This window comes from Eublepharis macularius, chromosome 16 (assembly GCF_028583425.1).
Source record: "Eublepharis macularius isolate TG4126 chromosome 16, MPM_Emac_v1.0, whole genome shotgun sequence".
NCBI lineage: Eukaryota > Metazoa > Chordata > Lepidosauria > Squamata > Eublepharidae > Eublepharis > Eublepharis macularius.
The window spans coordinates 7,905,620-7,977,708 of record NC_072805.1 but is presented as its reverse complement, the minus strand read 5'-3'; the positions used below and the strand labels follow the sequence as shown (position 1 = coordinate 7,977,708).

At 44.7% G+C, this 72,089-nt stretch overlaps 1 protein-coding gene across 1 annotated transcript; it reads left to right on the top strand.

Annotated features, from left to right (window-relative positions):
* Positions 1-30,863: 30,863 nt before the first annotated feature.
* Positions 30,864-52,061, top strand: PTHLH (parathyroid hormone like hormone). Its single transcript, XM_055000671.1, has 4 exons — positions 30,864-31,109; positions 34,099-34,236; positions 42,542-42,961; positions 51,708-52,061. Exons 2-4 carry the CDS (start codon positions 34,136-34,138, stop codon positions 51,715-51,717), a joined length of 531 nt encoding a protein of 176 aa, XP_054856646.1. The 5' UTR covers positions 30,864-31,109; positions 34,099-34,135; the 3' UTR covers positions 51,718-52,061.
* The last annotated feature ends 20,028 nt before the right edge of the window (positions 52,062-72,089 follow it).

The following is a 72,089-nucleotide window of genomic DNA, read 5'->3' as shown; positions in this document are numbered from 1 at the left end:
GTCCCCTTACCCTCCCAGCAGGAGAGGGGATCCAGCACTTACCTCTTCACTGCTTCCATCATGCTCTTTGCCTATGTGCTTTGCACATGAGTGCTTCATCGCACCTGTTTGGCCTGTTTGGGGCCCAAATTGGCCCGCTGTGAAGTGCAGGAGCACTCTCTGGACAATGCAATGATGTTCTCGTGCTGCCCTGGGAGCATGCCTGGGAAGCCCATTCCCGTGCCTTCCTCCTCTGCCAGCCAGGTAAGTGGAGGCAGTGGGTGGAGAGTGAAAGCAGGGGAATGGGATCCCTACTTCTAGCATACATATGAAGAATCCCCCCTCGCAGCTGCTTGCAGACCCTCCTGACCCCACTGTGGAGGTAAGGGGGCCTGGCATCCCTAATCTTCTTAGATGGAGCTATTCATGAACATGGGGATAAGATGGTGCCTTGAAGAACCCCATCTGGCATTGACCAAGAGGCTGAACAGAAATCCTCCAAGGAAGGTTGGACTAGATGATCCTGGAGGTCCCTTCTAACTCTATGATTCTACAATTCTGTGATTCTATATAGAGTTAGGAATATGCTGTCTAAAGTAGCTTGAATTAAATATAATGCTTCCTCACACAGAGGATTACACAGGCCGAACCCATTCCCATTACTATGAACCGACAAGACAGGTAAATGTTTATTGCGGTACATAAACAGCACAATAACAACCTAAATGAATCTACAACATACATAAAAGAACAGTATCAGTATCTAAGGGAGCTTAAAATGTACATAAAAGACATAGGCTGTGAAAATCTCTAGTTTCGTGCTGTGACTGATGGGTTTACTGGCGTAAATATAGGCAGGTAAAGGCATGTTGGTACTCTCTGCTCCTCCTAACTGCTCAACTGTAGGGTGATCTGTCTTTTCCCTCACCTTGTTATGGTATTCCTTATGTGAAAGAGTTCACTTCCCATCCACTCCAGTTGTCGTTGGCTGCCCTGCTTCGTGTGTCCCATGCCCTGTAAGGCTGGACAAGAATGGGCCTTCTGGCCATGGCGCCAACACTTCCCAGGGAGATTCATCCATCTCTCAGTATGATTGGGTTCCTCCAGGAGGTGAAGACTCTTTTGTTCTGTTTGGTGCCCCCCATACCTGTTATTGGCCTCCTTCTTGGTGTTTGGTGTTATGTCTTTTTATTGAATTACTGTATATATACTTCATTTTCAATGTTTTAATGTTGAAACTTCTTAATGTTTGATGTTTTCCACATTGGAGACCCTATTTGGCAAAAAGATAGCATAGAAATATTTTAAATAAATAAATAAACAAACAAATAAATTGAAGAGCCATCTCTTCTGCTCCACCCCTTATGATTATTCTACCCTTCAACTTTGAAACTAGAGGCTAATTCCAAGATGCATTTTCTTTGAGGCTTCTGTAAGATGTCTTAAGTCTGAAGCAAATGAATGGGATAGTCCTCACCGCCCCTCTTGAGAAAAAGGCAGAGAGGGGCATGGGTTTATACCAGTTCATTGTTTTGGATCTCTAGTAAGTCAGAAATGTTTTCCAGAACTATCTAGTGCAAGTATTAAGCTTAGAAACAATATTTTGTTTTTTACTTCTTTGAATGCAACTTTACATATATTAAAATAATAACCACCACTTCTTTCTTAAGTGAACCTGTTGTGTTCTAGTGCACAGGGACTCGGAGTTCTTCTCACTCCATGTTTATGCTTGTCATGATCTGGCTGTGCCAGGAAGGCCTAGCAATGCCTCAGAAGCCTGTTAGCAGTGGGAGTAGGCCTGCCTACAATTCCCAGGAGCCCCAGGGCCCTTTTGGTGCCCTTTTTGGCCAATCAGAACACAGAGGGCTAGTGCTATATAAGTCGGGGAGGAAGCCTGTGTTCTTTCTCCCAGGGGGCAGGCCAGAGGAGGTTTCTGCTAGGGGGAGAGGCCCTCATCCAGGTAGGGTGAGAAGACAGGCCTGGCAGACAGAAGGGCAGTGAGTTCAGTTGCGCTAGGGCCTTTTGTTTATTTTGATTTCACCCATCTATTGTTGCTAATGCACCTTGCTTCTTGTTTGCTTGTTTGTTTGATATTAACTGACCTCCTTGTAAATAAATCCTTTTGTTTGTTGTTACTCTGCTGGGTCCTCACGCCAGTTTATTGGCCAAGCTACAGAGGTCAGAAGGGTTGGGAGGGTACTCTGGGCCTTCCCAATGGACCCTAAATCCCAGAGTGGTGGCAGCGTAAGGTGGCTCACCCCACCTGAGGCATAACATGGTGGCTGTAGCAGTGGGGTGGACTAATTTTGGACCCTGGTAAGGCAGAGTAAAATTTTGGTTTTGGGGGGGGAACCCCCCCTTTTTTGCTTTTGGCTTAAGGAAGCCACATTTGCTGAAGGTGCTTGCAAGACCAAGTAAAGGTCTGGTAAAGGTGAGGTGAAAGGGGTTTTTGTTTATGTTTTAGCTGTCGGGTCAACCGGATAGTGAGGCTAGAATAGGTAGTGCATGCTCCTCCAAACTGGGAAGACAAAATTAGAGGATGCGCCTGTTCCTAGAAGCAAGACCCAAGCAAGGGCTGCTGGGCCCATGTCTGAGAAGGAAGAGACAGCCAGAACAATGGATTCCCCGAGTGAAGAGGTCTTGCATCTTCAGCTGCAACTTAAGCAGGCAGACCTTGAGCTAGAGAAAATGAAGCTTGAGAATGAGAAAGAGAAAATGAAGCTTGAGAATCAAGCTCACGTAGAGCTGGAAAAAGAGAAAGTGAAGCTGGAAACAGAGAGAATGAGGCATGAGCTTGGGATGGCTAAGCTAGCAAAGGGTCCATGTCCTCCAGATGCCTTTGTGTAAGAGGAACGTTGGAAGTACCCCTTGTACAAGGAAGGAGAGGACATCAAGGCCTTCCTGCAGAATTTTGAACAAGTCTACATTGACTGCAAGGTCCCCCCAGAGCAGTACATGGAAAAGCTGAGAATTCACTTGAGTGGTGAAGGTAAAAGAGGCAATTGGTAAAAGAGGCAATTGGACCACTGTTGGGAGTAGATGGAGAAACTCTGGTGCAGGACAGAGAAAAAGCAGACAGGCTTAATGACTTTCTTGCCTCTGTTTTCTCCCTGAAGAACTCAGGCACATCTAGAGATAGTAGAAAATGTGGCAGGACACCTGAGTGGCTAATTGACATTGACAGAGAGGTAGTGGAGAGGCATCTGGCTGTAATGGATGAATACAAATCCCCTGGGGCGGATGGGGTGCACCCAAGAGTGCTGAAAGAACTTTCCAGAGAACTTGCAGAACCCCTGTCCATCATCTTCAAGGCCTCCTGGAGGACTGGGGATGTGCCACAAGATTGGAGAAGAGCGAATGTTATCCCAATCTTTAAGAAAGGGAGGAAGGATGACCCGGGAAACTACAGGCCGGTCAGTCTGACTTCTGTTGCTGGGAAGATATTAGAACAGATTTTAAAGGGATCAATCTGTAAGCATCTGAAGGACCGCTCAGTGATCCGGGGAAGTCAGCATGGTTTTGTTCCTAACAGATCCTGCCAGACCAACCTGGTTTCCTTCTTTGATCGAGTGACCAGCTTACTGGATCGGGGGAACTCTGTTGACGTGATTTATCTGGATTTCAGTAAAGCTTTTGATAAGGTCCCCCATGACATTCTGATGGGCAAACTGGAAGACTGTGAAGTAGACTATAGGACAGTTCGGTGGATAGAGAACTGGTTGGAGGACCGCACTCAAAGAGTGGTGGTCAACGGCGTTTCATCAGATTGGAGGGAGGTGTCCAGTGGGGTGCCGCAGGGCTCGGTTTTGGGCCCGGTACTTTTCAATATTTTTATCAATGATGTGGATGAAGGAGTGGAAGGGCTGCTTATTAAATTTGCTGATGATACCAAATTGGGAGGGGTAGCAAACACCCCAGAAGATAGAATTAAAATTCAACAAGACCTGAATACTCTGGAGAAGTGGGCAGCTGTGAATAGGATGCAATTCAACAAAGACAAGTGCACAGTATTACATCTGGGCCACAAAAATGAGAAGCACAAATACTGGATGGGGGATACACTTCTGGGCAGTAGTATATGTGAAAGGGATCTTGGGGTAAGAGTGGACTGTAAACTGAATATGAGCAGTCAGTGTGATGTGGTGGCAAAAAAGGCTGATTCAATCCTGGGTTGTATCAAAGGGGCCATAGCATCGAAATCACAGGAGGTCATAGCCCCTCTCTATACTGCCTTGGTCAGGCCACACCTGGAGTATTGTGTGCAGTTCTGGAGGCCTCACTTCAAAAAGGATGTGGACAAAATCGAGAGGGTGCAGAGGAGAGTGACAAGGATGATCAGGGGTCTGGAGACTGAGCCCTACGAGGAAAGGCTGAGGGCCTTGGGAATGTTTAGTTTGGAGAAGAGGAGGTTGAGGGGGGACATGATTGCTCTCTTTAAATATTTGAAAGGCTGTCATTTGGAGGAGGGCAGGGAGCTGTTCCAGTTGGCAGCAGAGGGTAGGACGCGAAGCAATGGCTTCAGTGTCCAGCCAGATGGAAGGTGAAGAGAGAACAGATTACAAGCTGTTCAAGCAAAGAGTGTGAGAGAGAGTGAGATTCACCGAGGAAGGAGCCTGAAAGTGCTTCAGAGTGACCAGGCTTTAAGGTAAAGAGTCCTACCCACAGTTAATACACAGACTGGAAAAAGCCTTTGACTTGTGGGTGGAAGCTGCAGAAGCCAAGATGCTGGCTGATGTCAAGGCCCTGATGTGCATTGACCAGTTCCTGAATCTTCTTTCTGAGCACATTTGGTGCCCGCTTGTGGACGAGAGTCCTTCTACCCTTCAAGAAGCTGGCCAGTGGGCGGAGCAAGTGGCTGAATCTTACAGAGGGCAGAGGTACAGCATTCATCAGGACTGGCATAAGTGGGAGTCTGCTAAGTCCCCACTCCAGTCCAGAAAGCAGCCAGAAGAAAAAGGACAGCCGTCCCAGCAACAGCAACCTGTTTTCCCAAGTGCGGGTGGGAAGTTGCCCACGGTGGAGAAGAAGGTGCCATGGTGCTTTACGTGCAACCAGTTGCCCCAAGGTCAGGACTGACATGCAGCACATGATCCCAGAGAGGCCTCAGATTGCTTTGCCTGCATTTGATCCAGAGTATATTCCCCAGCACCACTGGAAGAAGGTCATGGTGGATGGCTGTGAAGTTGCTGCTTGGCGAGATACTGCTTCTCTCCTGACTACCATGCATCACTCTCTTATCGAGCCCAAGTACCTCCTCCTGGGAGAAGAAAGGAGGGTAAGGTGCCTGCATGAAGCAGAAGATATTGTGCTGCCCATCGCCCAGGTACCGATTACCTATGAAGGTCGGAATGGACTTTGGAAAGTTGCTGTGCATGATTATACCCTGGTGGCCATGTTTGTGGGAGAAGACTTAGCAGAGCATGTGCTCCAGGAACCAAAGAAACACAAGCTACAGTCTGCAGAACCTGAGGCCGACCAAGAGGGAGATGTGTACAAGCAGTTTCTGAAAGACTTTGCAGACGTTCCAGAGGAACTTGGCAGATGTGCCAGAGACCATGTAGGGGTGTTAACTAAGAAGCTGCAACCAGCTGAATCTGCACCAGTGACTCCTCCAGATGTTGTGGCAATACCTAAAGAGGTAGAGTCTCCTCCAGTGACCTCAGCTGTTTTCCAGAAGGAGCAAGAGGAAGACACAAGTCTTGAAGCCCATGAACAGGCAAGGAAGGATCTTCCCCTCAGTGCAGTCACCCGATCCCGGTTCGCGTTGGACAGAGGCCTGCTGTACCGTGAGTCCCTTTGGCCAGGGGACCAGAGTGGCTGGAAGCCACATTGTCAGTTGGTGGTACTGGTCCAACATCGCCTCTGACTCATGAGCCTCACCCATGATCACCCCGGCAGTCATTCGGGAGTAAAAAGAACCAAAGACCAGCTGAGACAGCAGTTTTATTGGGAGGGGATGGGCAAAGACATTGCCAGGTTTGTTCAGTCCTGCGAGGTATGTCAGCCTGTGGGCAGGGCCCTGGATAAGGGTAAAGCCCCACTTCAGCCTCTACCTGTGATTGGCACCCCTTTCGAGAGAGTGGCTGTTGATGTGGTGGGGCCCTTGCCGAATAAAACCCCGAGGGGGAAACAATATATATTGACTCTTGTAGACTTTGCAACTCGCTGGCCAGAAGCGCTGGCTCTTAGCCATATCAATGCCAATGTTATTTGTCAAGCCTTGGCAGATATATTTGCAAGGATGGGTTGGCCCCTAGAGGTTCTCACAGATGCTGGGACCAATTTTCTTTCAGGGGTGATGGAGAAGCTGTGGCGCAGCCACGGGGTTCAGCACTTAGTGACTCTCCCCTATCATCACCAATCAAATGGGTTGATGGAAAGGTTCAATGGACCCCTCCTGGAGATGATTAAGAAGTTTGTAACTGCACATTCCAACAACTGGGACTTGGTTTTCCCTCAGCTCCTTTTTGCCTACCAGGCAGTTCCACACCCCAGCTTGGGATTCTCCCTGTTTGAACTGGTCTATGGAAGGGAAGTCCGTGGACCTTTGCAATTGTTGAAACACCACTGGGAGGGTTCCCTACTTTCCCCGGAGACTAATGTTTTGGACTTTGCAGACAAGCTTCAGAACTACCTAAAGGAAGCTTTAACATTAGCTCATAATCAGCTGCAAGAAACCCAATGTAAACAGAAATCCTGGTATGATAAAAAAGCCAGGGAGCGAGTTTACAAAGCTGGTGATTTAGTTATGGTGCTGAAGCCTATAAAGAGCAATAAAATGGACGCTTCCTGGGAGGGGCCTTGCCAGATCAAGGACTGCATGGGGGAGGTGAAATATGTAGTCCAGTCACCAGACACAGATCTTCATCCCCGGGTTTATCATGCAAACTCCTTGAAGCCCTATCATTCTCGGGAAGTTATTGCTTGCCATTTTATCCCAGAGCTGACAGAGGAATTTGGGAGTCCTGAGGACATGTGTGTGGGACTTCCCAGTGATGGCGGGGTTGAAGAGCTCACGTACTCTCCCTTACTGTATAAGGACCAGCAGGAAGAGGCTAGGTGACTGTGTGGTGAGTTTGCAGATCAATTCTCCACTCAACCAGGTCACTCTGCAATTGCAAAACATTCCCATCTTCACAGAAGATGAGCCACCCGTGGCTGAAAGAGCTCGCAGAATTCCCTAAAACCCAGCAGCAAACCATTGAGAAGGAGCTAGAGGAGATGCTGACAGCAGGAATCATCAGGCATTCCGAAAGCGCCTCGGCATCGCCGGTGGTGCTTGTAAGTAAACTGAATGGGGAGATCCAGTTTTGTGTTGACTACCAGAAACTAAATAAGATAAAAAGGCCTGATCGATATCCAATGCCTCGCATCGACGACCTGCTTGACCAGTTGGCTCCAGCAAGGCACATCTCCACCTTGGACCTCACCTGAGGTTACTGGCAGCTGGAGCTTGATGAGCAGGCCAAGGAACGGTCTGCCTTTGTGACCCACAAAGGGCTGTATGAATTTAATGTACTTCCATTTGGGCTCAGAAGTGCCCCAGCAACCTTCCAGAGGGCTATTAATAAACTTTTGAGAGGGGTGGAAGGGTTTGCTGTGGTCTATTTGGATGACGTGGCTGTGTTCTCTCAAACCTGGGAGCAGCATTTGGAGCATCTTCACCAGATGCTGGAGACAATCACAGAAGCTGGATTTACCTTAAAGGCAAAAAAGTGCCAGATAGTTTTGAACCAAGTAACTTATTTGGGACACAAGGTAGGGGTGGGTACCATCTCTCCTGGGCAAGCCAAGGTTGAGGCTATCCGGGATTGGCCAGTCCCAAGACCAAGGTTCAGGTCCAGTCTTTCCTTGGGTTGGCTGGCTACTATTGAAAGTTTGTCCCTGACTACAGCAAACTGGCCTTGCCACTAACTGATCTCCTTGGCAAGAAGAAGCCGGAGAAACTGCAAAGGACAGAGGCATGCCAACACACCTTTGACAGTCTGAAGAACTCGCTGGTGACAGGACCAGTTTTGAGAGCTCCAGACTTTGACAAACCCTTTGTCTCCACCACTGATTCTTCTGACGGTGGAGTGGGGGCCGTTTTGTCACAGGAGGGGCCAGATCAGGAGCAACATCCAGTTGCTTTCCTGAGTAAAAAGCTCACTGAGCGGGAAGCTGGCTGGGGAATCCCTGAGAAAGAGTGTTATGCTATTGTTTATGCCTTGGGGAAATTCAGGTCATACTTATGGGGCCGACATTTCCTGCTTCAAACAGATCACTCTCCCCTATAGTGGCTTCAGATGACCAAATTAACCAATCCAAAACTTCTGCGGTGGAGCCTGGCGATGCAGGACTTTGACTTCAGTGTGGAACACATTGCAGGATCTGGGAACAAGTTTGCAGATGCCTTGTCCAGGAGGGCCTGCAAGGATGTGATGTGGTTCAATTGTTATCACCTGTTGATGTAAAATGTTGATGTTGATTTTTAGGTTGACAGAGCACAGCCTAGATCCCTGGTTGCAGACTGCATCAATGGGGATCCGGATGGCTGGACCCCATGATTTGGTCTGGTGGGCGGGGGGGTGTCATGATCTGGCTGTGCCAGGAAGGCCTAGCAAGGCCTCAGAAGCCTGTTAGCAGTGGAAGTAGGCCTGCCTACAATTCCCAGGGCCCTTTTGGTGCCCTTTTTGGCCAATCAGAGCACAGGGGGCTAGTGCTATATAAGTCTGGGGGGGGGGCTGTGTTCTTTCTCCTGGGGAGCAGGCCAGAGAGGTTTCTGCTAGGGGGAGAGGCCCTCAGCCAGGTAGGGTGAGAAGACAGGCCAGTAAGCAGAGGGACAGTGAGTTCAGTAGCGCTAGGGCCTTTTGTTTATTTTGCTTTCACCCATCTATTGTTGGCAGGGCTGGATCGAGGGGGGCAGGGGGGGTAGTCTGCCCCTGGCGCCACCAGGGAGGGGGCGCTGGGAGCAGCTGCCAGCTGCCAGAGGGCAAAGGCAGCAGCCCCCCGCACCTCGCAGCCCCCCCGCACTGCCTTTTGCCTGCCCTGCAGGACAGGGGGCAGCTGGCTTGCCACACACCCCCTGTCCTGCAGGGCAGGCAAAAGGCAGTGCGGGGGGCTGCAGGACCACCCGCACCATTCGCCTGTCCTGCGCAGCAGGCGAATGGCATGGGTGGTCGCGCTGCCTTTTGCTTGCCCTGCAGGGGGTGCGCTGCAAGCCGGCTGCCCCCTGTACTGCGGGGCAAGCGAAAGGCAGTGCATGGGGCTGTGAGGCCGCCCGCGCCATTCACCTGCGGAGAGGCAAATGGCGCTGGCGGCTTCCCAGCTCCACACGCTGTCTCTGCTGTTCCGCCCTGCGTGATGACGTCACCGAAATGACGTCATCACGCAGCGTGGGGAGCGTGCGTGTGTTGTGCGCACGCGCGAGATGGTCAGCCTAGTGTTGCCCCGGGCTCAGGCAACCCTAGATCCAGCGCTGATTGTTGGTAATGCACCTTTGCTTGTTTGTTATTAACTGACCTCCCTGTAAATAAACCCTTTTGTTTGTGGTTACTCTGCTGGGTCCTCACGCCTGTTTATTGGCCAAGCCATGGAGGTCAGAAGGGTTGGGAGGGTACTCTGGGCCTTCCCGAGGGACCCTAAATCCCAGAGTGGTGACTGGGAGTAAATCCCAGAGTAAGGTGGCTCACCCCACCTGAGGCATGACAATGTTATTACCCTTTCAAACAAATTACTAAGATTATTCCAGTTACTGAAGATCTGCCCAGGTCTGTTTCCATGGACAATTCAAAGTGCTGGTTACCTAAATGGCTTGAGGCCAGGATTGCCTCCTCCGATACTGTCTGGCCCACCAAAGAGCTACCTCTCAAGCCCTGTGCCCCTGCTTTCAGATGTGAGGCAGGTGGTGACTAGAGACAGGACATTTTCTATGTTGGCACCTCACCTTTGAAATGCCCTGCCCCTTGAGGGTCCCCTGGTGTCTTTTCAACACCAGGTCAAAACATATCTTTTACCCAAACTTTTAATCAGGGGCTTCATCTTCCCAGCTGCTTTATGGTCTGCTTCTAGTCTGAGGTCTGTTTTATGGACAGTTTTATCCTGTTTTTATATCCTTTTGCTTGCTTTAATGGTTTGCTGTTTTTATATTGATCATTTATTGTTTTAATTGTAAGCTACCTCAAGCAGGAGTCTAGAGATATGATACAGTAATCTCCTAAAGTTATTACTGCTTTGATTAAAGTCATTTGTGGCCTCCTTGTTAAGAGCTATTAATTATATTCTGTTGCATCCTACTTATTTACACTGTGTGTTAGAGCTGATTTAACCTTAGTAGCAAAACTGAAGCATTTCGTCCCCAACTCAGTTCAGTTTACTAGGACCACTACCAGAGCAGGAAGAGAGGTGAAGATTCTTCAAAGAAATCTAGAGCTATTGTGGAACAATTTATAGCTAGGGTGTGCTTTTTTAATAGTTATGAGGCAATGCAATTAATTTCATTTCATTCCAGTTAGGAACTCTATATTAAATCTAATGAACTCTAAATGTATTTTGTGCTGAAATGTCCTTGGTTTTGCCATCAGTTTGCAGTGTTCAACATCAAATGGCAGACTAGTCAGGCAACTCTTACGTGCAATACTATATGATAAATAGATTGTTTATTTTTAAGAGAGAGGAGACCGCTAAAAATACACTCTTCCTATTTGTATTATTGTTTGAAAACTCTGGGCAACTCTTTTGCCAGCATGTAATCCGTAGTAGTTGTTTATGTTGATATGTCAAGCTCTTGACATGATGGAAGGTATGATAGCCTAGTATAATATTTGGGTAGGGTTTTTTTAAAACTTTGGCAGTAAGAGGCCCAGCCATCTAGATCAGCTATGGCAACATGGGTTGAGACATGAACTCGGCTTGTCCATGCCAGAAGGAATACAAGTGCCCCCTTTCAGAGTCTTAATTAAATCATTAATTATGTCAGCAACTCCAGTGATAGATCTCCAAACACTTCACTCTTCTTAAGCAATGGAGCAGCCTTGTTGGATGCACTGGAACTTCCAGAAAAGGGTCTCCTTACAAGGACAAACCTTAACCATAAGCCATTGTACACTTACGCAGATTTCTGGTTTGGTCAGATCCCCTCCCCCAACTTCTTTTCATTAAAAAAAAAGCTTCAGTAGTGTTTCGATTGAGAGAGAGTTGACTGGCTTAGTGCATCCTGTAATGGAGCCATGATGCAACCGAGGCTACCCGCCTGGATCTGAAAATATATCACACATTGCATTAATAAGTCTAGTTCTTCAATAGCATGCTTTCATTTTAGTTAAGATTTACTCTGAGCTCCTTTCCAATATTTAAAGGGAGTTCTTAGCATCTTCCAGTACCATTTTTCTTGATATAAACATTCACATATGTTTACCTTCCTGGAGCACTTGCTAAAAAAAGAATTGGCTTCTATATGTACAGGCCAGTATCTGAGCTTAAAAAGAAAAAAAAATCTCAAGGAAAGAACCCAAATCTGGAGGGAAAGAACCTGTGTACATTCTTGCTGAATAGGAGACCACTGGCAGCCTATATACATAGGTAGAAACTTAAATAATTAATTTTAGTGGGTATAATGCCACATTGTCTGACATCAACTTAGGTGGGTGTGGTTTTGATGTCCCATATAGAAGTGGGGGGCTCTGAGTTAATCGGTGGTGGAATAAATTCTTCCTATCTGAGCTGTAAGTAAAAATGAGCTTTTCTCAAAATTACCACACAAGGAATGCATATAGCATTGCTCTTTAATACGAGTAGATCTTACAACTTTCAACAAACAAGAGCACTCCACTATCAAACTATCCACACCAGACATTAACATATTTGTAAAAGGATCCTGTTTTCCTGAGGCATTCTTATTGAAAGAGGCTATACCAGTTTCCAGAGGAACTGTATGAAACCAGGTCCATTAAAACATGCTTATGTTACCGTTGCCTCATCAGCTTGCCACCAATTAATTTCAGCATAGATTTGATTCTTTGTTGTGGTCACCCTCCTTGGGAAACCTTGTAAGGCAGGTCTTTCAACTTGCCTACATCCTTCACACCACAGAAAACCAATTGCCAGTCTAAAGACTGGATTCATCCAATGAGATGATGTCATCCTTCTCCTAAGAGGCCTTGTAGGAAGCAACATTTTCATGCCAGGCACTGAGAAGCCCCAATGGTCATTGACTCCCACCTTCTTGCATGTATACGCAATGTCAAAAACTGAGGAAGGGGAAGAAGGGGCATTGGGACTCTCTCCACAATGGATGCGCCATCTCTGCAGTGCACTACCAGATCTCAGGTGCGTCATGTCTGCACAAATGCATTCAGCTCCAGTTTAATTACCTTTCCTTGTGCATTCCATTCCATTTGAAGCCCCACCTCACACAAGACAGCAATTCTGGGCAGCAACAAACACTGCCCCTCTAGCCCATTCCCCCTCTCTAAGTCCTACGTTCATACAAAGAAAAGTGAGTGCAGTCCTCTTGGATGCTTCAAAAGTTCTTCCTTATAGGCTGTCCACACAAATGAGGTCCCCATTGTTTTAAATGAAGCCCCCTTCTCAGTCACCTGCATGGAGTGTGCCATGTTTGTTTTCCTCCCAGAAGAGAAGACAGAGTTCACTTGCCAGAAGTGTAAGCTGGCCAGAGTTTTGGAAGAAAAGATTCAGAGCCTGGAGGAGAGGATCACCACCCTTCAGGAGATCAAGGAGGGAGAGGATTTTATTGACAACAGCCTGGGGGCTCTGCACAGCCAAGAAGAGGAAAGTCAAGGAGGAGAAGAAAGGAGTCGATCTCCCTTCTGAGCCTCCTCTCAGATCTACGGTACAAACCCGAAGCCGTCAACGAAGAAGATGCTCTGGTTCACTCGAGCTCAAGAATCGTTTTGAAGTGCTAGAGATGGTGACAGAGATGAGAGTGGAAGGAGAACCGCAAAGATCTGGAAGAGGGAGTGCTGAAGACATGGGGCCACATGGAAGTGGAAAAAAACAGAAGGTGGCAGTCGTTGGGGACTCTTTGCTCAGGGGTATGGAACGCCATGTCTCTGGGCCAGATCCCCTATTCTGAGAGATGTGTTGCTTGCCAGGGGCCAGAATTCAGGATATTACCGACCGGCTGCCGAAACTCATCAAGCCTGCTGATAAGTACCCGTTTGTGCTGATTCATGTGGGAACGAACGACACGGCTGTGAATACTGTTGCAAGAATTAAAGAGGATTATGAAGCTCTTGGAAGGCAGTTGAAGACATTGGGGGCTCAGGTGGTATTCTCTTCCATCCTTCCAGTCACAGAAAGAGGAACAGGCAGGGAGCGGACCATACTTGAGGTGAATCGTTGGCTGAGTTGGTGGTGCCGGCAGGAGCGCTTTGGGTTCTGGAACCATGGGATAGGTTTTCTTAGAGAAGATCTTCTAGCACATGATGGGCTTCACCTCTCAAGGGCAGGGAAGAAAACGTTTGGAACGAACCTGGAGAACTTCATCAGGAGAGCTTTAAACTGATGCTGCAAGGGGCAGGGGACGATCGACATGGTGATTTCAATGACAAAGTGAAAACAGTGGGGACCCACCTGGGTAGGAAAAGTCAAACAAAGGTACAAGGCTACAAGTGTCTATATACCAATGCCCAAAGTATGGGCAATAAGAAAGGAGAGCTTGAGCTTCTATTGCAAACAGAGGGCTACGATATAGTAGGAATTACTGAGACTTGGTGGGATGATTCCCATGACTGGAATGTGCTAGTGGATGGGTATGAGTTGTTCAAGAAAACGGGAAGGGTAGAAGAGGAGGTGGAGTGGCGTTGTATGTGTGGAGAGGGCTTGATTGTCAAAAAGTTATGGAGAATGGGGTGGACAGCCCAGTGGAAAGTATATGGGTAGAAATAAGGGGAGGAAGGACAAAGGGTATTATTGTTGGAGTCTGCTACAGACCACCTGACCAGCGAGAAGAAACGGATGCTGCCCTTTTTGAACAGATTGGTAGAGTATCCAGACATCAGAACCTTGTAACTATGGGTGACTTCAGCTTCCCTGATGTGTACTGGGAGACAGGCTCAGCAAAGCGTCATGAATCACGCAATTTCCTGACCTGCCTGGCCAATAACTTCCTTTTTCAAAAGGTGGAGGAAGCTACAAGGGGTTCGGCCATACTAGACTTGATTTTAACCAACAGGGAAGAATTGGTAGATGAGATGAAGGTGGTAGGGACCTTAGGGGGAAGTGACCATCTCCTCCTTGAATTCCAGTCGCTGTGGGGAACCAAGGAAGTTTGTAGCTAGACTCGTACGTTAGATTTTCGTAGGGCCAACTTCGATGAACTCAGAGGCTTGATGAGAGTCATTCCGTGGGGGAGTGTGCTGGAAGGGAAAGGAGCGAGTGAAGGGTGGGCCCTTCTCAAACACGAGCTTTTGCAAGCTCAAGCCCTCACTATCCCAGCAAGATGGAAACATGGTAAGGGCTCCAAGAAACCGATGTGGATGTACAGAGAGCTCCAGAATAAGCTAAGGGAGAAAAAGGAAATGTTCAGGAAATGGAGAGAAGGACAGACCTCTAAAGAGGAGTATATGAGGGTTACTAGGTACTGCAGATCAGCCATCAGAGAGGCCAAAGCTCAGTATGAGCTGGATCTGGCCAGGAGGGCTCGCTACAATAAGAAAAACTTCTACAGATACATGAGAAGCAAACGCAAGGTAAAAGAGGCAATTGGACCGCTGTTGGGAGTAGATGGAGAAACTCTGATGCAGGACAGAGAAAAAGCAGACAGGCTTAATGACTTTTTTGCCTCTGTTTTCTCCCTGAAGAACTCAGGCACATCTAGAGATAGTAGAAAATGGGACAGGACACCTGAGTGGCTAATTGACATTGACAGAGAAGTAGTGGAGAGGTATCTGGCTGCACTGGATGAATACAAATCCCCTGGGCCGGATGGGGTACACCCAAGAGTGCTGAAAGAACTTTCTAGAGAACTTGCAGAACCCCTGTCCATCATCTTCAAGGCCTCCTGGAGGACTGGGGATGTGCCACAAGATTGGAGAAGAGCGAATGTTATCCCAATCTTTAAGAAAGGGAGGAAGGATGACCCGGGAAACTACAGGCTGGTCAGTCTGACTTCTGTTGCTGGGAAGATATTAGAACAGATTTTAAAGGGATCAATGTGTAAGCATCTGAAGGACTGCTCAGTGATCCGGGGAAGTCAGCATGGTTTTGTTCGTAACAGATCTTGCCAGACCAACCCGGTTTCCTTCTTTGATCAAGTGACCAGCTTACTGGATCGGGGGAACTCTGTTGACGTGATTTATCTGGATTTCAGTAAAGCTTTTGATAAGGTCCCCCATGACATTCTGATGGGCTAACTGGAAGACTGTGGAGTGGACTATAGGATAGTTCGGTGGATAGGGAACTGGTTAGAGGACCGCACTCAAAGAGTGGTGGTCAACGGCATTTCATCAGATTGAAGGGAGGTGTCCAGTGGGGTGCCACAGGGCTCGGTTATGGGCCCGGTACTTTTCAATATTTTTATCAGTGATCTGGGTGAAGGAGTGGAAGGGCTGCTCATTAAATTTGCTGATGATACCAAATTGGGAGGAGTAGCAAACACCCAAGAAGATAGAATTAAAATTCAACAAGACCTGAATACTCTGGAGAAGTGGGCAGCTGTGAATAGGATGCAATTCAAGAAAGACAAGTGCACAGTATTACATTTGGGCCACAAAAATGGGAAGCACAAATACTGGATGGGGGATACACTTCTGGGCAGTAGTATGTGAAAGGGATGTTGGGGTAAGAGTGGACTGTAAACTAAATATGTGCAGTCAGCGTGATGCAGTGGCAAAATAGGCTAATTCAATCTTGGGTTGTATCAAAGGGGCCATGGCATCGAAATCGCAGGAGGTCATAGCCCCTCTCTATACTGCTTTGGTCAGGCCACACCTCGAGTATTGTGTGCAGTTCTGGAGGCCTCACTTCAAAAAGGATGTGGACAAAATCAAGAGGGTGCAGAGGAGAGCGACGAAAATGATCAGGGGTCTGGAGACTGAGCCCTATGAGGTAAGGCTGAGGGACTTGGGAATGTTTAGTTTGGAGAAGAGGAGGTTGAGGGGGGACATGATTGCTCTCTTTAAATATTTGAAAAATTGTCATTTGGAGGAGGGCAAGGAGCTGTTCCAGTTGGCAGCAGAGGGTAGGACCCAAAACAATGGGCTTAAATTACATGCACAAAGGTACCAGCTGGATATTAGGAAGAACTTTTTCACGGTCAGAGTAGTTCAAAAGTGGAATCAGCTGCCTAGGGAGGTGGTGAGCTCCCCCTCACTGGCAATTTTCAAGAAGAGGCTGGATGAATATTGGTCAGAGTTGCTTCAGGCTGATCTTGCATTGGGCAGGGGGTTGGACTAGATGGTCTGTATGGCCCCTTCCAACTCTATGATTCTATGATAAATGCTAACATGAGTCCCTCTCTCGTACTGATAAAGCTACCCATCCCCTGCTTAGATCCCTTTGAAAAAAAAGCCTGAAGTCAAAGTCATCCTTCCTTTTTTTTTTATTGGATGGGTTCACAAACATGCACAAAGATCATTAACATTATCCACCCCATAATAATTTCCCCAACCTTTCCCCCCCTTTTCTAGTGACTCCCAGCAGTTTTCCATACCCAACTTAATCTAAGAAGTATATCATATAAATTCTTAAAGTCTATACTGTATATCTATATTATGCATACTAATCAAATCTCTTTACTCATCTTAACTATCTACCTTTACTATATTACTTATCTTGATTAAAAATATAAAAATTATATACGTATATAATAAGTACTACTAAATATACTAACTAAAAAAATGCATATATATATGTAATACTATTCCTTAAATACCTATTACTATAACATTATAACTCCATACTAATCCAGTAAAATACAATAAAATATACCCTTTTTTAATCCTAAGTAAGTTTCTATCTCCCCTTTAATTCTCCAAAGACCACAGTTTCCCCTTCATGTCCCACTTTTTCTCCACATATTTCTTGAATTTTTCCCAGCTTAATGTATAATCCAATTCTTCTTGTTCTTTCAATTTCCTTGTTAATTTGTCCATTTCTGCCATATTTAAAACTTTCAAAATCCAATCTTCCATAGATGGTATCTCCTGAGTCTTCCACAACTGTCCATAACACATTCTGGCCGCCGTGATCATATAAAACACCATAACTCTGTCCATTTTATCAAAATCTTCTAGGTTCATGCATAATCATAATAGCAGCAGTTCCGGGGTTTTATTTATATTCCTTTGTAAAATATCTGACATAACTTTTACTATATCCCCCCAGAACTGCTTAGCCTTATCACAAGTCCACCACATATTATAAAATGAACCTTCATGCTGCTTACATTTCCAACATTTATCAGACATCTGACTATTACCATTGGCACTTCTTCGGTGTTAAATACCATCTATACAACATTTTATATACATTTTCACACACAGTGGTACATGCTGAAATTTTAACTACATTTTTCCAAACCTTTTCCCAAGCTTCCATTGAAATTTCCCTATTACAATTTATTGCCCATTTGACCATCTGAACTTTACCAACCTCCTCCTCTGTGAACCATTTCAGTAATATCTTATATATTTTAGAAATTATTTTCTTCCCCCCCTGAAGCAAACGGTTCTCAATCTCAGAATTTTGTAATCTAAAACCATTTTTCCTTTTGTCTTTCTCATATAAGTCTTTTATCTGCATATATTGAAACCATCCATATTGGAATGGCAATTCATCATTGCCTTTAAGCAAATAATTGTTCTGCTTTATCTCAAGAATCTCTTTATATATCAACCAGTCTTCCCCTGCATATTCTGTTCTTGGATTTACTACTTCCGCAAGGATAATCCACATTGGTATAGACTCTTCCATATATTTCTTATATTTGTTCCATACAGCAAACAAACTTCTTCTTACGTAATGATGTAAAAACATAGAGTCTGCTTTTACTTTGTCATACCATAGATATGCATGCCATCCAAATAGTTTATTGTATCCTTCCAGTGCTAATAACTTCAAATGCTTCAATGACAACCATTCCCTTAACCAGTCCAAACATACCGTGTCATGATATAATTTAAAATTTGGTAATTGTAGACCTCCTCTTTCTTTTGCATCATAAAGTACTTTCATTTTAACTCTGGGTTTTTTTCCAGCCCAAACAAAATTTAAAATCGTTCTCTGCCACTTTTCAAATTGTTTACTATCCCTAACAACAGGTATTGTCTGTAATAAAAACATCATTCTTGGACATGATTCATCTTGGAACATCATTCATCTTAATTACTGCAATGCGACCTAACCATGACAAGTTCATTTTGTTCCATCTGTTCATATCTTTATCTATTTGTTGCCATAACTTGTCATAATTATTCTTGTATAAATCAATATTTTTCGCAGTAGCTTCCACTCCCAAGTATTTAACTTTGTTCACTACTTCACATTCCACCGTATCCATCAACTCCTTTTGTTGTTGTTTAGTCATATTTTTACACAGTATTTTAGACTTCACCTTATTTATTACAAATCCCGCTAAATCTCCAAAGTCTTTCATTTTCTTCATCAATTTTGGCATGCACTCTATTGGATCCTCCACTATCACCATTATATCATCAGCAAAAGCTCTCACTTTATATTCAAATCCTTTTGTCCTCAGTCCTCTTATTGAATTGTCTTCTCTTATTTGCCTAAGTAAGATCTCCAATACCATTATAAACAGAAGTGGGGAAAGCGGACACCCTTGTCTTGTTCCTTTCCTTATTTCCAACTTTTTCGTCACATCTGAGTTGACAACTATATTTGCAGATTGGTTTTTATATATTGCCTTTATTGCTTGTATAAACTTCTCTCCCATCTGCATCTTCTCCATTGTTGCAAACATAAAATCCCAGTTCAAATTGTCAAACGCTTTCTCCGCATCCACAAAGAAAAAGCCAACCTGCTTCCCTGGATTTTTATCATAATACTCAACGGCATTCAGCAACACTCATAGATTATTTTTTATTTGCCTTTCCGGTAAAAAGCCAGCTTGGTCTTCATCTATGAATTCCACTAACCAAGCCTTAAGTCTTTCCGCTAATATCTTTGCAAATATTTTATAGTCATTATTAGTTAGAGATATTGGTCTGTAATTCTTAACGTTACTTAAGTCTAATGTCTCCTTCGGTATCAATGTAATATTAGCCTCATTCCATGTATCTGGCATCTCAACCCCTTCCAATATCTCATTCATTACTTTTTGCATCATTTGTTTCAGATCCTCCTCCATCACTTTATAGAATTTTGCTGTAATTCCATCTGGTCCCGGAGCTTTACCAACTGCAGTAGCTTGTATTGCTTGTAGCACTTCCATTATTTTTATCTCAGCACTAAGCTTCTCTTTCAGCTTCTCCGGCACCTTTGGTAAATCAATCATATCAAAGTAGTCTCTTATCTTTTCATAATCCACTATTTTTTTCTGATATAGCTTGGCATAGTATTTATAGAATGCTCTCTCAATCAACCCTTGATCATATAATTCCTTCCCCTCTTCTATAATTCTGCTTATTGTCCTTTTCTCTCTCTTTTTCTTTAATTGCCACGCCAAATATCTCCCTTGGTTTATTAGCTCCTTCAAATGATTTTTGCTTTATTTTCTTCAACTCCCACTCCACTTCTTTATTTTCCATAGCCCTAATTTGTTCTTGCAGTAACTTTATTTCATACAACAATTTCTTTTTACCTGGCCTCTTTTTCAATTGTTGTTCTACTTGAATAATTTTTTCCTGGATCTCTTTTAATTTCACTTCTTTTTTCCTCTTCTCTCTACCATTTAAGTCCATCAACACACCTCTAATTACCGCTTTATAAGTGTCCCAGACCATGTGCATTGACACCCCTTTATCCACATTACACTGAATAAAAAACTTCGTTTCTTTTCTAAGCACCTCAACACATTCTGGGTCACTCAAAAGATCCTCATTAATTCTCCATCTCCATTTCTTATGTCTCATTCCAAATCTCCACATCACAGGATTATGATCCGAGCTAACTTTCGGTAATATATCAGTCCCTTTTGTAAACACTACCAGTTCTTTAGATGCCCAGATCATATCTATTCTGGAAGAAGATTGGTGACTAGTTGAAAAAAACGTATACTGCTTCACTTTAGGATTATATTTTCTCCAAACATCTTCTAAGTTTTCTTGTTCCTGAATTTCAAAAAAAGACTTTGGTAATTTCCCCGTCCTTACTTTACTTGTTGATGAACTTTTATCCAATTGCAAATCTAACACTCCATTAAAATCTCCAGCTATAATTACCTGATCATAAGTCCATTGCTCCATTTGTTCTCGTAAATCTTTAAAGAATATATCCTTGGAGCCATTTGGCGCATATAGTCCAAGTACCAAAGTTTTTTTGCATTACATGAAAATTCCACAGCCAGGTATCTTCCATTTTTATCAGACACTATTAATTTAGGTTGCAATTCTTCTTTTATATATATAACAATTCCCCTCTTTTTTTGCTTTGTTGCCGAAACAAATTGCTTTCCTAACTTTTTGTTAATTAAATATTTAACATCTTGATCCCTGATATGAGTCTCTTGTAGACAAATCAAATTACTTCTTTGTTTAGATAGCCAATCTAACACAGCTTTTTGTTTAGAGGGTGAATTAAGTCCATTAACATTCCATGAAATTAATTTGTACTCCATAATTATAATCTAGATGAGCTAGGAAAGTCTTTTCCATTCTCCATCAGAAATACATCCATTGCATATTTCGATTTAATCACTTGTCTCCCTGATTGGAATTCAAAAGTCACTCCTTCTGGCAGCTCCCATCTATATCTAATTTCAGCTGCCCTCAGCTTCTGTGTCAAGTCTCTATACTTTTTCCGATCCTGGAGCACTTTATGTGGTATTTCTTTCATGATTCGAATCTGAGTCCCGGCTATTTCCAGTGGAGTTTCAAAGTGTCTTCTAATAATTTCCTCCTTCATTCTCCTTGTGGTCAATTGGACAATAATATCTCTTGGTAAGTTCTTTTGTTCTGCATATTTTGAATTAACTCTATACACAATATCCAAATGGTTCATCATTTCCTCCTCTGTTTGTCCCCAAAATTTTGCCAATATTTCAGCTACTTGTTTAAAAGCAGATCCATCCATTTTTTCCGGGACCGCCCTCATATGAATTTGTCTGTCCATTGCTTTGCATTCCATCATCACAATTCTTTCGCCCATACCCATAGTCTCTGTCTGTATAGCCTCCTTTTTTTCTCCCCATCCTGCACCATCTGTTGCGTTTCTTGCACCTTTTGTTGGGTGTTCTGTAAATCTGTTTTTATTGCCTCCATCTCTTTTTTAACCTCCGTTATTTCCAACTTAATCGCTTCTTTTATTTCCATCATTAAATTTTGCTGTAATTGCTGTACCATCTCCCGAATCTCTTTATTTCCCTCCGTTATTTCTTGTCCAAATTCTCGATGGCAGCCTGCCAATCCTTTTCTTTTTTGGAGGTCATCGGACTTGCCTTAGGTCCCCACGAATCCGCTCTCTTTCTTAACTCCATCTTCTTTTTAATTCAAGTCTCTATTTTTATATATCAAAATTTTTAACATTTGCCCTCTGTTAAAATGGCAATTGAGGCTTCCCTTACCCTTAAAATGTCGGGCGATGTTTCTCTATGATATAAAATGTCGGGTGATCTTTCTCTATGGTAATGATGTCACTATGATGATCTTCCCTTACTCTCAATGGTGAGTCCTTTACTTCCATTTCCTTTCCTTTACTTTCAATGGTGGGCGCTTCACTTCCTTTTCCAACGTTGTTTTCCTTCCGGGTCTTCCTGGTCTTCCTGACCTCCCTCGCCGCTCTCTTTCTATCTCCTCTCCATCTATTATCCTCCACTTCCTGTCTCACGGCGCGCCTTCCGATTCCCACGATCCGCCCTCCATGTCACTATCTCCCCAACTACAGGTATGCAAAACAATATTCTTTCTTAGCTCTTTTTAGCTTTTTCTCGCTCTCAAACCTCAAATTAAACTGCTCAGTCCTTTAGTATGCTTTTTCAGCTTGGTATCTCAGTCTTTCATTCTTTTAAAAACTCGGTCTTTGTTCAGTAAAACAGTCCGTTGGGGGAGATAGTAATCTTAACTTGGCATAAACTTCTTGGGTTGTACTCACTGCTTCAAATGTCCAATTCTGTTCAATTCCGTTCCTGAGGCTTGGGAAACAACAAGCCTATGTCAATTTAATGACTTCCAAAGTTGCTGCAGAGATTTTAGCCGCCCTTCTCCGAGGAGGATCTCAAGGCTTGGGAGGAAAGCCCTTTATTCAGAGCCTCCCACCCGCCGAGACCCTTCACTCTCTGGGCTAAAGCGTTCTTGCCGGATTTCTGACTAAAACCCGGGGGCAGTGGGCGATCTGTGTGCCCCAGCAGCCCGAAAAACAGCACCTCGGTTGATCCGGAGTTCCGAATCACGTCGGTCTCGCCATTACCCCAACCGGAAGTCCCCCTTCAAAGTCATTGTTCCTTATCCATTCAGAGCAAGACAAAGGAAGGCCATCCATGAAAGCAAGGTCCCTTTGTGAGCCAGTGGGCACCTCTGGAGTTCTGACAAAGGGGTGGTGGGCTCAGCTACAGAATGGCCACTACAGGAAGTGGAACCAACCACCAAATATCGGCAAGATTATGAAAACCTCTGATAGCAACTCTTCAGCAGTTCAGGCAGAAGCTCTGTTTAATAGGACGCCTTTTAAAATGAATATTGCTTGGAAAATATTTTCTTGCATTCACACAGCTTAATTTCAGTCGCATAGTGAAGACCCTTGTGCAGTGATAACAGCTGCTGTCACAGCAACGTTTTGAAAAATCTACACAGCCAATCAAATCTCCAATGGCCAATCAGAAGACCTGTTGGGCAAAACCCCCGTCCATTTCCTAAAAACACTTGGCAGGGGAGCCCATGGCACCACAGGACCCCTGCACAACAGCATGATTACAGTTGCATTTTTGTTGGTCCCAAAGCCATGGAACATCATCAACAGGCATATTACTTGAAGTTCAAGACATATTCAAGTTTCCTCATACCATTTGCAATAGATGTAGTTTTAATACTTCCTAGTTTTCTCTAAATATTTAATACTTGATATGTAACAGTGTTTGCTAGCTGATATGTTACAGTATTTAGTAATTAACAACTGTCATTTTGTGAAATGGCAACAAGGTTATGACAATCGAATTCCAGTTTCTGAATCTAAATTATGCATTCAGAATATAAATTCTGATCATGGAAGTTTGCTTTCTCTACATTAAAGTTAGGGACAGGTTAATGTGTACTTTTTGTTTTCTTTTATGTTCAAGGTTTGGTTTCTTTTACACTTCACCCCTGCCTTATTCCCCCCACCCTCACCAATTCAGTTTAGAAAGACTCTTTTTCACTAGTATATTTGCTTTACCGCTTTTTAAATGTCTTTTTAAAAATCTTTCTGGTTTAAGTGTCTGTTTTTAAAGACTGGTTAAAATGTGCTACATTATGTAAAGTGTTAAAAAAAACCCTTCTACTTCCCAGAATTGTGAATGGATAGTATTTAACCAGACAGAGGCAGTTCAGCTTTGCAGATATTGTTAGATCTGTCATCTGCTTTTGATAAAGTCGATCATTTGATCCTGGTCAACCACCTGGCCTTGCTGGGTGTTCAAAGGGGACCAGCTTAGCATGGTTTCCCTCGTTCTTCTAGGGACGCTCTCAGATGGTTGCCATTGGAGACAAAAGATCCTCCAAGCAGTCACTGATGTGTGGTGTGTGTTTCTTAGGGTGTGATTTTGTCCCCAGGATTGTTTAATATTTATATGCCCCCTCTGGTGTAACTCATCAGAAAGTACAGCATTGGGTGCCACCAATACGTTGATGACACCCAGCTCTCCCTCCTGCTGAATAAGCAGCCTGAGGCAACTTCTCGGACCTGGCCCGGTGCCTGGATGCTGTGATCAGATGGTTAAGACAGGGCTTGCTGAAACTGAATCCATCTAAGATGGAAGGTATGTGGTTAGGGAAGACCTGGCCTCTGGAAGGGGTGCAGCTACCAGCTGTTGATGGGGTCCAGTTATCTTTGGTGGATTCCATGAAGAGATCTGAGGGTTTGATTGGATACCCTGCTCTCCTTGGTTAAGCAGGCATCCTCAGTGGCAAGATTGGCATTCTACCATGTTTGCTGGGCTCACCAGCTGCCCCCCGCCACCTGTCTTGGTCTAATCCGGTCACAGTGATTCACACCACAGTTGCCTCCAGGTTAGACTACTGTAATTTGCTCTATTCAGGGCTGTCTGAAAACTGCTGGTCATCCAGAATGCAGCTGCTGGACTCCTGACAAATTCATCATGGTCTGTTCCTATGCAGCCTATTTGACAGTGGCTGCACTGGCTTCCAATTGGTTTCTGGCTCACATTCAAGGTACTGGTTTTAACCTTTAAAGCCCTACATGGTCTGGGACCATCATATCAGCTCTCCTGATATGATCCTCCATGGAGTCTGTGTTCTTCATCTTGCAGTTTACTGGTGGTCCCCAGCTCCCGAGTGGCTCATCTCTCTTCCACCAGGTCGAGGGTTTTCTCTGTGGTGGCCCCATCCAGTCTGACAATATGCATGCCCTGAAGGATCTGTCTGGGCTCTGCGGGGCATGCAAGGCGGAACTGATTCAGCAGGCCTTTCACCAGCAGGGCCAGATCTAGGGTGGCTGGTGCTGAAGGGAACCCAAGTCTGGACCCTCACGTGCGCATGAAGCATGTGCGCGCTCCCAGTGCTGTGTGATGATGTCACTTCTGTGATGTCATCTTGCAGGGCAGAGTATGCTGCCCATGTGGCAAGCCAGGTACACCGGCGTGCCACTTAGTTGGTGGAGGCAGCACGGAGGGCTGGGAGGCTGCCTGTGCCATTTGCCTGCCTGCAGGACAGGGGGCGCACGGCAAGCCGACCACCCCCTGTCCTGGGGGGCAGGCAAAAGGCAGCGCAGGGGGCTGGGAGGCCGCCTGTGCTACTGCCCACGTGCTCCCAGTGGCTGGCAGCTGTGCCTGGCACCCCCTCCTTGGTGGCGCTGGGGGCAGACTACCCCCCCACCCCCCTCGATCTGGTCCTGTTCACCAGCCATGATATATCAGGGAATCTTTGCAGCCTGGTTGTGTTTTGTGTGTGTGTGTTTGTTTTACTATTGGTTGTATTCTTGTGGGACCCTCAATTGTAGTAAAATGTATTTTTTAGTTTTAATATCATAGAATCAGAATAGAATCATAGGGTTGGAAGGGGTCTCCAGGGTCATCTAATCTACCCCCCTGCACAATACAGGTAATTCACAACTACCTCCCCTCCCCACACACACACATAGTGAACCCTGCTATATGCCCAGAAGATGACAAAACATTGTCAGGATTCCTAGCCCAACTGGCCTGGGGAAAATTGCTTCCTGACCCCAAAGTGGTGATCGGCATTACCCTAGGCATGTAAGAAGGGGCCATGAGAACTAAGTACAAGAACTATATAATATTTGATGTTGTTTTTAATGCTGTAAACTATTTTAGGCCTTGTTCAAGGGAGAGGTGATATAAATGTCTAAAAATAAATAAATAAATAAAAATTCTTCTCTATTGTTGTAGTTTCTCTCTCTATGGCAACCTAAAAGAATTCCAGAACTTTCAGAACTAGAAGATTTGTGTCAATTATTTAGTCCTAATAAAAGGTACTAACTGGACTTCATGCTAGAAGAAGGAATTTTTATCTTTCCTTTAGAAATAAATGGGGATTTAAAAAATCCTTCCTCTCCTCTCTTCTTCTCTTCTCCTCTCCACCCAGAATGAATTTTTCCAAGCAGTTCTTCACATTGTGCTTTTTTAAAAACAGAAATTAACCAGTTTCTTTACGGAAATGAATACACTTCATTATAATTAACAATTTGAATGAAAAAACTCTGGGTTGATTGACTCTTTTCCCAACAAATTTCCATTGGAGAATGACCACTCCAAGAATAAAGCTGGATTCTTTTGTCAAAAGTCACTGCAGTTCTGACGTTATTCATGCAAAACTGATGTCATTAGTACCGTGCGGAAGAGAGACTGCATAATTTCATTTTTAAAATTATATACTTTCATCTGCTTCATCTTTCTGTAGGGAGCTATAGGACCATAAATCTAAGGATGCAATAGTTTAAAAATACTGTTATGGATCACAAAATGAAACTTCATTTGACTCTCAGTCTCTTAGGCAAGGCAAACAATACTGGCTACCATCAAAACAAGCCATTTGGGGAACCACTTTTCAAACAAAATCCAGATAGTGAAAGAATATAAAAACAACACACAATAGAACAAATGATCTATCATTAAGGATGTCTTCCTCTGGGAATCAAACATGTCTCACAGTTGAGAATCTGTCCTCCAGGTTTAAAAAACCCACTACAAGTACCTACCTTTCATCTCAACACAATCCAGAGCCTTCCTTTGGCCTAAGGAGGCTTCTGTGGAAAAGATCAAGGTGGGTAACTGTGTTAGTCTGTCTATAGCAGTGGAAAAGAGCAAGAGTCCAGTAGCACCTCTAAGACTAACAAAATTTGTAGTAGGGAATGAGTGTTTGTGAGCCACAGCTCACTTCTTCAGATACCATCTGAAGAATCTGAAGTATCTGAAGAAGCATAACTCAGAAAAGATCCTACCCTGCCACAAATTTTGTTAGTCTTATAGGTGCTACTGGACTCTTACTCTATTCTTCTCTGGGAAAGCCACTTAATTTGGAGGAATACTCCTTAGGCTGGAGGAAGGTTTCAAACATTGCTGAGATGAGTGGTAGGATGTCTTAGACCAAATCAGTTAACCTGAATGCTTCTTTTCCATCCCTAACTCAAGATGTGTGACAATACTGAATTGCTGGGAAATGCTGGAATAGCTGCAAATATTTGTTTGAACTGTGCAATTTGCTTTCTCAGTGATGGGGCAGGGCAAGAACATCAAACACGTCTAAGTTTAAGAAAACTTCCAACAGTTTTGGCTGCTTCTGTCTTCAGTCTGCTAGCCACCCAGAGAGCATTAATTGAAGCACAGGAAATGAATCAGCTAGACTGATTTCCCTGTTCCAGGTGCTGGGGTGAAACAATTCATCAACAACTGTATATATATTTTTAAAATGTTTTACCTGTAGGTATGGAAATGTAGTAAGACATAAACACATTTTGTAACATAGGACTGGTAGTAATATATGGTTTTAGGAAATCTGGATTAATGGCATTCTGGCATTAAGTTTATGCCTGTAAGAACCTGACTGAATTGATAGGGACCCAAGATTTCACAGCACTTCCTTCTGTTCCAATTTACTGGTTCCCAGCAGTGGCGTTACGAACTGTAAGGAAGTTCACTTCTCTTTCAGCTGAGGATGATTTCATGCAAGTCATTCCCAAGAATGCTTCTTCCTGCTGGGGGTGGGGTGGGGGAAACAAAATGGGGGCAAGGGTGGGGGAGGAAAGGGAGAGGCAAAGATATGAAGAGAGTGATGTAATCATACTCAGTAACGTATGAGTAGGGATCATTACAACAGAGAATACGGTTAAAGACAGAGCTATGCAATCAGTTTCACAGAGAAGGTAAGTTTGGGGGAGGGATTGGAAGGAAGGGAGAAAAGTGACTCAGTGTCTGAGTTCCAAAAAGGAATTCTGGGGAAGAGGCCACCCCCCAAAAAAGAGAAGAAACTTGGTCCCCGTTCAGTCCCGCATTAATAGAATTAAATCTATTCCTGCATCCTAGTTCAGAAATGTCATGCTGGAGTTTCACCTTGACTTTTTAAATGTTGGATGGTAACAACTTTGCATGGCTGATGGTGGCAGAGTAGGATGAGCAGAAGTATTAGGAATATTATGGAAAGAAGAGGCAGGAAGAAGAGCCTTGGCCCTGTGCCTCTTCTTCCTTCAGCAAAATGACCGGGACATATATCAATAGTGTCACATAAAAAAGCATTATCTAATAATGTACAATGACAGATTTAGCCCACATGTTCGCTCTCTTCCCAAAGATATTGCTCTGGAGATGTAACAAAGGGCATTGTGATGGATTTTCAACAGTCCGTGGCATTATGTTTACTGAATTTTATACTTCCTTTCCATGTGATTTTGTTGTGAATACATGAGATATGATGTTAACCTCTCTGAGCCCACCTGCGGGGAGAGAGGACTATAAATGTAATAATAAAATAAATAAAAAATAAAGTAATACCCCACAAGCTTTCATGCTCAAATAACCAATCTTACAATGGTATGACTGGAAATGGAGGGGGGGGGTCTGCAACTTCCCATGACAGGAGAGAAAGTGCTGCCAGGGAGGCCGGGGCACATCCACCATGGACAGCTCACAGGTTGGTTAAGCCAGCCAGTCTAATGCCTCCCTAGACGCCATTGGAGCCACACAACCTGGTTTCACTTTTTATCCCCCTGGAATGTTGCCACCTTCCGCAGTCTACACACCAGACGCCTGTGCCAGCAGCATTCAACATGGAGCTATATATAGACAGAACAGGCTTTATGAATTAAATAACTGAATCCGTGCCCTCCTCAAACTTGAAAGACACTTTTTGAGCGTCTACTAGATTCCAAGAACCAGACAGCAGGTTTGGCAAAACATTCTGCAGCTCTATACTCCTTTAAAAAAAAATATTTAGGTTTTTAGGCTATTTGGGATACAGGCACCCAGGTTTTTAAATGTAGGTTACATTAAACTTGTGAATTTCAGTAAGGAATGAAATGGAAGTCAAAGGTCTGCTCCCCAGACCGGTCCTGCGGGGTTACTGTCTCGGGAAGGATCTGGGCACCAGCCCAGGAGAAAAGGGGTTTCCCCCACTATCCTGGATTGCAGGAAACCAGCGAGTGGTGCTCTAAGGCCTGAACGGGAGGGGCCCTTCCTAGAAGGAATGACCGACGCTTTTGAACTTTGGCTCACATCGAGGTTGAGCCAGAGAGAAGGGGGAGGGGAAAGCCCAATTTCCGGGGTGGAAGAACGTGTGGAAATGGCCTTGCACAGAAACGGGGTCGATGGGCGCCTTCCGGAAACTCTCGCAAAGTAATTCTCTCGCTTGAGGGCTTTTTGTTTTAGTACCCCTTTGGGTTCAGAAGGCCACATTGGGTTGGGGGACATTTACATCTTCAGATTCATAAGAAGTGGACCCCGCTCAAGGTCCTCCCGAGCTTCAAGCGGGTCAGACCCGGATTCCAAGCGTGGAGGAGAAGCTCCTGCCGAACCAGCCCAGACAGCCTCCCCGCAAGGCCTGGCTGCGCAGGTGCCTCTTTGCTGAAGCCTCGGCAAGGGGGAGGCGGCAGTCGGGGCTACTGAGACACCCCCCCCCCCCGCCGCCGCCGCCGCCGAGGAGTCCCGGCGGAGCCGCGCTGGACGCGCTGGGAGCTCCGGCGAGTTTGCAGACGCGGCTCTCGGGCTTTACTTTGCGCGCCGCCAAATCGAGTCCCCCTCAAGGCTCCCGGAGCCCCCGACCCGGTCCCCCCCGCGTCTCTCATAGCGAAGGGCGGAGAAAGGTGGAGGCGCGCCTACCGGACGAAACCCTCCCCTGCTCCTGGCGCCGTTTCCCCGTCCTGGGGCGGTCAGAGGGACATCGCGGGGTGTCCCGCTGCTTAGCCTTGCCAGGACATCGACTATAGCCGGGCATGCTGGCGGGCCAGGCAGGATCTCCTCTCCGGCCCCCCGCAAGTGGCGGACTGGTGAGAGGCGCAGGGAGCCGGGCGTTGCTGGAGCTTGGGGGGCTCACAGCAGCTCCCAGGGTTGCCCCCTCCATTTTTATCCTTGCAACAACAAGCTTGCAAGGTGGGTTAGGCAGGAGGTGGGATTCCTGGCCCTAAGTTAAGGGAAAGCGTCTTTCAGAGAGAGCCTCGACACTGGAACTTAATCTATCGTCCACCTTTCTCAGCCATGCTCCGGGCGGACTGCAAGGACCAGGGAGTAAGAACCGCCCGCTCCATACGGAAAGGGGAACACGTCCTTCGGCCGGCCCTGCCGTGAAACCCGAGGGCTCCCCGCCCGCCCCTCTGAGCTCGCCGGCTCTTTTCTGCTTTGTCGCCTCTGCTTGCCAACTCGCGGCCAGGTTCCTCAGCCCCGCAGGACCCCGCTCCCCTTTGAATCCGGAGCAGAAGCGAATCAATGGGTGGTCTGATGGGCTGCTCCTCAGCGCCATTCGCCCAAGAGCTGAAACGGCTCGCGGTGCCAAGAATGTATGCGCGCTTTCAACCAAGTTGCTCGGAAGTGAAGGCTTTGAAAACACAGGAGGGAGATCAGATAAGCGCATTCTTAAGGTTTGAAATCATGCAGCGGCCCGCGGGGGGGGGGGAGAAGTTGCGCGCAGACAATCGTGTTTGCTAACCAGGGCTGCTGAGCAGACGGTGATAACTTTTTGGAAAAGCCCCAGGCCTTCCATGAAAGGTCCAGAAGCAGCAAGGCGAACTCGGTTGGGTCTCCTTAAAGCTTCCCGTAGTCTAGGGAGCGAAAGGACGAGACGACGGTGCCGGGCGGAGGGGATAGCTCACGGCTCAGGCATTCGTGTAGGTGCGCCGAAGACCAATGAGCGGCAGGGGCAGCAACTCCCTCTCAGCCCTATTTGCTAGAGGGAGAGTCGCGACGTCGGCTCAGCGCTCCCGGGCACACTCCATTTGGGGTGGGTGGGTCACGTGACCGACCCCCCCCCCCCGCCATTCACGGAACTCTTCGCAGGGCGGGGTGAGTCAAACGTCCCAGTAAGGGCAAAACGATACCTCCCCCCCGCCGCCACTTTCCCTATATATGAAGAGAATCCCTCTGGGCTCCTTCAGTGATTCGAAGAGAAAGGAAGCACCTGCTTTATTATTATTATTTTAAAAGGGCGAAAAAATTCTACCAGATTCTCACGCGTAGAATAAAGAGTCCTAAATCTGGATTATTGGGCAGGGGGAAAAAAACCTCTTTCTTTCCCCCTCTCTTCACTGCGACTGACTTGGCTTCGGGGGAAAGGGAGGGAAGACAACACAAAGTTTGGAATCTGCTGCTGAGAAGACCGATTTTGTCTTGGCCCGGCTGAGGAGGAGAACGCGAGGAAAAGGTGATGTACTGCAAGCTGCGGAGTGGGAGAAAGCGCTTTCCCAAGTTTGTGTGTGTGTGTTTTAAATTTTTCTTGACTCGTTAAGGATTTCTTTTTAAAAATTCAGTGGAGTAAATTCTTCGCATACGACAGTAATGGGGGGCACGATGGCTATTTATAGCCGTGTTTTGAAAGGGATTCCCCCTTTTCTGAAGTAACTGGGGCAGGACTGGTCCAATGATATATAGCCCCGTTCACATGTTACAGCGAATACGGGTACAACCTGCATGTAGGTGGGAACAACAGTTTGTAAGAGGGAGCCAACCCCTGTTCACTTTACGAATGAAACTGGGGACCAGTACCTGGATAAATGCGGGGTTTCAGTTCCACATTTAGATGTTGGTGCGCTGAATGTAACATGAGAATGACTCCTCCTGTGCGTCCAACTGTAACTTGTGAACAGAGCATCTGCCCAGGGTACTGCATGCTGGGGTTCATGGCGGTCTTTCAGGCTGTCGGGCACAAAACCGCGGCAGCCTGAAGAGCGCACACCGGCTGAGGGCAGAGAAACTCGTGGATTGCCCTCGAAAGAGCTTCGGGCGCGGGCCGCAGGAGGCCTCGGTTCCGAGCCAGCGCCGGGCTTGTCCGATTGAGAGAGTTGCAGCGACGGCGGGGGACTTGCCTCCGAGCAACCGTAAAGAGGATCGCGGTTGCGTGTCGCTTTGAATGGGAGGCCCAGAGATACTTACACACACATGGTGGATCCTGCGCCTTCAATGTACTTCAGCAATCATTTGCGACTGAATTTCCCTGTGTGAAACAGGAAAATCCCCTTGCAAAGAGCCGCTGAAATGCGTTGAAAGCGCATTCTGCACCGTGTGTGACAGCAGCATCAGGCATGTGCTCCGGCCTCCGCTATTGAAACTCGCAAGGAGTGCGGCCCTCCGGCTGCCCCCCGGCGCTGTCACCAACGGGCGTCAAACCGGGCTGAAGCGCCCCAGACTGGGAGCGCGGAGATCCCTCAGCCCCCGACGCGTGTCCCGGGGCCACCCTAAGCCCAGCCAGGCCCTTTCCATGGAGCCGAGGGCTTCTTCGCCATTTCGCCCGGGCCAGGTGTGGAGATGCTGCCGGGCAAGAGGGCTTCAAGGAAGCGAGGAGGGCGCAGATGCGCCGCCAAGGGCACAAGCCGCAGAGCAGCGCCTCCGGCGGGAGTCCGACTGGGACGAAGGGACCCCATCCATCCCTCATGGGACCCCCCTCGGCCCGAGCGCCGGCTCCCTGGCCTGGCTCCCGAGTACGGGCGGCTGCAAATCGGGCTGCGCCTCCAGGGCGGCTCAGGCTGGAAACGGGGGGCGGAGGGTCCACTCACTGACCGCGGAGGAGAGCTGGCGGGGCGCAGGCGGGCGCGACGGGTCAGGTTCCTGAGCGGTTCCTGCGGCTTCCGGGCCGAAGCGAGCGACTCCGTCGCGACTCGGGGGGTGGCTGGCCAGGGCGACGCTGATCGGGGACTGGCATCAAAGAAACCTTCGGCGCCCCCCCCCCCCTCCGTTTGAATACCCACCGCTTGAGACCGGGCCGGGGCTGGTTTTTTGCGCGCTTCTGCCTGACAGAAGGGGCTCGGGGCATCACCGGGGGGGGGGGTTGCATAATTGTTTTCAAAAGACTATTTGGTCGTCTGCTGGGCCGGGAGATCCCGGCGAAGAAGCCGCCAAGCCAGCCAGGGAGGCCTCGAGAATCAAGGGGGGGGGGGCTGGCCAGGCTCCAGCTGTTTGCAGCTGTTCTTCGGCCTCGACCCGGAGCCCTGGCTCACATTCTAAAGGCGGTTTGCAAAGCCCGGCCGGCTGATGCTGGACCTCCTTTCGCTGCAAACTTTCCTCCGAATTTTTGCTCTGCCCTTCTTGCTTCGCAGAGAGCCGGAGGCGGCGCTGGTCGGTTCTCCGGGCGCGGGAGCCGAGAAAGCGGGAGCTGGCCCGGCAGGTGGGGGCTACGACTAGCGGGAACCCCAAAAACGCTGGGTGCAGATGGGGGAGGCAGGGAGAGAGGCTAGCACGAGATCTGGGTGGGATGAGGCCCGATCTCCGCCTGCAGCGGTGGTAGAGTCCCGAAAGAGGAGGAAAGACTGTACCATTTCGGACAGCAAAGCATTTTTGACCCCCTCCCCAAAACCCCAACCACTCTGCAAGTAGAACATGAACATCTCGGGTATAAAGGCTCAAATGCAACCCTGCGCTCCTAGTTGTCTACTTACAGGGAGTTTGGTGAGTGTGTGCGCGCGCGCGCAGAAAGGCGGGGGGCGACCACTTTTGGAACAAGTTCCCATATATACCTGGGAAAAGTGGTCGCCCCCTTCGCCACCCCAGCACTTCCTCCTGCTGCAGGCCTGGCCAGTCTCGCCCTTTCCAAGGGCCCGGAGAGCCGGTGGGCGGCCCCGGTGGGCGCGGGAGCGCGCCGGGGAGGCCCGTGGGTTCCTGCCAAGGGCTCGACCGCCAGCGGCCCGCCCGCCGGCGCTGCTTCTCGGGCGCCATCTCTTTGCAAGCCCCGCCGCCGCCGCCTCCTCCTCCTCCAGCAGGTTTCCCAGAGGCGGCGGTAGCTGCTGGCGCTGCCTCCGGAGCAGCGTGTGAACATTCCGTGGCAGGCAGCGCAGCGGACCGGCCGCCGCTCGCCCTCCGCCCGCCCGCCCGCCCTTGAGCGCCCGCCCGCCCGCCGGCCGGCCGGTGCCTCCGAAGCGCTTGGCGTGCGCGCAGCTGGCAGGCAGGCAGGCAGGCAGCGCTGGAGAGGCAGCGCCAGACCTGAACCTTGGCTTCGAGGTACTCCGGTGCTGCAGCGGGGCTTGCCTGGGGAGGGGGGGGTCCCTCGGGTCCCTGGTCTCCTTCACCTCCTCCCCGCCAGAGCGGGACACCCCCGGAGGGCTCTGTCCTGCCCGGGTATCCCGCCGGAGTTCAGCTGGGGGGAGCTGCCAGGAGCGCGCCGGGCAGCTACAGCCGCACTCACCCGCGCTTTTCCTTAGCAGGTTCCAAAGACCCCCGGCCCGGCCCCGGCCCGCGACGATGTTCCCCCGGCTGTTCCGACAGTGGAGCTTCCTCGTCTTCGTGCTCAGCTACGGAGCCCCCGCGGCGGGGAGATCGCTGGAAGGGAACCTCCGCAGAATGTGAGTCTGGCCTTCGCCGCCGCTGGCGTTATTGGGGGGTGGGGGGGTGGGGGGTCCTTCGGGACAGGAGAATCCCTTCGCAGCGCGGTCGTCGTCTTCGGCCATGTGTCTCAGTTATTCACGGGGAAAACTTTAAAGCTTTATTTCCACAAATCAGTTTGTGAAGTCACCTGGCAGGTTACAGATCTTAACCAACTTTCAAAGAAAAAAATGCAACTACAGCAAAAGATGAAGAATTATGTCCCATAGCAGGTTTTTATTATGAAGAATGTTTGGAGAAATATTTTGGAGCTGGAAACAACAGAGAAAACAAACCTCACTCAGCGATTGTTGGCAATGAGGGAAACAATCGCTGTCCTTAAGAAACATGGGGAGGGGGTCTCAGTTGCCAGCCCAAGAAAGCAGGCACGTTCTGGCTTGGGACCCCAGGCGCATTGGCATAGACCCCTGCCCCCTGGGAAGCCATACAGGACTCTTCTATCACAGGCATTGCTCCCACCCAGCCACCACATGTGCCAGGCAGCATTTGCTTGCCAGTTATAGTTCAGCATCTTGACGTGGAGAGCCCCAAGCGTGCAGAACTCCACCATATTTATTAATATGAATCATATGCCTGTAGAGTAAACACAACTCAGACAAAACAACCCTGCAGAAACCACCCAGGTCAATAGTCCCACATGGTGGTTACTCATTGATGCTCAGGAGAGTGCCAGTTACTTAAGGCTGGGATTCTGAGATCCCCTAATGACTCCAGCCTAATAAAGGGAGGGAATGGGAAATGAGTCCAAGAAGCCAGGGATAAGGTGTTTGGTTTGAGCGATACTGCTAAGAGAACATATCTTGTTATGATCTTCACTGGAAGCGCTCAATAGGATCCCGTTCCGTTTGCACGGGATGATGCAGAGCGTTCATTATTGGGACAGATAACGGAAAGGTCTAATCAGACTAGGGTGGCAATGACATACGTGAACTTTGTGCAAAAACTCCATAGATATCTGGGATAGAGGAACATTGTCCCAAAGATAAGGCTGCGGGACATTCTCTTCCAGTGAACATTTGCAGCCTTGAGGTTTTGGCTGCTAGCAGTCTCGCAGAAAACTGTGCTTCTGACTATAGCCATAAATCCATTCTTGTTTGGGTTTCTGTTGAGCCTTGCATAGGATATTGCATAGGCTATTTTCCTGAAGAGTATTTTGATTATTCTCTCCACCCTAGATTACAAAAACTAAACTCACCCTTCACCTCTCAAAGTGAAAACCCACGCTCAAGAAATGACCTCCACTGAGTTGCCACTTACATGTAATGTTCTTGAAGAAAGCACATAAACAAAATGCTACCTCCTCCCTGACTATGTTAAAAAGGATGGCTGTTTTGAGCTATGGAAAGCAAATTAAACCCCAAACATGGGGACTTGCTCCAAATGGAGCCAGGCACCAGTGCCCATTGGCCCGCCTTGTGTCTCTTACTCTAGACAGGCTTTCATCGGTGGAATCAGATAGGGAAATTGATTGAATAAAAGATGAAAATGCCACTCAGCCCACAGGCGAGCTTTCACTGAAAACGTCCTGGAGACAAAGAATTTCTGGCTCTGTGTCTTCTGAATTGCTGGAGACATCAGGCGAGCTGCAGCTGGAGTGAGTCGGTTCTGCTGGAAGAAAGTGAAAGGGAGCTCAGAAAGGGAGGGCTGTTTGAAGTGGTGGTGAATCCGGATTAATTCAGGGAATGGGAGGGGGCCTGTTGAAAGCCAAGCTTTGCTGGCAAAACACAGTGTCAACAGTGGACACTTTCCTAATGATGATTGGGTTGAAATAATCCCCGAAGGGAAAATGGTTAACCGACTGGAGTGTTTATGATGCTGAATTCATAGCATTTAGGGCTGGGTACATGTTTATGAGATTGAATGATAGCTCTGTGAATGTAGTGTGCAATATATACAGTAATTTGTGTGGGCATTTTGGGCAGTGAGAAACCATAAGCTCTCAGCTCTTCTCTCGAAATTGCCTACCGCATGTTAGCATTGAATTAACTGCATCTGGTTTGGGGTCAGACTTCTTTCATGGAGCAAGTTTGCTTACTTCATACTAGGGTGGAAGGCAAGGGACCTCTAGTGGGTTAACCTAACAATTCCTAAATCTTCATTCTGGTTAACACAGGCCTGCTTGGTTTTCCTGATGACTAATCAATCCTTGTAATTAGACTTTTTAGGCTATGGGATGGGGAAAAAATGCAGATCGATCTTGTAAACTATATTTGCTTATAGCCTCTCTTATGGTTCTGGTTTAGTGTTGTTGTTGTTGTTGTTGTTTTTGAAGTTGTTTTATCAGATTCTGCTAGAGGTGTTTTGGTCCATGATGCATGTGCAGGGCAGGGGGGCTCTAAAGGGCAAGAGGCCACCTGTGATTATTTCTTAGTAGAGTCTATGAGCCAAACCAGACATGGGCTGGGAGTTCTGTGTCTGGAATTCCCAGCAATTTTTTAAAAAAGTTACTTCTCAAGCATCTCTTAGTGCACCTGAGAACTGAGTTTTAGAATATCACTGGGAGTTCCAGACAGAAAACTCCTAGCAAGCGTCTGATATGAACCGTGTTTCTGGCCAACACATTGGTTTAATATGTCAAATGATGATTGTTAAACAATGAGATTAGCCTAGGAACAATCTAAATTACATACATAGCATTGTGCTATGTAAATGGGTATGCTTTGAATGCCAAATGCACACGTTCTTTCACTTTTTAAAAGAAATGTGTGTGAGAGAGACCGCAGCTAACATTACTTCCCTTGTGAAGTATGAAGGATAACAAAACAAATCCTCTGAGCTATACAAAAATGTGCCCCCATTCCACCAGCAGTCTGAGATAACAGCACTGCTGAGAAAAGGCACCTAGATGCATACATAGAATAGATGGGCCTGCAAGATGGAGATGTTCTTCCAGGCATTGGGGTGGGGGGCTAGGCTGCCCTCTCACCGGCCATACCACTGAAGACCGTCCACCACCCATGCAGGAGCTCATAAGTGTGATGCAGGGCATGATGTAAGAGCCAAGCCCTGTGCCTAAAATGCTGTATTTTAATATTTATTCCGCCAATCAAGAAATTTTATTGTATATGGAATAGTGTTTTAATGTTTATTTATAATATTTGTATTGTTTTTAAACTGTATGTTACAAATTGTATGCTGTTACACCGCCATGAGCCCGTCTGACGGGGAGGGTGGTCTAGAAATGCAATAAATAAAATAATAACAATGGTGTCCCCCTCATGATTAGGACAATGAATGCTAGAGCAAGGAGACAAAAAATTGTCCCACAAGCCAGCTCCATTCTGCCATTAATGGTGCTTCTGGGATGGTCAGCTTACCTGGCCTCCAGGTGCCCCTTAGGTTTCATATATTTCTTCAACCAGATTAACTAGATAGACAGATAAAGACTAGAATTATTATACTAAAGCATTTCTCATTTGCTAGATTTTTCATTGTGAAGGATTTTCAGTTCAAAATATCCAAAGGAAGCAGTTGGGCAAAATGTAACCTTTACATCAGATTAATAAAAAAAGGTAACCTTTACATCACCCTGTACAAAGTGATGCCAAACAATGTTATATGATTTCATGGCATGGCAGAGAAGGCTGGGGCCAGACTGGCCTGCAAAGCAGTGGGCAGACATTTGAGCTGAAAGGCACCCTCTGCCGGCATAGTATGATTTCACATAATTTTGGAAATATATACTGCAGATTAGTGATCCTATAGTGTACAATGAAACAAATGTGTGTTTAGGATACTTATGTTAGAATAGAGGAATTTTTGCTCATTAATCCATCAATATCCTTATAAGATGTGATTTTTTAATCATATGGATGAGAAGAGCAGTAGGAGAAGAAGGTGATGTTGGCTACTTTGATAATCTAGAGGAAATCCATTGGAAAACCTCTCTCAAATTAAATTATATATTGGCCTAACAGGTCTCCCATCTGTCACATGAACTGCTGAGAGGTCATTGGATGTTCACAGACCAGCTCCTTTCCTCTCGTAATTAATCATGACATCAAAGAAGCTCCAGCCTCAGCAAGGGTCTAGAAGGGGGTGGAGCTTTTAGTGGGAGGTGGGAGGAAATAAATTACAGCAGCAGCAGCAGCAACAACAACAACAACACCCTTCAGGACAACTTAACACCCACTCAGAGCAGCTTACAAAGTATGTTATTATTATCCCTATAACAATGACCTTGTGAGGTGGATGGGGCTGAGAGAGCTCTGAAAGAGCTGTGACGGACCCAAGGTCACCCAGCTGGCTTCAAGCAGAGGAGTGGGGGATCAAACCTGTTTCTCCAGATTAGAGTCCTGCTGCTCTTAACCACTACACCAAACTGTTGTAGAGCAAGAGAAAGTATGGGAGGTATGTTTTGTGAACTGGCTCTAAAGTACCAACCCAAATGTTGGCTGTGGTCTTTTAAATATGATACAGCACTATGAATTTTAAATGTTAAGAAAGGAGTTGATGTAACTCCTGATAGTATCACCAGAAATGCCACATGGTCTTTTGTTTGACCCATACTAGCATGGCCTGCAAGTTACCGATTTCATGTGGCATTGGTCTGCTCTGATAATACACTGCGAGACTGTGGAGATACACCAAGGCCGTTTCCACACACGTTGAATAATGCACTTTCAATGCACTTTAGTTATCCTTTAGAAGTGGATTTTGTGTTTCACACACGAAAACCCAGTTCCAAATGATCACTAAAGAGCATTGAAAGTGCATTATCCAACGTGTGTGGAAGCAGCCCAAGTCTCCTTGTAGGGGAGAGTCCCTTTAGCATTACAGTTTTAAGAACTGCATGTTAAAGAGATCCCCCCACCTTCTGTCTTTTCTCAACTTTAATCCTTTCTTCAAGCCTTCTGCATTTTCATAATATATGTGAAAGGGGCTTTTATTTAAAGAACAGGCTTCTGATGTCACTGCTTGTAATCTACACAACACAGTTCCTACAAGGGGCTGGGCACAGCAGTGCTCTTTGCAGGCAGATGTGGGAGACAAGGACCCCCCCCCCCCCATACACCATGAGGTACATTTGAAGTAGCCAGTGGAGAATAGGCTAGAGGTGGCAAAACACCGAGTGCCCTGCCTCCAGCCTCTTTTCACAGATGCCGCCTTAGATTGAAGAACTTTACAATAAAATCCTAAGAAGAGTTAGTAAGCCCATGGGCTTAGACTGGAGCAACTCTTCTCAGGATTTCACTATTCGACAGTCTCTTCTAATGCTGAGATGACCAATTGTGAGCTAAAACACACACACTCTTTGAATGGGTTGGCGCCAACAAGTACAACTAGAGCTGCTGGCTTCTAAATGAGGCCTTTAGCAGCGCTATACATACACTTTCCATACAATGGTACACTTTTCATATCTGCGGCTTCCCAGAACTTGGTAGCACATGCATTCTCACTCACACAACAAGCTAGGTTCAATTTCCAGCATTTTTACTTAGAAGACCACGAAAGCACACACTTCTTAATGAGGCTTCCCATCTACTCCCATTCTGCCAGTGATAACAGGCCCAATACCTCAGGCTATCTCAGAATTCCTCAAGAGCTATCTGTCATTTAAGCTGATGGCAACGGCATTGCACTGGATGGCTTGTTGAGTCGGATATCTAAAGGGCTGGTTCACACAAGTATGAACACAAGAAGAGACCTGCTGGACCAGACGAGCGATCCATTTAGTCCAATATCCTCTTTCATACAGTGGCCAATCAGTTCCCTGGAGGGCCAATCAAACAGGGCATAGAGGCCTTCTCATAATGCTGCCATCTAGCATTGAAAAGAGCAAGAGCCCAGTAGCACCTATAAGACTAACAAAATTAGTGGTAGGGGATGAGCTTCTGTGAGCCACAGCTCACTTTTTCAGATACCAGAAGTGAGCTGTGGCTCACAAAAGCTCATACCCTACCACTAATTTTGTTAGTCTTATAGGTGCTACTGGGCTCTTGCTCTTTTCCATTGCTATAGACAGACTAACATGGCTACCCATCTTGATCTATCTCTTAGCTTTGAATTTCATAGGTTTGCTACCTCTGTATACAGAGGTTCCCTTTACTCACCACAGCTAGTAGCCACTCATGTATTTACCTAACCCTCTTTTCAGCCATCTTTACCTGTGGCCATCACTACATCCTTTGGCAGCAAATCCTGCACTTTAATTACTAATTGAATAAAGACGTTTCCCCTGAACCTTATGCCCATTAACCTCATTTTGTGTCCCCAATTCCTAACGCTAAGGGAGAAGGAAAAAAGCTGTCTCTATCTACTTTCTGCTTACATGAATGTTTGTATAAGCCTCTATCATGATTACCACCCCCTCCAGTCTTTTTTTCTAAATTGAAAAGTCCCAGACTCTTCAGCTTTTCCTCATAGGAAAAGTGGTCCAACCCCCTGATCATCTTAGTTGCCGTCTTCTGCACTTTTTCCAGAGCTGCAACGTCCTTTTGGAGATATGGTGAACAGAACTGCACATAATACTCCAGAGGAGGCCTTACCATAGGTCTCAACAGGCATATTATAATACTGTCTGTTTTACTGAGATCCATAAGATCAGCTGATCACTTTGCTAGAAGAATGAACCAATCATAAAAAAATAAATAGCATTCAGATTCACAAGTATAATAATAATAAAACACAATCACATTCCTATTTACTTCTTTAACCCCTGAAAACAACCTTTCTAAGGTATGTCAGTTAGGATTTATGCAAAATAGCCAGGACATTAATTTACCCCTTACCACTTATTCCCATTTATTGTATGCAGGCACTGAGCAGTGCTTTATGAATGCATGCAACTACTGATGGACCAGAAGGACAGCTAGTATGGCATGCATGGGAACCAACCTACAATCCCACCTCCCATTTTCCTTGGGCATCCACCTTTCCCCAAGGGAGAAGCACACAGTTTCCCATCATTATTTCCCAGGCTGCTCTGAGAGCACCTGCTGGGCCTGGACCACAGCATGGTTTCTGTGGACCACAGTCTCTTCCCTCCCTTGTTATTCCAGTAAGAACTGTTTGCAAAATCTCTGGATAAACCATTGCTTAACTATCGTAAAACTGAGAGAGCTCAGATAAACTAAATGTGTCAGCAGTGTGATATAGGCAATGGCTTCACCTGGAAGCTAATAAAGCAGAACAAGATGTAGGGAGAGGAGGCTGGGTTTGAAGGCCATGGTGGTTAACATGGCAGACGTGACATCGGAGATTTAGGCATAAAGCAAGTAGCCTGCCATCTATGATGGCAAGGGGAGGGCCAGGGCTCAGTGGAAGAGCATCTGCTTGGCATGCAGAAGGTTTTAGGTTCAACCCCCACCACCTCCATTTAAAAGGATCAAGTAGGCAGTGATTTGAAAAACCCCTACCTGAAGCCCTGGGGAGCCGCTGCCCACCTGAGCGGACAAAACTGGCTTTGGAACAGTTTTTAGCCCATTGACTTGAAGGGTGTAACTCTGCTTAGTATGACACTTTTATTTACTCACTGGATTTCTGTAAACATATCCTGTCCTCCTGTGAAGTACTCAGGTTTCTGCTTTACAAGTTCAGAGTTCACATTCTAAAGAATGCCTTTTAAACCAGAGAATGCATTTTATGTCGTTCTGAGTCAATAGATTTGTCCACAGTTTCACTGGTAAGGAAAAGAGGGGACAGAACCTCTTTTTGAGTTGCAAGAGGGAGCAAATCAACCATGTAATATGTCAGCCTCTAGATTTGTGTGTGTGTGCATGTGTGATGGCCACCTTATACCTGAGTACATACTCTCCATCAGTGGAGCCTTTTCTGAAACAATGTGACATTGATTATAGAGCGTGGCCATTTATGAGGTCAGCTGGTTTGGCAAAAATGCTCTTTTAGATAATCTTACATTAGTATCCAAGTGGCCTCTGATGGCATAGAAAGCTCACTAACAGTGCAATCCTATGCAGAGTTAGTCCAGCCTAAACCCATTGAAGTCAACAGGCTTAGATTGGAGTAATTTGGCATAGAATTGCAGTATAAGTCAAGATAAGGTGGAAACTAACAACTTTGAGTTTAGCTTTCCCCACTTTTGTGGGAATGGCCAAGCAAAAGTAGTTGGCACTGTTCTCATACAAGTTGGTGTAATCATTCCACATCAAGGAGGTGGAAGACAGACCCGTTGAGCTGCCTCACTATGGTTATTAAAGTTACCAAAAGAGAAGGGATGGGTATTGCCAAACTGGCTGAACAACAACATCATTTCATTGTTGATGTAATGAAATATGCTCTCTCTCTCTCTCTCTGTTTAACCAGCAAAAGAACAGTATCAGAATATCAGCTGTTGCATGACAAAGGCAAGTCTTTGCAAGATATACGAAGACGAAATTTCCTGCAAAATTTAATAGAAGGGGTTAACACAGCTGAGATTCGAGCCATGTCAGAGGTCTCGCCTAACCCTAAACCTTCTACCATCGCAAAGAACTATGCTGTCCGGTTTGGCGGCGATGATGAGGGCAAATATCTGACTCAGGAGACCAACAAAGCTCAGACGTACAAAGAGCAGCCCCTCAAGACACCTGGGAAGAAGAAGAAAGGGAAGACTGGGAAACGTAAGGAGCAGGAGAAGAAAAAAAGGAGAATCCGGTCTGCCTGGCCCAGCTCGAGGGGATCTGGCAGTGGAATGGCATGGATCCCCCACTGGGACACCTTTGGTACTACACGTGTCAATTCAAGGTAATTCATTATTTTTCACCCTTAATGAAAAAGGCAACATTTGAAGTTTCCGGGGCCAAAGTGCCTACTGTGGACCAATGAACAGGGACTGAAGTCTGTTTTGGAGGGAGTTTGGTGCAAGCCTCATTGAACAGAACAGGAGCTGTGGAACAGGAGTCTAGTTCTTGAGTAGACAAGGCCGGACCAAGATCAGTTTCCTGATGAACTGCATCTAGGAAGCAGGTCTGTCCATTCAACTGCCCTTTAATGATACCCAACGTTTGGAGTCCAAGACCTTGAAATTTCATTGCCTCCTAGCCTCAGAGTCATACTGTGTCTCATCCAATTTCTTCTACAGCTCATTAAAAGAGAGATTAGAATACTCCCCCTTCTAAAACAGTAGAGTTCCTTTTTGCTTCAAGGTGATTCATTAAGGTAGGCTCTCTCTTCAGTTTGGAGGAGGGGGTGGGGAACAAAGTCATAGTGTGTAAGAAGCTGACTTGTGGACAAATCCCAGTCTCTTACAGGACCAGCCTAAGCAGATTTATACCCCTCTGGGTCCACCGAAGTCAGCTCTGGTTACCCTGATATCCTGAGCACACTTCCCAGAGAGTATGCAAGCTTAGGATTGCAGTATGTCATGCCTTGCCTTAAATACTGGGCATCTACCCTGCTTGTTTGTCATGGGAGGCAGGCAAATTGTCACAGACAGCTTTGTGTTTGAATGCATCGCAAATCAGTTTCTGTTCTGCATTTTTGTTTTATTTTTAAATGAAGATTTATCTAAGTGAAAGCTATTTGGATTTTAGAATAGAAGATACAAACCTTGGTTAAATTTTGCACGTGTATAAAAGTAGGGTATGTTTCCCCTCCTCATTTCTTTAGCACTTTACACCCTTGCTTTCCAGGGTAGGATCCCCCCCCCTCCTTTTTTCATTTTTACCACTTATAACCTTAGGGGAGAACATGGAAAGTTTCTCAGTAAGATCCGCTCCCACTTGGCCACCCTTCTGCCACAATATTTTCCCTACCATTAGGACTTGTTAGTTCAGTTCCAACTTTGCTGCCAGCTTGTCAAACAATTACATTGCTGCTGAAAAATGTTGAGCATTACCCTGGGGGAAGAGAAACGTGTTTCTCTCTGGCATGACAAAGAAGGGCTTTTTAAAAAGTAACAGTGATTTGGAAGCTTCAGATTGGCTTGTCCGGCACCAATTCTGTATGATCATTTGTGAAAAATGATCTCTCTCTTTCCTTCACTTGAACTCAAAACAAAATAGAGTGAACTTTTGTTTTAAGGGAGATTCTTGGACAGACATCTGAACAGTCCCAAGCTTGTATTTTACTCATGTGCAGGGCTTTTTTTCTGGGAAAAGACGTGGTGGAACTCAGTGGTGGAACTCAGGACCGTACATTGATGTCACTTTGGGTCAGCTGGAACAAGAGGGGAGTTTTTAAAAGTTTAAATCTCCCTTGGTGAAAATGGTCACATGGCCGGTGGCCCTCCCCCTGATCTCCAGACAGAGGGGAGTTTGCCAGTGGAACGGAGGGCAATCTAAACTCCTCTCTGTCTGGAGATCAGGGAGTGGGGCCACCAGCCCCGTGACCATTTTCAAGAGGTGCCGGAACTCTGTTCTACCACTTTCCAGCTGAAAAAAAGCCCTGCTTATGTGCCTTCTTTACCACCATGGAACTCAATGCAATGTGCAACACTTTTCCTGGAAGTTTCCCATCCAAGCATTGACTAATCGCAGACCTGCTAGACTTTGGAGGTCAGAAGTTGACTTCCAATATCACACTGGGTATTCTTAGCAAACTGCAACTGGTTACTCCAGTTAGCACTTGAGGACATGGAACTATTGGAATCTTTCAAAAACCCAGCTACTCTCAAATCCCTCTTAAGGCCTTGCTGTTTAATGTGGAATTTACTAGACATATGCAGAGGATCAGACCCTTAATGTGTGTGGAGGGCATAATTCAGAGCAAGAAGCAAAGGGAAATAAAAAAATAAATTGGACAAAAAAGGAATTTTTTCCCTCATAACTATAACGTCAAGCAATTCCCAACACCCTGCCCTCCTCAAAGGATTTATACCTTGGGTATGTATGCTTCCTCCAAACGCCTGTTGTGTTATTTGTAACTCTGTCCAGAACCAGTGAGTTTGGAAGGAAGGTAGGTTTTCCTGAGAGACAGTCACATGAGGTCTGAAACACGATAGAGGGGTAGTCTATCCCTCCTTCCACCCACCCTGAACAATTCCCCTGATCCTGTTTTAAGACGGTTCAGGGATACCTTCTCATGTTTGATGCATTTGGAAGTCTTCCCTCAGTGCTTTCCAGAGATCAAGATTTACTGCAAAGGAAATATTCCAGACATATTAGAAATATTCCAGTCACGTGGGGAGTTGTTCATTTACATGCTCTGGAGCCTAGAACTCAAGCTTCTTCCAGAGAGAAACTGGGGACACATGGAACAAGTTAAAAAGTGGTTGTGTGCATTTGAAACAAAATGGTCAAATATTCACTTGTGAATCGCTGCACTTCCCCAGCCCTGCCCCCTTGTTTTTGTTACATGTACAAAGATGGCTCTTCTCTCCAGGGGCTGTCTTTAAGGGATATTGTGTTAGAATTGTTTTGAAATGTTGAACCAGCTGAATGCCTGGTTATGTCTGAAGGAAACCCAAAACTTGCTGAGCATTCATAGATCTGGCCTCGTCTCAAAGCATTTTTGTCTTCATTATAAAATTTTAGCAGTATAACAGGACCTTCAGCAGCTTATACACGAAATATCTTTTTTAAGACAGATTGTTGGAGAAAAGGAAGTGATTAAGAACAAAAGCGAAATTCCTTCTTTGCCAAATGGAATGTAGAGTTTCAGCTTCCGAGCTTCAAAAAAAATCCTTTACTTGAAGTTATGCCAATAATCTGGCAGAAGATAATATTTCTGTGCCATTAATCATACGACAATTAGCCTTAAAAGATCAGGATAATGTTTCCAGAAAAACACACAGTGATTTTCACCAGCTATAGCCATATATCCTTGTTTTAAAAAAATGTTCATCTACTTCCCTTTCCTTTTCAATATGCGTACACATAGCTGCCCCCTCTGCAGATTTTAAAATGGTTTTCCTACCCACTGCCAGAGAAATAAAAATCTCTGCATATTCAGCAGACGAGTATAGAATGATGGCTTGTGAAGGCGGGTTTTCCTTGCTGGCCCTCCCCCTCTCCATTCAGCCACAGATCTATACAAAGCCCATGCACACACAAGTTGCAAGTGTCTGCTGTATACTCCAGGATATGCAAATGTGCAGCTTTGAGGGAAACCTCTGGTAGAGGTTGCTTGGTTGGCTAAAGTGTGGATTTGTTTAAGGATCAGGTAACATTCAAAGTTGCGTATCCTTCAGTTTCATCAAGGAAGTAAAAAAAAAATGAAGATAGTTATCTTTAAACACACTGGCCATGCAAAAATCATAAATATAAATCCATTGAATGGTTCCAAAGCACTGGAAACACAGACACAGTTGTGGTAGACAGGTAGATAGATAGATTAGAGGGCTCTGTGGCACATTGTGACATACACCATTAAAGTTGCCAACATCTGTGGGGTGGTAGGAGATCTCCCAGAATTACAGCTAATCTCCAGGCCACTGAGATCTGTTCCCCTGGAGAAAATTTGTATTTTGAGGGATGGACTGTATGGCATTATATCCTGCTGAGGCTCCTCTGTTCCCCATATGCCACCTTCTCCAGGCTCCACCCCCTCAATCTCCAGGAATTTCCTAACCTGGAGCTGGCAGCCCTACATGCCATATCAGTGTTGCAAGCAACCGTCTCAGTGCTTCATGCAAGAGACTCTCTTCTATCACCTACTGCAATACCCAAATTCAAAGCCTTGAAAATTATCATTAAAATAAGAGGCAGGGAAATAGAGAGCTTCCAGTTCTTCTTCTACATCCTTATTTTTCCTGTGGCAAATTTGATGGCTGACACAAAGTCCAGCAATCTCAGTTGTTTCTCACTATCATCTTTAATCTTGGTTAATGGCCCAAAAAGGAATTTGTTTGAACTTGATGGGAATGTGATCAGTTGGGGAAACAAGACTACAAAACGCACTGCTGTGTTGCTTTAGATTTCTGAAGGCAGAACTGGAGATTGTAGGCCTCTAATAAGGACACACACATATATGCACAAGCTAGTCAGATTCAGTTTGGGTTTTGTTCTTTTAAAACCTTGGTTAGTATTCTTTAATACTAGAATTAAAGCTAGTTGTATTAGGGATCATTCCAAAAGCCCTCTCTACTGGTTTCAACAGGGAACACTGTTGGACCTCTAAACCCTACCCAATGCAAGGAAATTCTCAAGGGTTTCACTCCTCAGCCCAAGGGCTCTACAAGCCAAATTGCAGCATTCTAGTTCTGTCAAAATCTTTACTTGTTCATCTGGCATGGAGAAACGGGCATTGGCAAGGGGTATTCCATCATTCCAGGGGATCCTTGAGTGGGTGGGGGAGGGTCTGCTTTAAACAAAAGCGGATTGCCCGGTGTTGGCGATAGAAAGCGCCATCAAGCCATAGCTGACGTATGGCGAGCCCTGCTGGGGGTTTCAAGGGAAGAAACTAACAGAGGTGGTTTGCCTGTCTCTGTATAGCAGCCCTGGCCTTCCTCAGAAGTCTCCCATCCAGTTACTAAACGAGGCTGATCCTACTTAGCAGCCAAGATCAGACAGGACTGGGCCTCCCTAGGCTATCCAGCTCAGGGTGGGATACATGGGTGAGGGGAACTAAACCCTGTTCCTACACCTGCCTTTCTTTACAACACTCCATTTCTTTTAGCATTTTGTTCTTAGCCCAAATCAGAATGCTGGGATAAAACTCTGGCCAAGACATGGGGTGGGGCACAGTTTAGACCCCCCGAGAGCCTTGCTACAAGTGACATTTTACACGTGAAGGATAAAGGATCATTTTCGCAAGTCTTTCTGGGAACTGAAGTTCCTCTCCCCCACCCCTTTTCCTTCTGTTCCTTCCCCTCGCTGCCTGAAGAGACAGAGAGAGCCTATGGCAACATCAGCTTTTGCAAATCGTCTTGCTGGGTGGGGGGGGAATGCTCCAGAGAAAGCTGAGAAAGTTGCAGCTGCCTGCCCCCAAAGATCATTGAGAGCAGGCTTGTGAATGGAGGAACGATTTGCAAAAGCTGCTGTAGCCGCAGGCTTTCTCTGTCTCTTCAGGCAGCGAGGGGAAGGAACAAAAGGAAAAGGGGTGGGGGAGAGGAACTTCAGTTCCCAGAAAGACTTGCGAAAATGATCCTTTATCCTTCACGTGTAAAATGTCACTTGTAGCAAGGCTCTGAGTCTCACATTCTGATTTCTCCATTCCTCCCCGCCCTCACATACTCACTTTCCTTACATATGAATTGGAGGGATCTCCTGTATTTCCCACCTAAAGTGGCTCATTTGAGCTGGGGAAATTGAATTGTATTGGGCTAGTCTTCTCTGGTTTGAGATGTGTTCATGCATTTGCTGTTGGGGAATGAAGCCTTGCCTTCTACCTCTGTCCTCTCTAGTATATGTACAGTGCAATCACTTAGTGTCTACCATTATTAACATTATCTCTGCTACCCTGCCTGGCATGTACACATCCCCAGATATTGGAAGTGCTCAGGCAATGAGGACCAGTCTGCAGAAAGCCTTTGCAAACCAGTGAGATGGTGCAATTATTGGCAGAAAGTAGAAATGCTGAGCCCAGAATGCTGAATATATTTAGGGGGAAAATAGACTAACTGTTTTGGTTGGACAACATCCCTGTCACACACTTACCTACAAAGTTATTCATTCCCTTTGCTGTCCTAGCCCCTCCTTCCTCCTATTCTAGAAAGTAAAGTGACAGAATAACTCCAAGAAGGGTGGATTATGGATTTCTTCACTGTGGCGCTCACTGGCCCCTGAGCCGCCCAACCCCAACAGAGGGTTGCACATGAAGTCCAAATGACTAACAATCTAAAATGAAAGGCTGCCACTAAGGGTCCCTCTGCACATTATAAAGTCCTCATGTTTGTTGGGGAACAACATAATATCTTTGTATCACATGCATTATGAGACTTTTCTGCCTGCCAGATGCACACCAGCTGTTTGCAACCACAGCACATTGGGATAAGTGACTTTAGCACACGCGTACACACAGACACACACATTTTTATGTCCACAGACTGCCCCACAGAGCTACTAACTGCTTGGTTATGAATCTTACACACAGGGCCAGATCTAGGATTGCCGGCGACTGGTGCAACCCTTGTCTGGCCCTCTGTGCGCGCGTGCAGCGCGTGCACTCCCAGCACTGCATGATGACGTCTGCCCCAGCACCCCGTGTGCCATGGAGCTGGCGGCGATGGCGTGAGCGTGTGCTGGGGTGGCAGGCTTGCTGCACAGGTGGCTGAGCGTAGGGCTAGGAGGCCCTCCACACAGTTCACCTGCCCAGCTGCCCTGTGCTGCCCGCGCAGCAAGCCCGCCACCCCAGCACATGGTGTGCCGTACAGCTGGCGGCAGGGGTGTGAGCGTGCGCGTGCTGGGGCCGCCGGCTTGCCACATGGGTGGCTGAGCACAGGGCTGGGAGGTCCTGTGCGTGCAGCAAGCCAGCCACCCCATCAACGGGGCAGGCAAGGGCCTCTCAACCCTGCATTCAGCCTCCTGCATGGCAAGCCGCCAACTCTGGTGCTCTCCCAGTGGCTGGCAGCCATGCCTGGCACCCCCTCTTTGGCGGCGCTGGGGGCAGGCTACCCCCCCTACCCCCCCTCGATCTGACCCTGCTTACATGTAGCCACATAGGTGACTTTTTAAAGAACTGCTAGCACAAGAAGAGTAACAGTACAAGTAACCCATGTGGTATGCAGTTCTCTGATGCTGAAGAAGCCACATAGACTCATCCACATGTGCAAACATGTCCAGAGACTTGCAGTGACCCATTTATTGCCCCCAAAGTGGGCAACAGGTTTTTTGCTTTGTTATTTGTGTATATGAAGAATACCCAGTAGTGATTCAGATGCAGCTAGTTCAGTGGTACCTTAAAGATGTAACAAAATGTCTTAAAGAGTCACTGGAGTCAGTTTTATTTTGCTGTTATGGATGATTCACCTGGAATACACAGCTAGAAAACTATACCAAATAAGAAGGTTTTCTGATGGTTTTAATGCTGCTTTTGAAAGATTCCAAGTTTCATACACTTAACAGTTACCTGGAATACTTGTTTATATGCCTTTGTCATCCCAGCCAAGAGAGTATGTTCTATAATTAATTTAGAAATCACAGTGTGTACCGGATGAATCTTGGCTATATTAAAATCTACTTAACTGCTCCAACCTCTCCAAAACTCCTGTAAGAACTAGGAGCTTGAAGGTTATATGAACTTGCATCCTGCTGATTCTCCATGGTTTCCTGTGGCACATACTGCCTGCCAGTAGCTATGTAAATCCATGTAAGGTTGCTAGCTCTGGGTTGGGAAGTTTCTGGAGATTTGGGGACAGAGTCTGGGAAGGGTGGATACTGAGGAAGGAAGGGAGCTCAGCAGAGATGTAATGCTATACAGTCCACCCTCCAAAGCTGCCATTTTCTCCAGGGGATCTGATCTCTGTAAGCTGGAGATCAGCTGTAGTTCCAAGAGAACTTCAGGCCCCACCTGGAGGTTGGCAACCCTAGACTAAAGCATACATCAACAGGGCAGTAGTGTGAAGGGGAGCCCACCTGCAGAAGGGGAAACAAACTGTTCTAAAAGACAGTTTACGGGGGTGAAAGACGGATGAAAACATGCAGTTCAAAGTCAAGTCAATTATTGCCTGGTGGGCACCCTCAACAGTGCGACAAATCCGGAGCGGACCTTCAATAGGCTCCAAGACAGGACAGGAAACTCGGCTGGCATCTCAGGGACTTGGCTGTCCAGCATAGATTTGGGAGACGGGGTTTTCAACTTGGTAGCCCTGCAAAGCCCCCATTTCCCCCCCCACATCATCGTTATAAGTACCTTCTTCAATGTAAGGTAGCCCACACCTAGGCCTTTTTCACACCACTTACCGGCCATGGAACATCGCGCCAAGCTCCCGGAATGACAGCGACAGCAAGGTTCCATGGCCGATAAGCAGTGTGAAAATGGCCCTAACCTCAGGGCGGTTTCAGTAGAGCCAGGGCTTTTTTTCAGCTGGAACACGGTCGAATGGAGTTCCGGAACCTCTTGAAAATGGTCACATGGCTGGTGGCCCCACCCCCTGATCTCCAGACAGAGGGGAGTTTAGACTGCTCTCTGCGCATTGTGGCACGGAGGGCCATCTAAACTCCCCTCTGTCTGGAGATCAGGGGGCGGGGCCACCAGCCATGTGACCATTTTCTCTGAGGGCAACCCACTGAGTTCCACCACCTCTTTTCCCAGAAAAAGAGCCCTGAGTAGAGCTATATTTCGTGGTGATTCAGATGTGATGCATTGTTTTGTGTGTGAGAGACAGAAAGAGAGAGGTGAGGCTGGAGATTTGTCTTACCTCACACAGACCCAGCTGCCGAGGTCCAGCTGCTTGGAATCGATCTGTAATTCTTTGCATTGCTTGTGTAATTGTGTTGAAAGCCATGTACAGTAGACGCTGAACAACAGAAAAAAGGGCTCTCGTAGACCCAGTGATATTCATCATCTGTTCCAGGGGAGGCACACCCTGTTGGTATGACTGTTAATGGTGTGTCCAATTATTTAGTATGGAAAAATAAATGTTGCCCTTTTCTCTTTCCTCTTTTTGCAGGAGGCGTTGACATCTTCAGCTGAGGTCTTTGGAAAACACATCACAGTATTCTGTAATACTGAACATATGGAAAGTATTAGAAGTATTTATTATCTGTAAATACTGTAAATATATCAAACTAAACCATTGGCCCCTGATGCTTTCCAAAACTGCACATTTGAACTTTGTGAATATTGTTTTATTTTGTGCAAAGACAATTCTTGTTGTCACAATTACTGTAATTTATTTTGTTGAATAATGTATTTATTTTCATGAACTTTTATCTTGGTGCTGCTGACTTTCTATAATTTTTTGTAACATGCACTTTAGATACACTTTTTAAGTATGTGGGTAAAAAATAAACAAACGATTCCAGTTTTTTGGTTGATTTTAATGTTGTCCAAGTACAATTGTTCAAAACTGATTTTCTTCCACGCATGTATAAAAAGGCAGTGTTTTTTAAAAAAAAATTGTAAAAAAAAGTCCAATAAAATATAATCTAATTAAAATCACATCATGACTCAGAGGGAGAAATGTGTCCTCTAGGAATTTTAAGGACAAGGAACAATCATTTTCCCCTTTATAACATCTGAAAATAGTCTTTAAATTTAATATGTTTACCTTGGTTTCAGTTCCATCTTCACATTAGCTTTTAGTTAAAAATCACTTACAGCATATTGTGCTCCAATGTTTGGCACCAAGACAGAGGAGAAGCTGAGCTGGTGTCTGTTCCTTGTGGAGCGGAACTCTGCGTTGGAGGAAATGCTCTCACCATAGAGGGGAGCAGTGAAACCCCCGTTTAGTCCTAGTCCAGGATCTCCGATGGCAGACCAGAAGGTAGAGAGACCAATTGGGGAGGGGTGTGCGTGTGTGCGTGCGCACATGGGAGGGAGGGGGCATTGCAGCCTTCCAGCCTTCCTGCAGCAGCAAAGACTTGGGCTGAAGATCCAGAGATGGGCCAGGCATGATCCAGGGTGAGCCAGGAATCCATTTCTGCCTTGGAGCATCTGAAGTGGGACTTTTAAGATCTGCTGTTAGACAGAAAGTTTCCCATCTTTTATTTCCAGATATTGCTACTTCTATTACACAGGGACATATTGGAATGCATAGTTGAGGCTACCCACCACCACTACAAGCAGTGGCGAAAATGAGCCAGTACAATCAGATAGACCAATCAGATCACAGAAGCCAAGCAAGGTCAGTACTTGGATGGGCAAGCACCAAGAAAGACTCTGCAGAGGAAGGCACTGGCAAACCACCTCCGCTTCTTACTTGCCTTGATAGCCCGTGCTGGGTTGATTGCAACTTGATGGCATATATACACACAGTCAAGTATGGCACGATATAGCAATGACTCCATAGCACTACTATTCATTTTAAAGGAGCTCCCCCACCCAAGGTGTTATGTTCACAGAATGCTATCAAGGGAAGCAGGGACAATGAGCAATTGTTGTGCCATCTGCCCTGGAAAGAAACCTAGCTCTGTAATTCTAAGACTTCTTCTTAATCTGCTACTTTGCTATGGAGACAGAATGTTTGATCTCTTTCTTCCGTTGTGGAAGATGGCGCTGTGCAAGGTTCAGACCGAGCCTTCTGGGGCTCAGTTCTAACTGGCATGATTGGCCTTCCTAGATTATGGTCTCCATTGCCACCACTGCTGAGCCAATTCAATATTCATTTAACTCTAATTCTTGTACTGCCTCTTTGGACACACTAGAACACCTAAGTGGATGTAGAAACCTATGACTAATTTGAGAAGACTGTTTATTCCAAGTTCAGACTAGGCTGTTAATTTACTTATGTCAAGGTCAGGTGAAAAGTGTCTGCCTGTGAAATCTGGAAGCAATGTTTACATTTCCTATTACAGATGAAGAGAAAACTCACAGCTGACGAACAGTTCATCTGCCAGGTGCTGTGTTGCGCAGCCCAGTACTCTGTGTCTACTCTAGAACAAATTCCAATGAGTTCAGTGGGATTTATTCCCATTTACATGGGTGTAGGAAGACCATCTCATGAATAAACCGTCACAGCCTGTGGTATACATGTACACATACACGTACACTTCATGTGCCCCTAGGCTGCCTCTGGTCAAACATGTTTTGCAAGTTTTTTTAATCATTACCAAACATTGAGATCATTCTGGGTGAAAGAATCTCTTTTTCTTTTTTAAAAAAGAAACACTTCAGAAATGAGAACGTTCTAAAGAACAAAACTCCCCCTCCCCAAATCTAGATAGGAAAGCCCAAAGAGTCCATTGATTTCACATTTGCAACAAATAGGCCTGAAGCAATGCTTGCAATAGAGCAAGATGCATGTAGGTAGGACCAAAGGAGTTGCTTCCATATTACAGTCAGTGTCAAAAGGTCAAGGTCAGATCCCTGCTCCAATTCTGTCTATATAGCCATTTTGTTCATACTTGGGGCTCTTAATTCTCTAGGTTTGATCATTGTCCAAACAGGATACTTGAGTCACTTGAGATATTTGGGAAGCTTCAAACATTTCCTTTAATTTAGGACTGATTTTTTTCTTTGCAGACAAAAGGAAAGTGGCAGAGGTTTCAACACAAAGGGTGTTGCCTTGAAAAAACAATGGCTGAACAAGATTAAATTATTGAAAACCCACTGAGCATACTCAGCGATGTTCAAGTTAATTTGAAACTTGGCTTTTAGGTCAAACTTCTTCCCATTCACACCCACCATCTGTTCAGAAAGCTACAGAAATCTTGTAGAAGGGAAGATTTGAATACTGTTCTAAAATCCCTTTGCTCCAACAGTCTGTGGTATGGGAAATGATTATGAAGTGTGCAGCAATTCAGTAATAGACTAAATTGAGGACAGTCATTTAAAGAAATACTCCCCTCAGGTACGAAAATATCATGGTCAAAACGGGTAGGAAATTGCTTTCCATTGTAACTAGCAAGAAAAACTATCACTTAGAGAAGCTGTGACCTTCTAGTCCTAGTTGTGAGACTGGACATTTTTGTTGAGAGTTATGGAATCCCTCTTTACAAGATCAGTGGTGGCTGGCTCAAGGGGCAATACTCCTCCCATCAAGGCAGAGATCCACATGTACTCCTTAAATTCAATTGTACATTTCTCCGCTGTTGAAACCATTTCCCAAATTATTTCAATTTAGAGCACCCCAAGCGGTTCGTAGAACTTACAACTGGCAACCTTGGGGTGTGCAGAAATCAAAATGAAATTTCAGTGACAGGAAAGAGATTCAAAATAAAACAGCCAGTATACAATGTTGTTATATAAATCTACGGCACAATGGCTTTTGAAAATACATGTGCAGTTTGGTTGTTGCTGGTAAAGGCACAGAAGAGGACGCCAGAGGGTGGGCCCATGAAGGGGCCTCCACAGCCTCGGGCTGTCAAGGTCAGTCTTGTGTATTCTGACTGGCAACTGCTCTCCAGGGGTTCAAGTAAAGAGTCTTCAACGCCACCTACTCCCTGGTCTTTTAACTGGGAACTGAAAATGGGACCTTCTGCCCATACAAGCAGAAGGTCTACCACTGAGTGTGGGCCACCCTAAAGCCAAACACTCTTTACAGACCACCACAAAAGAGAGGCTCCTCTGGGGACAAGCAAGGAAACCAGCAGGGGGCACCCTTACAACCGGAGATGCACACGGAAAATCAATCAATCATTCATATGTTTATAAAGTTTCAAGTGCATATGGTGAATAAACGTGTTACATATAAATATCAATGAACTCTTATATATAAATAACAATAAATACAATACACATGTATATTATCTTCCAATGTATCCAATAAATACCATAAGTATCAAAAACATGAGTACACATTCATAAATGCATATATAAATAATAGGTGCATATTTACCTATTAATAATATATAATAGGTGTGTATATAAATAATAGGTCATATTAATATTATATAAATAATAGGTGCATATATAAATAATTTCTTTTTTCTCTTACAGAGACACCAGCATCTCTGTAAGAGAAAAAAGAAATTATTTCTGGACTATTGATTTGGATTAATGGCCATATATATGCACCCGTGAACTCTTTACAGGCAAAGGCTAAATCAATTGGGAACTTTCATTTAGAAAGCTAAGGAGGGGAGGTCATAACCTGGATAGCCCAGGTGAGCCTGACCTCATCAGATCTCAAAAGCTAAGCGATTCGGTTTCGTTTTCTCCGCCATGTCGGACGCTCCTCTTCACTGGCTCGAGAGGAAGCGGCCGAGCACCCTGTCCGGGCGGCTGATCTGCGAAGATTAGCCCCCAAAACTCCCAGTGAGGGAGGCTGGGTCCGGGACGCTGCGGGAAGAGCCCCCTGGAATCAATGCGGGGGGTTAATTGCCCGTTTGTCCCTACGGAGGCCGGCGGACGTGCGCGGCGCCTCGAGTGCTGCCGGGCCATGAGAAACGGCAAAGAGCAGAACTAGGCGAGAGCCTACAAGTAAGCGAACTCCTTCTGTTATTACAAGCGTACGTGAAGGAGAGGTGAGATCTGAAGCTAAGAAGGCTCACTCTTCCCCTTTGCTGAGTCTCAAAATTTGATTGGCGCCCCCCCCCCCAATGGCAACAAAAAAACAAAGTCCTGCCCTTGGCAAGTCAGTTTCGGCTGCCTTAAAGGGAGAATCGCTGGAGGAAATTGTACGGAGGGCGGTTGGTGAAGCTATAAAACCCTTTGGTTGTTGGGGGTTTTCCGGGCTGTATTGCCGTGGTCTTGGCATTGTAGTTCCTGACGTTTCGCCAGCAGCTGTGGCTGGCATCTTCAGAGGTGTAGCACCAAAAGTCTTTTGGTGCTACACCTCTGAAGATGCCAGCCACAGCTGCTGGCGAAACGTCAGGAACTACAATGCCAAGACCACGGCAATACAGCCCGGAAAACCCCCAACAACCATCGTTCTCCGGCCGTGAAAGCCTTCGACAATATAAAACCCTTTGTTGACAAGCTGAATGAAACAGATCAAAGGGTGGGCTTAATTGAGAGCGAAGTGAAAACCATCAAGGAAGCAGCGGGGGGGGCAGAGAAGTCTGCTCGGGAAAGTGCGTCACTCGTGAAGGCTTCGAATAAAGAGCTTAAACTGGTGGAGAATCAGTTGATCGGGCTACAAGTGGAACGAACACAGACAATTTTGCGCCTCCAGAATGTGAAAGAGGAGGAAAACGAGGACTTACGGGGTCTTGTCTCGGAACTATTGGCGACACCCGCGAGGGCAACTAAAGAAGAAGTTAAAAGCGCCATTTTGGAAGCCCGTCGGGCTACTTCAAAGTATGCAATGAAGCGTCAGTTGCCGCACGAGATCATCATCGATTTTTCATCTAAGAGGATCCGGGACACTATCCTATACAATTCATACAATGCGGATTTGGACTTCTTGGGCAACAAAATTAAGATATTGAAAGACGTCCCATTTCTAGTCCGGAAAAGACGTTTTAAGTATAAAAAGTTCGCAGCTCTTCTGAGAGAACGTGGAATAAAGTACAAATGGTTATTTCCGGAAGGAATCTGGTTCACCCATAAAGATCAAGCCTTTAAGATATTATCAGAAGATCAACTAAGGGATTTTGAGGACAGGAACCCAGAATTCCAGTGCACCAAGCAAGACGAAAAGGAGAAGTCTGAGGGGGAGGGGGAGGAAACGAGCACTGCGGCTGCAGTTGCGCAGAGAGAACTCCGTCCGGGACCCAGGAGGGGAAGAAAAATTTAACTTGAAATTAAATTGTAATTTGCATTTAGTAAGGTCAACCACTCCATCAATATAATATAAAGCTTTAACTTTTGAATAATGGCAGTATGAAGGGAAAACAGAAATGTAGTGTTTAGTGTTTAGTGTTTGTAGGGTACCTTCCCCTTTTTTCCACCCCTCCCTCCCTCTCTTTTTTTTCTCTCCTCTTTCCTATCCCTTGTGTTATTGTAGTCTTTTGTAGTTACTGTCCTGTAGGGTATGTATGTATGTAGTAGTTGTATGTTAGATATTGAAAAAAAAAAAATCTCAAAAGCTAAGCAGGGTCGGCCTTGGTTAATAATTGGATGGGAGACCTCCAGTGAAGACCAGGGTTGCAGAGACAGGCAATGGCAAATCACCTCTGTTAGTCTCTTGCCATAAAACCCCCACCAGGGGTCTCCATAAGTCAGCTAGGACCTGGGGGCACTGTTTACCACCAAGGAGGGGAGAGTACAGAGATTTATAAAATTAAAAATGGCACGGAGAGGGAATTTTACTTCTCTTTCCTTCCTCTACTGGCCCTCAGGTTCATCCAGCAAAGTTAATTGGCAGTATATCCAGGACAGCCAAATTAAGTCTGAAGTGGTACAGCCCAGGTTTACTATCACATTTGCTGTTTGTGTGACACTGGTATCAGATGCTAGCCAAGCAAAGGATGGCTAGCACCTTCCAGCCCAACTTCGGGCCATTTCAGAAGTCGGCTACCAACCTCCAAGTGGAGCCTGGAGTTCTCTGCAATTACAACTGATCTCCAGATTATAAAGATCAGTTCCCTGTGGAGGAAATTGCTGGAAACAGGATACTAGACTGGATCCATCTATTGTCCAGTGGAGTGAGGCAGGCTTTAGCTTCTGTTATCTTGATCTACCAGTTGAGGCTGGTTCTCCTGTCTTCATGTCAAGCCATGCTACATTTTACAGTGGGACACAGAGTCACAGCAGGCAGGAAATTTGCCGTATAAGTTATCAAGTCTTGTCTCAAAGGAGTGAAAAGGATTTGTGACCATTGCTTCATTCTGAAGCTCCAAGCCCATCATGGGCCCAAAGTGCAGAGAAGGTTTCACAGGGAATAGGGAGGGAGCTAGGCTGTCAAGAGCGTGTTTACTAAACTGCTCCCCAGCAGTCTCATTCGCAGTTTCCTTGAATGGGCACATCTCTTGCTGAAGGTATCAGCTGTCCCTGTTGCAAACCACCATGCTGAGCTGACACTGGGGTACAAGACATGCAAAGTCTTCACTTGATGGTGCATTCTTCAAGGGATGGTCATACAGGTTTGAACCAGTCCATAATGAGCCATTATGGTTTGCAGCCTTGGGGACCTTATTTTGGGTGTAAAGGTGGCATATAAATATTTATATTAAATAAATAAATAGAGGGATCAGGGATAATGCTTCCTTGGCCCTTCAGGAAAGGTCTCTCTTTACCTGCCAATATTCTAACATAACATTCTCCAACGACTGCAGAGGCCTACAGGGAAGCAAACATGTACAGCCGTCTTGGTCCGCGTGCTTGATCTTAAAGCCAGCCACTGGTAGTGGGGGGCGGGGGGGCTGGATCTGTTGCTAAAATCCAGTGAATATAGGAGGAATACTGTACTTAAGGTATTTGAAAGTTTAAAATATCTTGTTATTCAAACATAAAATGTAATGCTGGTGAAAGATGCTGGAACAGTGTCTCGGGATACTGTAGGCTTGTTTAAACTATGGCATGGATGCTACCCTGGCACAAGTCAAGTAACCTTCCTGTATCGTTTTGCCATGCCCATGCTACGAAAATGTAAACTTTAATAAAGAAAAAAAAGGACCACCTCTAAGAAAGAGGTTGAGAGGAGACTGTTCTAACAACAGAGCGTTTTACAGGTTTCATTAGAAACCTTTTCATTTATTTGCAACATTTTCCAGTCCTCCTTTCTCTCATTCCCAATATCCAAGATGGTGCATAACTATCACAATAAAAATGCAACTTTAAGAAAATGAAAATAATGACTAAAAGTTTGCAGTTGTAAACTCGTCAATTGAAAGTACAGTAGAACAGGTTCATTCCCCTGTATTTTTAAATGGCTTTATGCTATTCTATTTGATTTTATAATACCACTGTGAATGTTTTAACCTGCTGTGCCTTGAGGACTTTTCATTGGAAAGATGGCTCAAAAATACCCTCACAGCACAAGCCTAAGCAGAATTACACTCTTCTAAGTCAGTAGAAGTGCTTAGGATTGCACTGTAAATGAATAAAACTTAAATGGAAAAGCACAATTTTAACCTCACACCAAAACATTGCGCAGGGGGCAGTGCTGGGGGCCACCAGGGTCCTGCAGCAATCCAAGTCCTTGGGGCTAAAGTGCTGTCTCAGCTTCTCTGTGGAGTGGCTGTTTGGATTACTGGAGTCAAATTAAATCAATACTTCTATTGATTGACATTGCATGGTTTTTCTTTTGGGAAAAATTAATGAAATTCCTCACTGTGTTGCTTCTGTGGTTCTCGGACAGGAACTGGGCTTGGGATCAGTGGAATGCCAAGCTTGGAAGCGGGGTTTTCTCTGATAGTTGAAGGTCTTCTTCACTGAGGAAATTAATAGCTTTCTTTCACTTTTATGGTCAGATTCTTAGGTCTCACATTGGCGGTCCAGTCTTGAATCCAAACTTTCTTTTTAGAGCTCTGCCTTCACGCCTCCTGTTTGTTGGTCTCTGGGGCTGCTAGACTATTCGGTTAAAACGCTGCCTGCGTTAGACCACCCGTTGACTCTTGGCAGGGTTCTTAGCGTATGGGGTTCTGCGAGACATCATCAGATATTCTGTGAGAAATTGCGGAATAAATAAACGAAATTTTTGAAATGCCAGAAAAATTCCAAACCTCCCATGAAATATCACAGTTTAAGGTTATGTGAGCTGACACACACGTGCGTGTACACGCACACAGATAACAGCTCTTTGCAAATACATTTTCTTGACAGTAATTTAGCAGTAAGTGAATTGCACTTCCTTCCGTCAACTTTTCTTGGCCTGTAAACGTTTTCATAGGGAACGATCGTTGGGATTCCAAAAAATTAATTTAGGGGTCCTCCGTGGAAAAAGGGTTGGGAAACATTGTTCTATGCTGTTTTTTGGTATCACACCCCCTCTTACCCTTCCATCTTATTTTTATTGACTGACTGTCCCCAATTTTCAGAGGGCCCTTCTTTTGGTCGGGCTAAATGCTTTCCCCTCTGATGCTTTTGTGGGTAGATTCCGAGGATTGTCCTACTTAGATTAATGATGTGCCTGTGGGTCTGCAGGGGGTTGAAACTTTATCTCACATTTTCTTTGATTGTGTGCTGGCCACCCCTTTGAGAGGCCTGTGGCTACAGTCAGTGATAGTTTCCGAGGGTTCCTTTGTTTGTATGACTTCCCAGCAATTACTTTGACTGTAAAAATAAGAGAATCACAGAAAGTAACAGCAAACCAAAATTGTGTTGTGAAAAGCATTCCAAAGCAGTAAATTAAACCGTAATCACAATCCTTTGCGCTTTAAAAATATGTTTGTACCCTTGTTGCATTGCTGATTTGGTTGTGTTGCAAGTTTTATAAATGTTCTTAAGTACCTCTTTGATGCCGGAATGACCATTTGCTCCCAGTGTTACGTTTGTGGGCATTCTTAGAAATGATCGATTATAAACAACACTTCAAAATTGGTTGCTCTTACTTTTCATGGTGCTTACAATATGGTTTAATTAACTGCTTTAGTATGGCACAATTTTTGGTTTGCTTCAACTGTGGCTAAATCTCTTGCAGCAGTGGCTTCTACATGAGGGTGGAAATAGAGGGTGGTCTTTTTAAGACTTTTTAAGACTACTGGGTCATCAGACTGTTAAGAAATAAAGTTAGCAGTGGACACTGTCACAACAGAGAGAGGGTCAACACCAAGGATGAGGCACCCAAAACGACAACATTCCCCACTAATCCCTTTCTCCAAAGCAAAGGAATTCTTTGATATTGAGCTCTGAACTCTGTTTGCTATTGTGATTTCTATGGAACTGCCATCTCCCCATTTGTTATAGCTTGCTGTGGATTCTTGTCTGCCTGAGATCAGCCATGAATGTTGATATTATTTCCATGACTACCCAGATCCATGGAAACCTCCATTCCCACTAGTTGCCTAACCGTTGGACTTCTTATCCAATTTTCCTTGGAGTTCTTCTCTTGGACTCCATCTTCTTCGGTGTATGTTGGAAACAGGTAGTTCAGCCTCATAAACAATGCCTCCATCCATCCCTAGTTCTGAACCCTGTTAGCATTCTCAGGGTTTAGACATTCCACAGTGCCCAGACGTCTAGCCATGCATGTAGTTTGTATCCATGTGGCCCTGTGTTCCAAGGTGAAATGAATCACTCCCAAATGGATGGGCCATTATCCCAGCAGCCTCATAAAGCCATGAAGTTCTTTTTTTTTTTTTTTTTTTTGTAAAATTTTTATTGGGTTAGAACATTAATATTTTTACATTACATTGCATTCAATTATCCCCTAATTTTTCGTTTCTAACCCCCTCCCTTTCCCCCCCTTTTGTTGACTTCCAACAGCTTTCCCACCCTCTGTCCCTTTTCCCTTACTTCTATTAATTTCCTCTATCTAAAACAAATATATATTCTCCATTATATTAAGCAGTACATCTTTAACTCTTTTACTTACTAAACATCCAAACTATACTTCTTTAGATAAACAATTTATCCCATTTTCCAGTTTTGAATATTTCTGTATGTCATAAACCATAAAAATTTCCCACATTTAAATCAAACAATTTGATTTGTTCTCTCTATATTAATCATTTCTTCTTTTTATAGTATTTCTATATAACTCATCACATAGTCAGTCATTTTAACTCTTCTATACATTCAGTTTGGTGCATATAAGTCTTATCAAGTAAAAAAAAAATATTGTTAATTACTCAATCCTCATGTTTAAACCGTTAATTATTCTCTATCAATATTCTATCAATTAACCTTTACATATCTATATATATCTCAATCAATTAATTAATCTAACTGCTTATAAATTCACATTTCTCTTCCTCCCCCGGTAAAGTCACCCCTCTCTTTTATACTTTTATTGTACTTCAGTAGTTCTCAAACTGCCACAGTTTTCCTCCCACCTCCCACTTCTTCTCCAGATATTGTTTCAGCTTCTCCCAGTCTGTGTTAAACTGCCCTGAGTCCAGATCTCTCAGTTTTCTTGTCATCTTGTCCATTTCAGCCATATACAGCAATTTGTAGATCCAATCTTCAATAGTTGGCACTTCTTGTACTTTCCATTTCTGCGCATACAAAAGTCTAGCTGCTGCAGTCATATAAAATATCAACGTCCTATGGTGGGCTGGGATTCCCTCCATTCCCAAGTTTAGCAGCAGGAGTTCTGGGTTCTTATTTATTTGAAACTGTAAAATTTCACTCATTTCTCTTATTATTTCCCCCCAGAACTGCCTAGCTACCTCACACGACCACCACATATGATAGAGGGAGCCCTCATGCTTTCTACATTTCCAGCATTTATTAGAAGTGTTCAAGTTTCCTAGCGCAATCTTCTTTGGTGTCATGTACCAACGATAGATCATTTTGAAAATGTTCTCTTTAATATTAATACATGTCGTTGTCTTCATTGTAGTTTTCCACAAGTATTCCCATGCCTCCATTGTTATTTCTTTATTAAAATTTATAGCCCATTTCACCATTTGTGTTTTAACTGTCTCATCCTCGGTATACCATTTCAACAGTACTTGGTATACCTTGGATATTCTTTTCTTGTCCTCTTTAAAAAGGGTCTGCTCTAGTTCCGAATTCTCTGTTCGTATACCTCCCTTTACAGAGTCCGAGTTATACAAATCTCTGATCTGTCTATACTGGAACCAATCGTAGTTCGGTGATAGTTCCTCTTGCGTCTTTATTCTAAGTTTAGACACTTCAGTTTTAGTTATTTCTTTGTACGTTAAACATTGTTGTTCATTATCAACAGCTCTCGGATCTATCACCTCGTATGGAACCACCCACAAAGGGGTTCCTTCTTGTAGGTAAATTCTGTACTTCTTCCAGATTGTATATAAACTTCTCCTTACAAAATGATGCAGGAACATCGAGTTGACCTTTACTTTGTCATGCCATAGGTATGCGTGCCATCCAAAAAATTTTTTATATCCCTCTAGGGCTAATAGTTTCTTATTCTTTAATGTCATCCACTCTTTTAACCAAACTAGGCAGATTGCATCATGGTAAAGTCTCAGGTTGGGCAGTTGCATTCCGCCTCTTTCCTTTGCATCTTGTAGAACTTTTACTTTCACTCGAGGCTTCTTGCCTGCCCAAACAAAATCTGATATTTTCCTCTGCCATTTTTCAAATTGTTTAGAGTCTCTGATGATTGGTATTGTCTGTAGCAAAAACATTACTCTTGGTAACACATTCATCTTAACTGCTGCAATCCTGCCCAACCATGACAAATTCAGTCTATTCCATTTGATCAAGTCTCTCTCTATCTGAGTCCATAATTTTTCATAATTATTCTTGAACAAATCTATATTTTTTGCAGTCAGCTCAACTCCCAAATATTTCACCTTACTAGTTACTTCACAGTCCGTTGTTTCCATTAACAATTGTTGTTTCTGCTTAGTCATGTTTTTACATAATATCTTTGACTTCTTTTTGTTAATGAAGAAACCTGCCAAGTCACCAAACTCCTTGATCTTGTCTATCACTTTTGGCATGTTCTCCAATGGATCTTCTACAATTAACATTATGTCATCTGCAAATGCTCTAACCTTGTATGAATAGTCCTTTATTTTTATTCCTCGTATTTCCTCGTCTTGTCGTATTTGTATCATCAGAATCTCCAATACTAAAATGAACAACAATGGAGATAACGGGCAACCTTGTCTTGTTCCTTTACTAATCATCAATTTCTTGGTCAGTTCATCATTCACTACAATTGCTGCAGTCTGGTCTCTATAAATTTCTTTAATTGCTCTGATGAATCTTTCTCCCAATTGTAGCTTTTCCATAGTGGCAAACAAAAAATCCCAGTTTAAATTGTCAAACGCTTTTTCAGCGTCTACAAAGAAGAAACCAACCTCTTTGTCACAACGCTTATCATAATATTCAATAGCATTGATCACTGTCCTTAAATTGTCTCTTATTTGTCTGTCTGGCAAAAAGCCTGCTTGTTCCTCCTCTATGACTTCCGAGAGCCACCCCTTCAGTCTCTCCGCCAATATCTTCGTAAAAATTTTATAATCATTGTTAAGTAGTGATATAGGTCTGTAATTTTTCACGTTAGTCAAATCTTGGCCCTCTTTTGGGATCAATGATATATTCGCTTCGCTCCAAGTGTCTGGAATTCTTTGATCCCTAAAAACTCCGTTCATCACCTCTTTTAGGAATGGTGCCAGTTCGTTGGCCATTGTCTTATAAAATTTAGCCGTAAGTCCATCTGGCCCTGGCGCCTTTCCTAGATTTGCAGATTGTATTGCCTTACTTATTTCCTCATCAGTTACTTCACTATTCAACTTATTTCTCCAAGCTTCCGAGATCTCTGGAAGTTTGGTTTTCTCCAAATATGATGCTATTGATTCTTTGGTTACTTCTTTTTTATTATACAGCTTAGCATAAAATTTATAAAAGGCTCTACTAATGGTAGTCTGCTCCAGGTACGTTTTATTTTCTTCACAGATTTTATTTATTATTTTCTTTTCCCTTTTCTTCTTCAATTGCCATGCCAAATATTTCCCAGGTTTATTAGCACCCTCAAAAGCTTTTTGATTCAGTCTTTTAAGGTTCCACTCCAATTCTTTATTACTCATTGCTGTTAACTGTTCTTGAAGAATTTTAATTTCCTGATGTATTTTCTTTTTCCCTGGTCTCTTTTTTAACTGTATTTCTTTGGCCTTTATTTTCTCCTCAATCTCTTGTCTTTTCTCCTCTTTCTTTTTCCTTGCTCTGCCATTTAAGTCCATTAGTATGCCCCTTACAACCGCCTTGTACGCGTCCCAAACTTTACTGGTTGGTACTTCTTTATTCACGTTATATTGTATAAAAAACTTTGTCTCTCTTCTCAATATTTCCATATTTTCACTTTCCTGTAGCAAGTCCTCATTTATTCTCCAGGCTTTCCTTTTTCTCCTTTTTCCAAATTTCCACATAATTGGATTGTGATCTGAGCCTACCATCGGCATTATTTCTACCTCCTTAGTCCATAACGCTAAGTCCTTTGAGGCCCAGATCATATCAATTCTTGATAATGTAAGATGCCTTGCAGAATAAAAAGTAAACTGTTTGGTTTTAGGATATTCTCTCCTCCATACATCTTCGAGAGTCTCTTGTTGAATCAACTCAAAAAAAAGCTTTGGCAATAGTCCTCTTTTCTTTTGTGCTGTTGTAGTCTTTTTATCTAGTTCCAAATCTGTCACTCCATTAAAATCTCCAGCAAGAATTATCTGGTCATATACAAGATCGTCTAAATGCTTCCTTAAATCCTCAAAGAAGCTTTCCTTTGCACCGTTAGGTGCATAAAGTCCGACTACCAACACTCTCTTTAAATTCCAATTACATTCCACCGCTACAAATCTAGCTTCCACATCTCTCATAACAAATTTTGGCTGCAGCTCCTCTTTTATGTACAACACGACTCCTCTTTTTTTCTTGTTAGAGGCCGCTGCAAATTCTTTGCCCAATTTTCCAGATTTTAAATATTTTACATCCTGTTTTCTAATATGGGTCTCCTGCAAACAAACAATATCACATTTTTGTTTTAGTAGCCAATGAAAAATATTTTTCCTCTTATTCGGTGAGTTTAGTCCATTTACATTCCAAGATAATACATTACACTCCATATTCATGGTTTTGTTGGTAAGTCTTTTTCATTGTCCTTGATAAATCTCTCCATCTCCCGCTCAGATCTGATGCGTTTTTTTGCCCCTCCAAACTCAAAGGACACTCCTTCCGGTAACTCCCATCTGTATCTGATATTCATGTCCTTCAAAGTTTGAATTAGCACTCTATATTTTTTCCTGTCCAGTAACACTGATCTGGGCAGTTCCTAAAAAGCCATGAAGTTCTGACGCTTAAATGTTAATTGTTCTTGAAGACCCCCATTAAGAGCCAAAATTTAGACAATGCGAATGAAGCATAAGAGACTGCTAAAAGCCAGTAGAGTGTTATGTAAGAGATATTTGCTAATTAACATTTAATTTTATTCACGAACTCCTCCCCTGATTCTGTTCAGAATGCCAGGTCTCATCAATGAAACAAATAAAATATCAAAGAGTTACTACATGTCCTCATTACCAAGAGGTCTGGACAATTCGTGATCTCTTTGTCATATATTGTTGGCTGTTAGTATTTGTTTTCTATTGTCCTGGCAGACAGCCAATAATACCCCAGAGTTTTGTTGAACCACTTAGCAGGCTTTCATCCATGGCTGATATGGTACATTGGGAGTTGTGGCATTCAAGTTACGTGGGCCTCCTTTAGCCAGTCTGGGGCATATCTGGGTGTATGGAACAAACAAGGCAGAAATAACAAATGGTGGCAGGGGCCTGAGTTGATTCTGACTGGAAGTACATAGGGTAGGGAGCTGGGAATGATCTCTGGCTAGAACATATAGCAATAGCAATAGCAATAACGATCAATTTATACACCACCCTTCAGGACAACTTAAGGCCCACTCAGAGCAGTTTACAAAGTGTGTTATTATTATCCTCACGACAATCACCCTATAAAGTGGGTGGGGCTGAGAGAGCTCTGAGAGAGCTGTGACTGCCCCAAGGTCACCCAGCTGGCTTCAAGTGGAGGAGTGGGGAATCAAATCCAGTTTTCCAGATTAGAGTCCAGGCACTCTTAACCATTACACCAAACTGAGTCTCTATAGTTGGGGAAAGGCTGTGGATCAGTGAGAAACATTCCAGTCTAGTCTTTGACATCCTCAGTAAAAAGACTTCAACTGGAAAGATTTCTTGGACAACTGATGCCAATTAGAGTAGGCAGTACTAAGTTACATGCTGGAATAGATCCAGAGGAGTTAGTCGTGTCAGTCTGTAGTAGCAGACTAGTCTGTAGTAGCTGGAATAGTCTCATTCAGTACAAGGTTTGCATGAGTTCTCCTATGGTTTAGCATCGTCTGTTGAGAAGGGCAGCAGCTATCCTTGTCTGACCATTGAAAAAAATTTCCTCCCACTTATAGAGGTAGGGTGTCCAGGATGACTCTATCACCTCAATTTTTCATAGAAATTGACCACGGAAAGCAAACAAGTTGGCCTTTTAGGTGAGTCACGATGTATGTTTGCTTTTATGAGGTTTGTTTTAGAGCATTGCCCATCAAAGGCATGGACCGGGGCAACCTTGCCCAGAGAGTTAATGGGAATGTGTCCTAGAAGTACATAGAAAAATCTAGAGGCGTTAGCCGTGTTTGTTTGTAGTTGCAAAATAGTAAAGAGCACCTTTTGTAGGCTCTGGTATATCTTAGGAATGATCTTGAGTCTGATTAAGGAGTGAATGAAGAGAGTTTATTCAGGAACTACAACTTTGACAGAAAGGAGAGGAACAATCGATACTAACTGCCTCGGTAAAAAGGGAGGAGGGACTTCTGGGAAGAAGCAGGAAGCAGGAAGTAGGCTAAGAATACCAGTCTGGAGACATGCAGGAAGAACAGAAGAGAGGAGGAAAGAAGGATCCCATTCTGCCATCTATCTAACCGTCCCTTGCAGGTATTTTGTGTCTTCTGCCTTCTCTGTACACAAGACATTGTATTTCCAACACTTCTTCTCTATTGGGAATATATATTTAGTTTGGTTTAGTTTAGTAACATAGCAGAGTTATTTAGTCAGAAGTATTTAAACTCCTAAAAACGTGCTAATTAATTAATTAATCTTCAGACAAAATCATAGAAAGATAGAACTTACAGTTTATTGTAGCAGATTTTTTCCATAGAAATATCTTCTGGTAATAAGAAGGGAAAGATCCTAATCTAAAGAGTTACATTCCCTATTCTAATGCCACGGCCTGAAAAAGTAGGCAGCGAGGTTGTATATGTGTGTTTGTGGACGAAAAGAAGCTCCATGGAGGAGCGTGGAGGATTTACATCCTTCCTCTTTGGAAGACCATGTGGACAGAGAGAGATTTCCCAAGAAGCACAGAGGCAAGAGAGAAGGAGTCAGGAGGCGTCCCCACCTTAGACAAGAGAGTGGCAGATTGCTAGACTTATACATTACATTCAAAGGCTGATTCCGCACATGTTGGATAATGCACTTTCAATGCACTTTATCAATCGTTTGAGGTGGATTTTTTGTTCCACACACAAAAAAATCCATTCCAAATGATCTATACAGAGGATTGGAAGTGCATTATCCAAAATGTGCAGAATCACTCAGAGACATGCAGCGCTCCCCAGTGTCCAAAGGCAGGCTGAGTCGCCTATTCTAACATTCTCAAGATCTAGTATACAGAGTCCACAAGGTTTAACTTCTTGCATAATCTTTCAAACTTATCTTTAGGGAGTGGCTTAGTGAGTACATCAGCAATCATCCCTTCTGTGCAGCAATACTCCAACTCAATAAGCCCATCCTCTTGCATATTTCTCATTAGATGTTGTTTCACATCAATATGTTTGGTTCTAGAGTTAATCTTTTCTGTTTGTGCAAGTTTTATGCATCCTTGATTGTCCTCGAGGAGTTTTATTGGTTTGGGTTCTTCTGTCCCAAAGTCATTCATCAGTTGCAACAACCAATTCAGTTGTCTGCATGCCTCTGAGCTGATACATATTCAGCTTCAGTCGAGGACAGAGCCAGAGTTTCTTACTTTCTGCTACTCCAGCTCACTGCTCCATTGCGTAAAAGAATAACTGTCCACTAATAGATGTTCTGTCCTTGATATCTCCTGCCCAATCTGCACCCATATATCCCACCAATTTGGGATTATCACTTGCTGGCAACTTCAGTTTCAGATGCATAGTCCCATTCAGGTATTTGGCCAGTCTCTTGACAGCATTCCAATCTCTTTTGCTTGGTGATTCAACCTTCCAGTACAACATGCCAACTGCTGCTGCTATAGCTGGACGCGTTTGTGTACTTATGTACAGCAATTTTCCAATTGCTTCCCTATATTGTTTATTGTTGGGCAGGAGTTTATCATTTCTTTGTTGCTTTAGGTAGTTTACTTCCATAGGAGTATCTGCTGGTTTACAATTTTTCATTTGCATATATTCCAGAAACCCTAGGACTTTCTGTTTTAGACTGAGAAGATAGGTCCCATCTTCTTCTCTTTCTACTTGGACTCCCGGGTAGTAGGTGATGATAACTCCTATCTCTATCACTTCAACCTCTTGACTCAGATGTTGGACTATTTCATTGTAGTCCTTCTTCTCTACATAAAACAAATTAGATCGTCAACATAAACCAGAATGTAAGTCCATCTGTTGTCTTGGTACCTTGAGTTCAGCTTTGCCTTGCTTAAAACCTTCTTTGGTCAACATTTGGTGTAGTTTTACATTCCAACACCCAGCAGCTTGTTTGAGCCCATATAAGCTCTTTTGCAGTTTACACACGTGATGCCTGTCCTGGATTGTTTGAATCTTGGTGGCTCTTCTATGTAAACTTCCTTTTTTATTTCACCGTACAGAAAAGCTGTTTTTATGTCTAGATGCTTCACATGCATCTTTTGTGCTGCAGCTATATTCAGGAACACCCTTATTGAAGTGTGCCTCACCACTGGTGTGAAGGTCTCATCGTAGTCTTCACCGTATTTCTGAGTGTAGCCTTTGGCAACTAATCTCACCTTGTATCTTTGCCCTTTGCCTTCTGCATCATGTTTGGTCTTGAAAATCCACTTGCCCCCAACTGTTCTCTTCCCTGGAGGGAGTTCTTCAAGGGTCCATGTCTGAGTTTTGATGAGAGATTCGATCTCTTCCTCTGCAGACCTTCTCCACTTCTCTGCTTTTCTGACAGGCATTTTTGTTATGTCTTCCCATGTGGAGGGTTCAGGCACAACTTCTGTCTTTGCCAGATAGGGAAGTCTTTTCGGTGGTATGTACTTGTTTACTCTTTTCTGATCACCTGATCATTAACTCTTCAGCCCCTTCTGGCTCTGCGGCTCCTTCTGGCTTTGCGGCCCCTTCTGGCTCTGCAGGTCCCTCTGCTGTGTCATGTGTGCAGTCCATAATGGGTACTGCTCTTTGTTGCTGTTCTTCATTTTCTCCTGTTGGTGCGCTTTCACCAATGTCTGCTATCTTCCTTTCATTAACATAGACAATGTGGCAGATTTTTATAATTTCACTCTTTGGGTTAAGTATTTGCTTTCTCTACATCCTTGTGCATACCCCACAACAATTCCTTTTTCTGCTTGGAGATTCATCTTAGACCTTTCTTCTTTAGGGACATAACTGTAGGCTTTTGATCCAAAAACCTTCAGGTGATTCACACTTTGTTTGTGCCCATACCATAGTTCATATGGAGTACTGCTTGCACCTTTGGTGGGCAGTCTATTTTACAGGTAGGTAGCAGTGTTAATTGCTTCTCCCCAGAATTTCTCTGGTAGTCCTGCTTTAAGAAGTATGCACTTACTCATTCAGTGAGAGAGCGATTCTTTCTTTCTGCCACTCTGTTCTGCTCTGGTGTGTATGGCACTGTGACTTGATGCTGAATCCCCTGCTCAGTCATATAATTTTTCATTTCATGTCCTACATATTCAGAGTGCCAATGGTCCTTTCCGGAATCTGTTACTGACCATTGCTACATAAGCTTTAAATTTTTTCCAGCACTTGCTTTTTCTCCCTGATCATGTATGTTACAGTATACTTGGAGAATGCATCAGTTAAGGTGAGAATATATTTGTTGCCACTTGGTGTCGCTATTCTCATTGGACTGCATAGGTCACTGTGTATTAAAACCAATGACTGCCTTGCCTCATTTTCCTCAGCTCCTTTCCTTTTAAAGCTGAATCTGATTGTTTTGCTTTTAATGCAGCATATACATTTTTCTTCAAAAACACACTTTGTAAATCGCATGCCTTTCATCAGATTATTGCTTTGAAGTTGGCTCATTGCATTTACATCTCGATGCCCAAACCGCCTGTGCCAGATTAATGAGCAATTTTTATGTTTACACGTCTCCTTTGCATTTGCAAAGTCAGCTACTTCCTGGCACATTTCCAGGGCATATAGACCATTCCTCTTCTTAGCTACAGTTATTATTTCTTTGTCCTCCTTAAAGAGACATTCTTTCATGTTTTTCTCTGCAAGCACACTTACAGAAAGTCAACTAGTTTCCAAAGTTGGCACATAGAAGCACTTTGTTAGCAAGATTTCCAAGGTCTGTTCATTTGGAAGTTTGCATCTTAATGTTCCAGGCCCTATGCCTGCTATTTCTACAGATCTACCATCTCCTACATGCAACACCTTCCTTTTTTCTTCCTTTAGCGTTTCAAAGAAAACTTTATTCCCTGTCATGTGAGCTGTACATGCAGAGTCAATATACCAAAACTGCTCTCTAGGTTCTCTTTCTGCTAGTATAAAGCATTTCCTTGAAGGTTTTGGTTTGTCACATAGGAAATTCCTCCCTGCTCCTTCCTTTCCTGTCTGGGAGGAGTCCATTTGTTTGGAGAGAGAGCGCAGTTCTTTTTCAAGTGGCTGCCTTTCTCACATTCATGACAAAATGCTTCAGCTTTCTTGCTTAACTTTACAGCACCCATAGCA

Excerpts from the sequence above, each read along its gene's own strand:
- PTHLH (XM_055000671.1), top strand. The coding sequence starts at position 34,136 with ATGTTCCCCCGGCTGTTCCGACAGTGGAGCTTCCTCGTCTTCGTGCTC. Across the intron at positions 34,237-42,541 it reads GAAGGGAACCTCCGCAGAAT|CAAAAGAACAGTATCAGAAT; the intron begins GTGAGTCTGGCC and ends CTGTTTAACCAG.